Raw genomic sequence first — 72,089 nt, 5'->3', positions numbered from 1 at the left:
AGTGCTTACAGTCTAAACAAGACGTACTGTGCTACAACTGAAGTAAATGGGCCAGTCCTCATGGGAGGTGACAAATGAAGAGAAGTCAGTACTAAGGAGGGACTAACAAGCCTATTCACGAATCAGAAGCCAGCATTTACAAGGACAAGGACACAAGCCAATGAAAAATATGGGCGGAGAGTGGGCAGAGCTTCAAGTACATACTCCAATACAGCATGGCTCACAGAGCAGCGCATGCGCTGTCCAGGCTCGACCCAATAAAAAAAGAACGAGAACTGAAGTCGCAGATGGTGCCACCTGGCGCTCAGACATCGCACTCTGGGAGAAGTCAGTTGTCTAGAACCATGGCTCCATGGTGCCTGGGCGCATTCATGTGGGAATGAATATGCAGTTCGAAAGAGGATCCACCTGATAGATAGTTACTGAAGATGGATAACTTTTTTTTTGGATTATTGAAATCTTCTTTTTAGGTCGAGCCTAGCGCAGCGCCAATGCGCTACTCTAGATGACCTCTTGGAATCACTCCAGCTTTTCAGTAAACTTGTGCGTGTGGCTTTATTTTTGTTGCACACATTGTATTGGCCATTTTGTGTGGCTTTCAAAAATTAAGGCACTTGGCCAAAGGGGGGTGCATGTCCCACATTTCCCAGTAAATGCATCCACCTTGCGGGAGCGAGCAGAGGCGCGCAGGGTGCCATCTGTTCTGGGTCATATTACAAATATTGCGTTTACTTTCGCGGGCACGCTTGTTTGTTGTTGTTTGCAGACTCCTAATAGCCCCTCAGGAACCTCTCCTTGCTCTCGCTCCAGCCCCCCCAGACCCCAACTCTCCAGTTTCGCAGCGCATGTTTCCTGATCTTTCAACGCTTACAAAGGCTCAGAAGCAGCATGCTGTAAGGGGCCATTGTGTAAGTACAACTTTTATTTAACTTTCAAATTACATGCAGACACTCGCATATCGCCCTTTTAGATTAACAACACAGGCGCACAGTCAATTTTTAAACTTTAATTAAAGCGTGGTGGGAGGGGGCTACCGCCACCATTGTTCACTGTGCGCCCGTGTTGTTAATCTAGAAGGGTGACCATATATTGTCTTTCGGAAAACAACTGCTGGTATTTAGTCTTGCAGGGCATTCAGTCAATGCATTAGTAGTGCTTGTTTGTTTTTTATCCTCGCTCCCTCGCTTTGTATTCCCTTCCCCAGCCTCCTTTTCTTTCTGGACTCGCAAACTCTCTCCAGTTTTTTTTGTGCTATCGTCATCTCTTTTATTCCTTCCCTCCTCTTTCCTTCCAACTCTCCAACACCATCTGCACTTTCTTCTGGAATGATCCACAACTCATAAGCGTCTCGAACTCGCCAGCCACGTGACAGCGCCTAGAAGTTGAGTCACTTGACAATACTGCGCTGTCCAAAAACAATGTCAAATATAAACTTTCACTATATTGACAACACCAAGCGTGCTGCTAATAGTGAACTGTAGAGAGTGTATATTTTCGATTCCTTTTCTTTCTAAACATAGCCATCGATAAATAAATGACTGTGATTTTAGAAATTAATTGAACTTACATTTTCTATGTGCCCATCACATCTGTACAACCTCCAGATATGTGTGTGTTCGTGACAGGGCGGCGAGGGGTGGGCCTGGCTGTTCAGAGCGGCCTCTTTAAGCCTCAAGCTTTTAGTCTGTATTTCAACCCCTCTCACAAACCCTTTCCGCAGCTCCTCAACCAGGAATTTCACCCAGAATAATACAGTGCCCTTACCACAAATTAAATTGTGAACGTTCTTTTAAAGGAAACTTCAGTTTATAGAATGCCTTCTGAAATGTCAAACAATGTATGGTTTAGGCAATAGCTTAACAGCGCCTGTCCGCAGAGGGCACTGACTCAACCCGCGTTCTAGACACTTCGAGAACCCTCTGCCCCTGCGAAGTTCACCTGTGAATGGCCATGTGCTGCCTCACGCACAACTGTGTCGCTGCCCTTCTCTGCTCCAAAGACCCTCCCAGTCCCCCGGGTTCAATTCGCCCTTCTTGGCTTCTCCCTCCGCCTGCTACCACCCGGGAGATCATTTCGAGCATGAAATGAAGCACTGTCATTCATTTCCTGAACAGAGCCTTGCCCCCATTACGAATAGTTCAGCCTCTTCCAAACACCCCCTCCTCATTTTGTAAACAGTTTTCTATAGCGCCAACTCGACCTGCAGATACTGGAGTGCTTTACATGAGAACCAGTTACATCACACCAGATCGCATTGATTTCTAGGCAAAGGGAGATTCAGTGATCTGCCCAGAATCACATGACATTCAGCCGATGCCAAGACTCAAACCTGGTCCTCTCCCCTTTTCAATTCGGCCAAGACCCCGATTAACATTCTAGTGCCCAGAGCGTGTGAAATGTACTCAGACTACCTCACCATCACTCCCTAAGCCTCCAAAAGAGTTCCTAATTTCACCCCTCGCTCCCGTTCAGCCTCCCCAGACTCCAAGAATGGTGTGTTACTGCGTAAAACAGGTGCCCACCCCCGCCTCCCTACTCCGACCTTGACAGACCATCTCCTTGGAGGTCTCTGACCAGGCCCCCATACCACAAGACCACCTTAGTAACCCACCTCTCGTTACACCACCTATTGATTTGCATCATTTTACACTGGCGACCCAAAGCTCGAACACCCTTACCCTTCAGTGAGATATATCAATCCTTTTTCAACTTTAAAGGGGCCCTACCACGCCACCATGAAAACACTACTCCTTCACATAAACAGAAAGACAACCAAAGCCCCCGATGACTGGAGTCACTCTGATTAAGTGCATGTTGCTCACTGCTCGGCTGCTATGTGAGTAATGCATCACGTCACTATGCGCCCCTCCCACATTCGTTTATATTTCCAGACACTCCATATGTCCAGTGTACTTGTTCGACATACTACCTCAGGCATTTAAAATGAAACATGCAAATGCAGATGCTAATTCACACCAGACGCATGGGCTCTTTACAGCTCAATACAGTTCGGCAGTGCCCATTCTTACTCAACACAAGCAACAACACTCAACCTCAGTCCAATAGGTCTCACTTTTGGAACCTTGTAAGTATTTCGTTATCAAGCACAATATCCTTGGTGCAACAACATCAACTGTTGCATGGCGAAACCTATTGGCTATGCCAATGCTTGTTTCTTTTTGTCACTAAGCTTAAGGTGCCAAATATACATTGTATTTTTAGTTGTGAAGCTTGTCCCAATTATTTTGGATAACTCGCCAACTTTTTACTAAAACAGCTGTTAGAAATGGGATTTACGGTAGGCAAGGGCCAAAGTCAGGCAAAAATCTCCACTCTAGTCAGGATAAGGGAGTTACACTCCTATAATAACCCCTGCTCACTTCCTTGGTAGCTTGGCACGAGCAGTCAGGCTTATCTTAGAGGCAGTGTGTAAAGCATTTGCACAAAACCCACAGAAATACAGTGTACGCACTACAAAAGGACACCACACCAGTTTAGAAAAATATCCAATATTTTTATATAATTAAAACAAGACAAAAACGAAAAAAAAAACACAATACTAAATGTGAAAAAAAATTACGTAGTTATCAAAATAAGTTTAAAACAAAGTCCCTCGCTGTTGGTAGCTCCGTCCGGGGCAACCATGGCGTTGTGAACAACAAATCCCACAGTTATGGCTGGCTCTCAGGGTCGCGGGCCAGTTACGGTGTCGGGAAGACCCGCAAACAGTACCTATGAGAAATGCAGGGTGATGAGGTGTTGTAATGTAACTTACCTGTGTATTCAGGTTTCTGGAGTTCTCCTACCTGTTCTGGAGTATTCAGTATGGTGCGTTCTTAGAGTGTAAGGCTGACGGCACTCGATAGATAACAGTTGCTGCTGGATCGTCGAGGTGGTCGGATGCCAGGTTGTGTTTGTCAATAAATCTTCTATTTCTTCATCTGCTCCTGGATTTATTTCCATCAAGCAACTCAACAATTTTGGCGACGATATCCTCGTTGTCCTCGACGCTCCTTAACACGACCTGGTGATCTACTTTGTTGTTTCGCCCTTCGTTGCAGTTTGGTTACCAATTGCGGTTTCAAGTGATTGTGGGACCTGAGGATTCATCTCAAAGGAGTTTACGCGGCTCAAGGTACTGTTCTCTTGCTATTTAGCAAAATTTTGCTGGTCTTCGGGGCAAGTCGGATCGCCGAGTTCGCACGAGACTCAGTGCACGCTTAACGGCAAACTGATCCCCTACGTCATCTTAGGTGAAACGCACAGCGTACGGAGAACGCGCATCTGGGTATGTGCGTGAGCAACGCTGTGCGCAACGTATGACGGAAGATACGTGCCGCCATCTTTGTTTTTTTTTCTTTCATTAACTTTATCGCGTCACCTCAGGAGATCAGCTAACCATAAATTCACGAAATCGGCATTTCTTGGTGATGATCGTTTTATCATTTGGTGAGTCCTGAACTGCTACGAAGTATTTTGGGTTTTGGGCGAAAGTGAAACTTGACTTCACGTGATGTACACGTCTTAGTTCTTCCTCGATACAGTGAACTGACAACTGGATACTACCTATTTAGTGAGAGTCTGCTTATTCGTGTGTGAACTTACTTTGATTCAACCATCGTTGTGTGCAGAATTATTTTATTCATGGCTGAAGCACACTCAAATGTCATTATGCCTCCTTCATTTTTACCATCCCCAGGTTCACCCACTATTATATGGGAAGATTGGGTGGGAATGTTAGAAAATTACATTATTGCACTTGATGGTGTTAATTTCTCTCCACAAAGGAAGAAAGCCTTGTTACTTAGTGCATTGGGGAGCGAAGGTCAACGTGTCTTTAAATATCTTCCGGTTGCCATGGGCGCTAATGGCCAACCCATGGATGATGAATACAAGGAGGCGATCAAACGACTTGAGACCAGGTTTGCAAAGTCTATTAATCTAGTCATGACGAGGTATAAGTTCTACACGCAACCTCAAGTAGAGGGTGAAAGCATTGATGACTTTGTGGCCAGGTTACGTGAACTGTCTGTAAAATGTCGTTTTGGCACAATGGCAGAAGAAATGATCCGTGACCAGCTCATTGTACAATGTCGGGAGAGGAAAATTCAAGAGAGGTTGTGGGCTGCTAAAGACCCTTCATTAAATGAAGCAATCGATTTGGCTAAAGTGATTGAAGAGTCACAAAAATGTATAAAAGAGTTAAGCAAGAGAGATAGACCTAACAGTGATATTGCTAATGTTGATATTGTCAAAGATGCTGAAGTGGATGTTGGGGCGGTTTCGGAAAATAGCGTGAAAGGTGCTCACGCCTCCACTTCTATTTCTAGAACAAAGAATAGAGAATGCCTTAGATGCGGTAGTCAATACCATTTAGCTGACTATAAGAAATGTTATGCATTAGATCAGGTGTGCAAAAAGTGTGGCGGCAAAGGACATTATGCACGCATGTGTAAGTCGTCAGACACTTTAGACAAATCCAAGTATAAAGTAAATGTAGTTCAACCAGGTGCAGTGGTGCAACAAACCATTAACCGAGTGTTAGTTTTGGAAGAGGAGACCAATAGTTTACATGAGGAATCATGTCAAGACATACGCAGAACAACTAGACCAACTGCAGAGTTTAATGTGTGTGGTGTGGATGTTACCCTTATGGTAGACTCGAGTTCCATGTTCACGATTATTCCTGAATCTCTCTTTCTCATGTTGTGGAAGGGTGTCACTTTATTGGATAAAGACATCAGTCCAGTAAGTTATCAAGGAGAATCGATTGATATCTTGGGTTATATGTCTGGTACAATCAAATTTGGTACAAGGAGTACTCAAGGCAAAGTGTACATAGCCAAAGATGGTCCACCAATTATTGGTTGGATGCATCAGTTTGATTTGCACATTATAATCAATCCGAGGTCTCCTAATCAAATAATGGTGGTTGATGATGACGTGCAAATTGATCACATCTTGCAAGATGCACACAAGGTTTTTGAAGACAGATTGGGCTGCGTAGAAGGGTATGTCCATAAAATTATCCTTAAACCGAATGCTAGCCCAGTGCAACACAAGTTGAGAAAAGTGCCCTTATCTGTGAGACAGGGGTTGAAAGATCTTTTGGAAGATCTATTAAAGTCAGGGGTTATTGAACCTGTAGAAGCATCTGCATGGATTTCACCAGTAGTTTTGACGCTTAAATCTGATGGGCGTCTCAGATTCTGCATTGATTTAAGATCTCTCAATAAAGACATAGTAATGGACACGTTTCCTCTACCTAACATCAATGAATTGCTACAATCTGTGGGAGGGGGAAAGTATTTTTCAAAAATAGATTTGAGAAGTGCGTATCATCAGATTAGATTACACCCAGATTCTATGCCACTCACAGCGTTTATTACCACAGAGGGAACGTTTCAATTCACTCGCATGCTGTTTGGTTTAGCCTCGGCTGCGAGTGTTTTTCAGAGTTTTTCAGAGGATGATGTCCAATATGTTGAAGGGCTTGGTAGGGGTTGTCTATTTTCAGGATGACATTTTGGTTTTGGGAAAGACTGTGAGAGAACATAATGCTCTTTTGAGACAAGTGCTGTGGAAATTAGAAAATGCAGGGCTTACAGTTAACAAAGACAAATGTACGTTTTTGACCGAGCAGGTTGAATATCTGGGGTATACCATTTCGGACAAGGGGTTAGCCCCTAAACGTGACTTGTTGGAGGCTATAAAAGATGCACCGTCTCCTAAAGATAGGGACCAGCTTAAATCATTTTTGGGCCTAGTTGAGTACTATTCCAAGTTTGTCCGGGGATTTGCAGATATTTCCGAGACTTTAAGATGTCTTCTCCGTAAGGGTGCCAAGTTTATTTGGGGCGTTGAACAGCAAGACGCTTTGGTAAACATCAAGCATGGAATTGGTAATGCTGGAATTTTAGCTCCCTTTATGCCTAAGAGTAAATCTTTTCTCACTGTGGATGCGAGCCTCACAGGGATTGGTGTAGTATTTTCGCAAAACCAACGTGGGGTGGAGAGAACTATAGCATTTGCATCTAGAACGTTAACTCCAGCAGAAAGAAATTATTCAGTAATTGAGAGTGAGGCACTTGCAGCGGCATGGGGAGTCGAGCATTTCAGGGTGTATTTGTGGGGTTCAAGATTCGTCCTCAGGACGGATCATAAGCCGCTCATGAAAATTCTGTCGGTGGGAGGAGCTGGTAAAGGTTCTGCTCGTTTAGCGAGATTGGCTGCAAGGTTGCAGGAGTACTTGTATGAGGTTGTTTTTATACAAGGATGGAGGAATTTGCAAGCGGATTGTTTATCTCGGATGTCCTTAGATTGGGAGTTGGTAGACAAGGATTTGGTTAAGAAATCGGGGTCTGAAGAGGCAGTAGCTTTTGTATGTGAACTAGGGGAGTGTACTCTAGGAACGTTTTCCAAAGCTCAGTGGACTCAAGAAATGGAGGCGGACAGAACATTGTTAGAAGTTATAGCTTTAATTAAGAAAGGTGCTCCTCGTGAGAACATGGTTTCTGTTGGAGTTAGACCTTTTTGGAAACTTTTGAATTAACTCTCATTGAGTGGCTCTAATGTAGTGATGAGAGGGGATAGATTTGTGCCTCCTGATGAATTGCGTTTGCACATTTTTAAACTAGCTCATGAGGGTCATCTGGGTCAGGGGATGACTATTAGAAGAGTCAAACAAGAATATTGGTGGCCAGGAATGGATGATCAAATTCGTAGATGGGTTGAGAGTTGCACACTCTGCAAGGAAAGTGAAAAAAGATTGAAAGTTGGGAATCAGAAAATCATGGGACACATTACTGACCCGGGGAAGGCGTGGCATACAATTTGCTTGGACTTTATTGGTCCCATGTCGGAACTAACGTCGGACATGCGTTTTGCTGTGGTAATTATTGATGTTCATTCAAGATGGTTGGTAGTGAATTTTTTAAAGGATATCACTACTCAGTCGACAATTGGAGTTTTGGGAAAGTTGTTTGGGGACGAAGGGGTGCCCCACATGATGTTGACGGATAACGGAACGCAATTAACTTCTGGGGAGATGCGTTGTTTTTTGGAGAAGTGGTGTTAAACATGCGTGCACTTCCTTATACAATCCCATGGGGAATGGAATGGTTGAGCGAGCAAACAGGTTAGTGAAAGGGACCATCCAACTTGCTTTGGCAAATGGACAGTCTCCTAGACGTATGGTGGAAGAGATGCTTTGGGCATATCGGGTCACCACACATAGTGTAACTCAGGTTTCTCCGTTTCAAAGCATGAGAGGACGTGTTCCAGGGTCTCGGTTAGTTCCGAGTTGGCTCAGGGAATGGATAGTTTCGGGTGGTGAACATACTGAAGAGTTTGTTGACTCAAAATTTAAGGTGGGAGATTGGGTCAAATTGAAACTTGGTAGGGTCAAAGCGGGGTTAAGTAAGTTCTCTAGTCCTTGTAAGGTGATTGGTGTAGGGAAAGATTTTGTGGTGGTTGAAGGAGGACAAAAGTGGAATTTGCGCAGAGTAGCTTTATATCAGAGGGGTGGTTCTGTTGCGGAACAAGTTCGTGTAGATGAGGGGTGTTCAGGTATGATGTTCATCCCTGATAAGTTGTCTGATTTTGAACAAAAGGAGAGGGAGAGGTTTTCTTTTCCAGAGGTGCTGACAGATGCCCATGGGGTTGAGGATGTTGTAGAAGGTTCTCAATTGAGGTGCAGTGTTAGAACACGCAGGCCACCTTCGTATTTGCAAGATTTTGTCACTGTTTAACTTGCATGTTCTGTGTGTTCTTTTCATGATGTTTCAATTGGGGTTTATGTTGTTACATTATTAAGGAGGAGGATGTGTTGTAATGTAACTTACCTGTGTATTCAGGTTTCTGGAGTTCTCCTACCTGTTCTGGAGTATTCAGTATGGTGCGTTCTTAGAGTGTAAGGCTGACGGCACTCGATAGATGACAGTTGCTGCTGGATCGTCGAGGTGGTCGGATGCCAGGTTGTGTTTGTCAATAAATCTTCTATTTCTTCATCTGCTCCTGGATTTATTTCCATCAAGCAACTCAACATGAGGCCCTTGAAGTCACTCGCGTTGCAGGTCGAGCTCCTCTCTGATGGAATCAGGAGCGCTGGCGTCGGCAGGCATCGGGTGCTGCGGTGCGAAGTGCAGCGTGCAGTGCCCAGTGCCCCTAGGTTGCAGTGCAAGCAGCAGCTCGGTGACGGCGTCAGATGACGTCGTCGGTGAGACCAAGGTCGCGGTGCAAGATGAAGGCGGCGCTCGTCGCGGTGCTGGCAGGTTACGGTGCAAGCAGCGGCGTTGTCGCTGCTGAAGCGCTGTCGTCGGCTGACGAGTGGGAGTCGATGGATGGTGCCGGCGTCGGTGGGCCAAGGCTGCGGTGCGGGATGAGGGCGGTGCTTCGAGTGACTTACGAGCGGTGCCCTCAAACCACCGTGCCAGAAGAGGCGTCGATTTCAGTGTGGAGCGGCGGTGTTGGGAAGACCAAGGAATCCTCGTGAAGCAAGGCGGTGCGAAGTGCGGTGCCCACAGGTTGCAGTGCGAGCAGCGGCTAGGTGGCGGCATCAGCAGGCGTCATCGGTGAGCCCAAGGTCGCGGTGCGGTGTTGTGGCGGTGCTCTCTGTGGTGCCAAGGCTTCGGCGTGAAGCGAGGCAGTGCGGTGCCCACAGGTCGCGGTGCAAGCTGCGGCTCGGTGGCAGCATCAACAGGCATCGTCAGTGAGACCAAGGTTGCGTTGTAGCGGTACCCTCTGCGGCGCATTCAGGACACGGAGTCCGCAGTGGCGTCGTAGACGTCGTCGAGTTGCTTTTCCTCTGATACAGCACAAAACACACAGTCCCCAGTGCTGTGGGCAGAAGAGCTTGAAGTCTTTGCTGTTCCTGAGACTTCGTGAACAGGGGGCAAGCTCTACCTCAAGCCCTTGGAGAGACTCACAAATTAAGTTGCAGAAAGTCCAGTCCAGGCCTTTCACTGCCCAAGACAGAAGCAGCCACTGCAGGTCAGCCCAGCGAAGAACACAGCAAAGTGGTAGTTCCTCCTCACAGCTTCTCCAGCTCTTCTTCTTGGCAGTCTTCTTGATCCAGATGAGTTCTAAAGTTCAAGGGTCTGTGCTCCAGTATTTGTACACAAAAATCCATTGATCTTGCAGGCAGAGGGTGTCTGTGCCCGGCCAGAACCAGTTCGGCCTTCTCTGGTGTGATTTCCAGGCAGGAGGTGGAGACGGCATTGTCAGAGGCAGACCAGGCCCTTTGAGGTGCAAGGAAATCTCCTTACCCCATCGCAGCCCAGGCCTATTCAGCCCTCTCCCGACCTACCTAGACTATCTGGAGCCCCTCTGGCTACCCAGCCTTCTGTCATCCAAAACCAACACAGGCAATTCACATTCCAGCAGAGGCACACAGGATGACTGAGCAAGAAAATACCTACTTTCTAAAAATGGTATTTTCAAACACAGAATATAAAAATCACCTTCACTAAAGGATGCAGCTTTAGATTCTGAGTTCAGGCATACTATACTTCATTTTCCTACCTAATTCCCTGGGCCAGTGACGTTTATAAGATGTTATAAACAAACCTCCCATTCTTTCCTATGGGGAACCAGTAGCCTTGCAATAGTGAAAAACAAAATTGGCTGTAATTCACTATCGGGACATGCCACACACATCCGGGCATGTCCCACCTTTCAATTACAATGCACCCTGCCCACAAGTGTACCTTGGGCCTACCTTAGAGGTGCCTGACATGTAAGAAAAGGGAAGGTTAGGGACTGGCAATTGTGTGCACTGGCCAAGTCGATGTGGCAGTTACAAACTGCGCGCAGACTCTCCAATGGCAGGTCTGAGGTACCTTTTCAGGACTACTCATGTGGGTGGCACAATCAGTGCTGCAGGCCCACCCACGAGTAGCATGTGATTCACAGGCCCTGGCACACTCAGTGCACTTTACTAGGGACTAACAAGTAAATCGAATATCCATTCATGGAAACACCAATCCATACCACAATTTACACAAGGGAGCGCCTGCACTTTACCACTGATCAGCAGTGTGAAAAGTGTGCAGAAACGTTACGCCAGCAAAAACAGAGTCAAAACCTGGAGGTCAGAAAGCAAAAACTCAGGGGAAACACGCCTACTGATACCAAGTCAAACAACTGCCTTTAGATAAGCAACGCAAATGTTTTTATATATTTTTGGCGGATTGGGCTTTCGTCTCAGCAAAGTCACAAAGAGGAGCTCAGCTAGCCGTCTGTGAAGAGGTGGGTGCTTCTGAAGATGGAGCTCAGCTAGCCGTCTGTGTGGGGCTGGGTGCTTCTGATGATGGAGCTCAGCTAGCCGTCTGTGAAGAGGTGGGTGCTTCTGAAGAGGAAGCTCAGCTAGCTGTCTGTGAAGAGGAGGGTGCTTGTGAAGAGGGAGCTCAGTTAGCCGTCTGTGAAGAGGCGGGTGCTTCTGAAGAGGGAGCTCAGCTAGCCGTCTGTGAAAAGGCGGGTGCTTCTGAAGATAGAGCTCAGCTAGCTGTCTGTGAAGAGGAGGGTGCTTGTGAAGAGGGAGCTCAGTTAGCCGTCTGTGAAGAGGCGGGTGCTTCTGAAGAGGGAGCTCAGCTAGCCGTCTGTGAAGAGGCGGGTGCTTCTGAAGAGGAAGAATGCAGGTTTTTTTTCCCTTCATCTTTTAGGTAGAAGACCGCTCCTGCAAAGCTTCCTACTTTTTGAGGGTGGAAGGAGGATGTGCTAATTGTGTTATTATCTCCCCCCCCTTGTTATGCCCTCTTACTTACCACTAAGGCCCATCATTGTGGGGAGGGTAATTACCAGCTGTTACTGCCCGCAAGTGCAGCCATTAATGCTTGTGTGTATATATATCACTTTCTTCTGTTCTTTCCCCAAAAATTCCTAACACCAAAAACGGAAACGGACCCAAAGTACGTGCAAAATTAGATTTTTACTCCGTGGTCGTCATTACGCGTTTCGGCTTTTGCGAGCCTTGTTCACATGACATAATGGGGTATTTTCTGTGCTGTTTTAAAGTGACAGTGCAATGATTAAAAACGTCACATGACCAGCAAAACGATGGACATAAAGAAAATCCATTACAAACATAAACTGTATAGAGGCCAAATACCTATGCGTTGACATTAAAGATTGAAAGTGCATTGTATATGATGTCAATGTTACATATATATGGTAAAAGGAAATGGGACTTCGTGTTCCACCTCTAGTCTATCGAATTGAATTTTTTAACAAGGCACTTAAATAGACAATAAATTCAATGAAGGGAAAAATTGCCCCAGAAGTTTCTACTGTGCTTGAAAGCACAGTGGTCCTTAATTGATGTTTTCTTTTACGAAGTGTATACAGTTGATTTCATCCTGCAAGCTCTAATTTTCTTTTGTGGGATGCACATGCTTCCCTCCGATTTTTTGAGTGTTTTTAATCGCTATACACTACCTTAAATGTGATAGCCATATGCTCTCTCTTTCTGTGCGATTGGTTCCCCTCAGTATACTTTATTCCCTTGTGTGTTATCGATCAGGATAAGTGAGCTCTCCAAATACATGTGTTTTATTGATGAGGCTCTTCCTGTCTCCTCTTCCAGCTGGCAATTACAGTTTTAGTGCCAAGATGCCTCGAGGTGAACGTGGCTTTCTTTAAGTAATTCACTCACTCACCCACCTCCAGATGGGAGTGGGTGGGTGTGGGTAATCTAGGAGCCCTTACCCCGGGCGCTTTCGGCAAGTAGTATGGCAGTAACCACAAAGGGGGTAATTGGCTGCCAGGTGGGCGGGGCTAGGACTTCGAAGGAGTGGGCAGTTATAACTGACACCTCATTTTCTTGTGGCAGTGTGGCTCGCCGGTCAGGGATTAGTGAGTTTTTGGCTTATCAAGTTGGTTAGTGGTCAGGAGCCGAAGGGAACGACCCCAGGAAATATATGATCTTGTTGCTAAAGGGGAACTTCCCTGAACTGCACAAGATGACATTGGGAAACGGGCACTAAAGTGGAAAGAGGAAATTGGGGTTTCGGAAGACCTATTTTTTCACTCATGTAAATTGGCACAGAACATTTTAATTCCGGCCCGGTTACAGGCACAATACTACAAAACTTGCTTTTCACTATACTAAACTCCAAAACAAACTGCCAAATGGGGTACTGGGAAAGGAACATAATGCCCCCGGTGTGCATTATTTCAGGCAGACCTGATCCATATCTTTGCCTCCTGTATTAGGAGTGGAATGTTCCCTCTCCCCGTCCCTGATAGGGCTTGGGGTACCACAGGATACACTGGAGAAAATCGGAGAGGAATTAGTGTTTATTGGAATGGCATTTCTCCGTCTATGCATAGCATCGACATGGTTAGATCCCAACCCCGCCCCACCGGGTATGGTGGCTCAGTGGACTAATGCGTCTACTGCAGGAGCCTGTGTTTGACCTCATGTTCACAGGTTCAAATCCCGGCGGGTCCACTTAGCCTTTCATCCATCTGAGGTCGATAAAATGAGTACCATTGAGTTGGATAACAACAAACATCTGTATTCAGCGCAAAGATACCCGTAGTGGTGAATGTGCGCTTTACAAATATACATGTAATGTTATTACAGCAATGGCTTTCTCGCCTGCTGGCAAATTATAATCTGGATAAGGCTATTTATGCAAGGAGGGGAATACGCTCACAAATGAAAGGCTTCCCTGGGCACCAGTGACTAGATGGATAGAGGAAAATGGGTAGTTTATAAAGAGGAAACCAACACGGTAATGATATGACAGTTTCATTGAGGTTCATGTGTAAGCGAAGTTGATAAATAACGCATGAACATGACTGACTGGCTCTAACTGGCAACTTTGGTTAAATTTGTACTAGGAAACTGCAAAGGAACTAGCACATGATTGTGTGTCAAACAGAGGATAACAGAATGTAAGACAATGGCCAACTCCACAGGGTGGGTGGGTAGGTGCTGGATGGGTGGGGGCCAGATAAAAAAAAATCAAAAATGCATAATTGCCCTGTGATAATGAATTTCAATGTATGCTTACACTGTCATACAAAATGGCAAAGAAAATAAAATTGAAATCGAATAATGGCCAACGTGCAGAATAATGATGCCAGTGACGCACCTCTGGAGGAGGCAAGGAGAACTGATCTTTGGGAGAGAGAGCCGCAGCACAAACTACTGACCACTTTATTTTGCATTAAAAAGGCAGCTTTATTTTGAACAGGTGAACATCACAAAACATTTTCCTGGCATTCCGCCTTACAAAACTAAAATTGCACAATACAAAACATGAACTATCCTTTTTCCTACCCCCCCACCCCTGTTCCCCCACACACCTAACTCGATAACTATCTACTACCTATTGTACTTCAGTTATACAGTTTCAAACCTTAACTTTCCCCTACAGGCTATGACTTTCTCCATTAATATCTGACCCCTTAAACTCCTATAAGTAACCAATAACTTCCTGCCTATTCCAGGTGAGAGGTTGTTCGTCCCCTCCATTTCAGCGTGGTATGCTTATGGCAAGGCCAATAAAATGTATGTAAACGCAAGCAAAACTTTCCAGGCCACCACCAACCAGATAAAGGCCCAATTGTGGACTTTTCTTGCCCCCTTCCTTGCACCCTACTGTCTTCCCGTATCCAAATCACCGTCTAATATTCAATGTCCGCGCTAGTACCTCTCTCAATTCCAGCAAGTATAAGTCAGTCCCATACCTGGAGAGATGCTCCCCATCTCCCCGAAAAAACTCCCTATTTTCAAATCTGAGGTCTGCATGCTCAATTCGCCCAAAGCCCTCCTTCCTGCAAAAACGTCCCATCTCCCGGTTTAATTTCTTGCGAGCCCTGTCAATCGCCTCCTGCCTGTGGGCCCCTCTCCAGTTCCGTCTAGGAATAAACTCAGTCCATATCACGAAGCATCCTGCCCACTGTCTCTTGATTTCCAATAAATCCTGCTTCATTGTGCGCATGAGTGTCAGACCCGTCTCCACCACCAGGTCATTTTCCCCAAGGTGAATAACTAAAACATCCGGGCATCTCCTGCCTGCTAACATACTGTTCAATCGACTAAATAACTCTTTCCACCGCATGCCCTCTTTACCACACCATTTAACCAAGAACAGGTGTCTGTCAAAGCCCAGGTTCTCTCCATGTCCCCTCTGTGCTGCTTGTCTAGCGGCCCATTTTATGACCGAATGGCCCACAACCCAGATGGATTTGTCCTCAGCTGCCGGGACCGGAACGGAACCTGAAACAGATAAGCACAATCAATAGCTTTAAACAATGGCTCCCCATCTCAACAATCCAACCATTCTAGCTTCACTTATCTCTGAAAGCAGTCCGTAGTCCATCTTTCCAGCTGCATAATGTCCTCCCTAGACTATCACCTAGTGCCCACTTAATTTGCTGCCCCAATGCAGAATGAATGGATCCCATAGTCTTGCCTCAGTGACAGCAGTCGAACCGGGGCAACAGATTGACTGCTACGCTAACGCGACGTTGTGTTTTTTAACCATCGCTGCTGCTGCAATTATTGCCAAGCTTATTTTAAAAACTGTGTATTTGCCGTTTTTGTTGTTACAAATTTCTTTTGCCTGTCCCCCAACTGCCCGCATTGCCTGCACTTAAAAATTTTGACAGCACCACTCACCATTTGGGTGTTTGTATTCCACCAAGCTCCCGACCGCCATCTTGGGTGTAGGGCTGAGACGCCCCCAGGACGTTTCCGGGGCTGCGTTCTAGTTGGAACGAGCGCCGCCTGCTACACGCTACTTAAAGGCCATTATGGTCGCGTGCAGCGTACGCGCGCAGCGTCGCGCCGGAGGAGCGCCAGAGGAAAGCCCGTCGGTGCCCGTCCGGGCCAGGACGGGCCAAAGGGCCACCCCCCCGACCGACCACGTGTTTACTCACCTGCTACCCTCAGATCTCTCCGACCAGGTAAAACCATGTTGGATGGGATAACTCATGCTAGTCTTAGGTCGGAAGCTTTGCTACAGGGAGAGGACATACCTAACCACACTAGCACACAAGGTCTGATGATCGCCACGCTTAACACACGCTCTTTGCAGAAGCACCATCTTGAGGTATTTACACTTCTGGGTGAGGGCGAGATAGACATCCTTGCACTCTCTGAAACATGGTTAGGTACCTCATCAACACCGGACATTTTAGCAGCCCTACCTCCTAATTTTGATGCTCTGTGGTATAACCGCCCTAAGGACAGCAGAGGGGGAGGGGTAGCAATCGTGTTCAAGAAGAACCTTAAGGTGACACAGATTGTTGCAGAAAACTGTGACTGCGCAGAAGTATTAGGGATAAAAATAGCATTAAAATCCTCATGCATCCTGTTACTGCTAGTATATCGTCCACCTCAGAGTTCACCAGAATTTAATGATACTTTTTTTGAACTATTGACGGATCTGGCCTCCAGATATAAGTCCCTTATAGTGGCTGGGGATTTTAACTATCATTGGGACAAGGTCCCCAGGGGGCCCACTGTGACAGAGTTTGAATCTAACCTCTCTGCTCTCCATTTAAACCAACTTATAAAGGGCCCCACCCATGTGAAGGGCCACACTCTTGACCTTGTTTGGTCTTCTCTGTCACTGATGAAAATTCTGGAAGTTAGCCGTTGCATCTGGTCAGATCATTATCTGATCAAGTGCTGGGTTCTGGGAGACCCCTTATTAGCGGCCCCTCTACAAATAAGGAGGAATGTCCGCTCTTGGAAGAAGATTGAGGCTGATTCCTTAGTGTCGACTCTACTCTCCTCCCCCCCTCCTAAGATGAAGCAGGTGAATCTGGACTCATATACTATGACCCTTACAACCTGTATCCGATCTGCTTTAGATAAGCTTGCCGCAGAACGACTGGAGCTCACCCGGAAAAAAGGAAAGGGTGCTCCCTGGTTTGATGCTTCACTTAAAGAAAAGAAGCAAGCTCTCCGTAAGGCGGAGCGTAGGTGGAGACTGAATTATAGGTCAGCAGAGTCATTAACGTTTAAATCACTTTTGGCCAGCTACAAATTGGCTATCCTGGCAAGGAAATCCGCCTTCTATGAGAATAGAATCAGGGAGGCCACAAACAAACAAAGAGAGACCTTTGTGATTCTAAGGGAACTCACGCAGCTAAGTGATAAAAGTCTCGGGTCGGACCAACCCGACTGTGACACCTTTCAAGGCTTCTTCCTTCAGAAGGTACAGGATATTCTGATGGACATTGCCACGCTTTCAGATAGTCTGCCACCGCCATCGTGCCTACACACTCCGCAGCCAGCTGGGACTTTGAATAGCTTCCCTGTTATTGATGGTAAGCATCTGACAGAACTTGTCGGCTATATCAAATCAGGATCTACTATAGATCCTTGTCCCCCGAAAATCTTTAAACTGGCTCTGCCAGGTATTCAGCCCCAACTGCTGCACCTACTGAATGCCTCTCTAGAAGCGGGCTACCTTCCAGTATCTCTGAAGGAAGCCAGAGTTTCCCCACTTCTGAAGAAAGCGGGTGTTGACACTAGGTCATTGAAAAATTACAGGCCTATCTCCCAGCTGCCTTTTCTTAGTAAGATCTTGGAAAAACATGTCTTGAACGCCTTGGCCAGCTATCTGGAAGAACACCATCTACTTCATGCCAGGCAGGCGGGTTTCCGGCCACAGCACAGCACAGAACTGGTTATGGCTACGGTCACCGATGAGTTACGAATCAGAGCAGACAACAAACAACCATGTGCCCTAATTCTGCTAGACCTGTCGGCAGCCTTCGATACGGTCAGCCATACCATCTTGCTGGATCGTATCGCGAAGCTGGGGATAGCTGGCCAGGCGTTCAAGTGGTTAGAATCCTTCCTATCAGGCCGTACTCAGAGGGTTCAGATGGGGGATCAGTTGTCCGGGATTGAGGATGTGACATGGGGGGTGCCTCAGGGGTCCGCACTATCTTCCTTACTATTCAACATCTACCTGCAACCTCTGATGGAAGAACTCGCGCGTAGAAATTGTGAGATTTTTAACTAAGGTGATGACACGCAGCTACTGGTGCAGCTGGAAGAAACAAAAGAAGCCCAGGAATCGGTAAGGAACTTGCTTAGATTTACGGTCAACTGGATGACCAGTAATTTCCTCAAGGTGAATGCCGAGAAAACGGAGGTGTTGGTGCTTACCAACAAGGCCACCCCTTGGGATGATCTGTACTGGCCCCCAGAACTTGGTAAAACTCCCATTCCCAGCACAGTGGTGAAGAGTCTTGGCCTAAAGAGCGATGCGGATCTTACCATGGCCCCTCAAGTGTCGGCTGTGGTGGGCTCCTGCACGGCCGTGATGCGGCAGTTACGTAAGCTTACCACCATTCTTTCAGCTTCCACATTACAAACTATTGTCTCAGCGACTGTTCTTTCGAGGCTTGATTATGGTAATGCTTTGTATCTGGGCTTATCGCAGAAGTGGCTGAGGAAACTGCAGGTTGTGCAGAATGACGCAGCCAGGCTGATCTTCTCTCTTCCGAGAAGCTCACATGCAACTATCCTTCTTAGTAAGTTGCACTGGCTGCCCGTGAAGTTTAGGGTCCAATTTAAATGTCTCTGCATGGCCCACAAGGTTCTCTTCGGCAACGCCCCAGAGTATATCAAGCAACGCCTGAGGAAGTATGTTCCCGGCAGACTCCTACGCTCTGGTCTTATCTCCAATCTGGCTCAACCCAGATTTAATTTAAAAACCAAAGGAGGCTGTGCTTTCTCAGTACTCATTCCTCAACTTTGGAATAACCTTCCGGCTAGTCTGAAGGAAGACTCACAGTTACTCTCCTTTAGGAAAAAACTGAAGACACACCTTTTTGGAAAGGTAATATCTTCAGTCTAATTGGAGCAGGCAGATGGCACTGAGGCGTCAGTATGTTTGTGGTTTTTCTGTTGAGCGCTTAGAGACCGGCGGTGATAGGCGCTATATAAAAACCCTATAACATAACATAAAACATAACATCTCACACATGCCTGAACACCTTCCCACGTGTAGCTCTCAACTTGTTGCCCCAAAATACCAGGCACAGGGAAGGTACTGGGTATATTGGAAGAGCCACGCTCCTGCCTTTCGACCTCTGAACCATTTTAGGATTGCGCAGCAATACTCCAACCTCTCTTCTTGGCGAGCAACGGCCTCCCAGCACAACCCCTTGCGCCCCCTCCCAACAGTTTCAACACTCAGAATGCGCCAAAAAACAATCAGGACATGAGCGTAGTGAACAAAAATGCCTCCTCATGCCCAGCGCACACTACTGGCGGCATGTGTAACACATTGCTGAACAACTGCCATGACAAGGGCGGCCTCTTCCGTCCCTCCAGACCCTGCTCTCAAGCCCAGCCTTTGCGCATTCTCTTCCCCAGTTCCCCTGCCGATGAGGCAGAGCCCCATGCTAATTTGCCCATGAATGCAATTCTCACTAACTTCCCGGCTACAGTCTCCCTTTCATCATAGTCAGTATAAATTGCAGCACATCTTCCATCTGTCTCCAACCCAATGGTCTGCGCTGTGCCTCAGGATCCAGAAATTCGGACCATGCCTGACCATATGCACTCCTGGTAGACTCAGCCAAAATTCCTACCACCAGTTGTAGCATTTTTTTTATTCCTACTTGCTACAGTTCCTCAGGCATGAGTGTCTTGTGTCTGTCCGCTCTATGGCCAGTCCATGGATTTTCTCCCACTGTGAATGCAACAAAGCATCCACAATGTTATTGTCCACTCCTGGCACATGCCTTGCCTTAAAATCTCTTGCCTCAGACATCAAAGCACAAATACCTGCAATAAATTCAACACCTGTATGTCCCCGGCTGACTGACTGTTCACTATCTAGACCACCGTCATGTTATCCACCCTAAATCACACCCTTTGATGTGCCAGTCCCGCACCCCACAATGTGATCGCTACCACTAATGGAAAAAATTCCAGAAAAGCAATACTCCTACCCTCTGACTTCCATTCTGCGGGCAATTACTCCTTGCACCCATGTCCTTGCCAATACAGGCCAAATCCCATGCCCTATGCTGTGTCTAAATATCAGTACGTTCCAATCCGTATCCACCAGGCTGCACAGTAGAATCACATTGAAAGAATTAAACAAGCATTGGAAATGCAATAGGTCTCACATTTATTGGAGTTGGAGCTATTGGCATTGTAAATGGCAATGTTTTGTACGAAACAGTAAAAAGTATCAGGAGCTAAACCAGAAAGATGAAGAGAAAGAAAGTGAGGCTGAATATGTGAGCCGAAAGCAACGTGTAATCCTGGTTGCCTACGTGCTCTCAGTTCTGGACATTTCTTGTTTATTTATACACCTTTCAACCATGCCTGTAAGTATGGTATTATAACTTATTTTAGGCTCCTCTGAACAAAATTGTCAGCGATCTTGCTGCTCCATTCTATGGTTTCCAGGAATTGTTATTGTTTATGAAGCATTAAAAGCCAAAACGTCTTACTAAAACCTAGAGTGGCACATGCATTCTTTTGTCGTTTCTTTTGCTGCTCAGCTTCGACCGGTGCCTGACATCGCACCCCAGTTCTACGCTCTTATGAATCGCCCTGCCCCACCGGAGCTCTGTTTACCACCACTGCATGGCCCCAGCCCCTTTGGAACTTTGTAAAAGTGTCACTACTGTTACATTATCGGGCAGAATAAATAAAGCCACAGATACAACTACCAAACTTGACAACTCTAGTTAAATTACTGCAGCATCTGTCACGTGATTAACTTTGGCGTCCAGTCTTCAGATGCACCCGGTTCTGGCGGTGTGCTCTTGGGCACTTTTCCCATAGCTGTCAGTTAGCGCTTGTTAATATATCGTTTCGCCAGGTTCACTTTTTGTCCATGTGTATGTTTTTAGGCACGGGGTGTTTACGTGATTTGCTCATAATTACGGGGACTCGAACCTGGTTCGCCAGCTCTATTAAGCCACCTCTCCCCAAAGGTTATTTCCTTTACTGCGAGTCATTTAATGCGCTCTGATACCTTCGTGTTAAGTTTGTGCTATATAAATCCCCGAGGATAAATAAAAAACATTGCATTTACAATGTCAATAGCTCCAACAAATACAAGCAAGACCTATTGCACAAGTACAAAACATTGCCATTTACAATGCCAATAGCTCCAACTCCAATAAATGTGAGACCTATTGCATTTCCAATGCTTGTTTAATTCTTTCAATGTGATTCTACTGTGCAGCCTCGGAGGCCCTCTGGAAGTTGTAGTCCTAAACAGCAAGCCCGCTAGCAAGAGGCATGTGTCTGAGGAATACAACCCCCATCCATGCAGAGGAGCTTGCATCACTGCCCGCCTCTACACAGAGAACAGTCCCTAGTGACGTCAGTGCCGAGAGACACCAGACTTACTTTTTTGACACGGCTAATATAAAAGCATTGGCAGAGGCATCGCCCAAAAAAGCCTGCGTTTTATAAATTTTTTTGTAAACATGTAACAGGCATTAAAAGGCATCACAACAACATGAGAGACGGCGGGGGAGTGGTGGTTATTTGAAGACACGGACAACACTTGATCTCAAACAGTACAAAAAAACAAGAGAGGGGGCAGCATAGATAACGGTAGAGCGAAGGCACAGTAGGCATCTGTACTGCTCGATTTTCCCGGCCTTCTTGTGTTGAAGGGTGATGAATGTGACTTCAGTCTCTTACCATCCAAGTCTAAGGGTTAGAGTAGTGAATGGAGCCTATTTACTAGGCACTTTGACATGATCCTGTGCTCTTCCCCATAGATCAGGGCTTGCACACATAGCCTAGGGGATAGATTCGTTAGTATTAGGGATAACCTGTCCTGTAGTGAGGGTATTTCATGGAGCCGTGCTGAATTCAGGCCTGGTAGGCCTCAAACGGGAGAGACTCCATCTTTCTTTCTGCTCCGGCAGCTTGGGATGCTTCTAGGTCAAATGTAATGTTTTAGTTATGAGGTGTTATTCGCTTGGAGAGAACCGGTTCAGGCCGGCCCTTATCGAAGGATTGTATTTTTCTTCATGCCGAAGACACTACATCAGGCCGGCCGGCTGGGAACGTGTCCTTGGTACGGGGAGGTACAAGAATTTGGTGGGCGGCAGGTTACGGGCCGGAATTTTCCATGAGGAAATGCACCTCTATATTAGTGAAAGTCCGTGGCAGATACTTGGCACTTGCTTCAGTCCGTAGGCGGCATCTAGCCGTTAGCAGTAAAGCTACTACTTATTCCTGGGAAGACAGATGACAAACTTGAAGGCGGAGAAAAACCGAGAGACAGATATTCTTCTAGCAGAATAGCCGGAGAGGAGAGAGTAGCCGATGAGGAAGAGGTCCCAGTGACTCGGAGAAGGGTGAAGGGAACAGATCCGTGACTGCGGAGGTGTGACTTCCAGGCGAGCCGAGGCACAGACGAGAAGGGAACCTAGATGACCATTGAGTGCAGGCTACACACTACTAAGGTGATGTCGACCCCTTTCTTATTAGAGTGTACAACCTAATCTTTCACTTTTCTTTGCAGGTTATGTGTTATATTGTAATGTTATGTGGTTGCGTATGTAATGAGTAATAAAGTACCCAGTTTGTAGTGAACCAACATGTGCTGCGTGTTCTTGTATAAGAGGGTAGCCTATTCTTCTAGTCAGCTGTGACTTGACATGAACAGATGTTAACCCTGATCAGGTAAGTGGTAACTGAATAAGGGAGAGAGGAGCCCCTCGAACCAGAGAACAGGCTGTGCTCGAACTAGCAATCCTTGTGTGATCTGATGAATAGTGAGACTGGTTCCCTTCCTGTATGTTATGGTGATCATAGGATGAACTTGTGTCTGAGGCTGCCGTCTGGGTAGGAAGTCCTGGATCCGTATGGGATCGCGAGGCTGAGGCTGCCGTCTGGGTAGGAAGTCCTGGATCCGTGTGGGATCGCGAGGCCGCCACTTGTGTCTGAGGCTGCCGTCTGGGTAGGAAGTCCTGGATCCGTGTGGGATCGCGAGGCCGCCACTTGTGTCTGAGGCTGCCGTTTGGGTAGGAAGTCCTGGATCCGTATGGGATCGCGAGGCTGAGGCTGCCGTCTAGGTAGGAAGTCCTGGATCCGTATGGGATCGCGAGGCCGCCGATTATAAGAGGTTTTGGTATATATATATATATATATATATATATATATATATATATATATATATATATATATATATATATATGAATAGGAATTCCCTGTCCTTAGGTGGTATATACATGTGGTTACTTAATGTGAATAGGCCCTAGGGAGAGGGTAACGTTCTGGCTGGGTTAGAGAGGCTCTGCTGAGCGGGTTCTATCTGATCCGAGAACCCAAGCAGAACAGCATCACAACAATAGGAAGGATGGGGGGGGTGTTATTTCAAGCCCTGAAATTGCAGTAGGTACCCCCTGACCTGTTTGCTGCATATAGAACACAAGTACAATACAGTTAGAGAACAGTGCCCCCGCATGCCCGCAATTGTGGTCAGCGTTGGGGTGGGGTACTCAGAGGAAGCATTTCCGATGTAGCAAGGGAGGGTCGCCGTAATGAATTGGTGCTCAGTGAAGCGCTTTCTTACCTAGGCAATGTTTGGCTGAGGCGGTTACACCAAGTTGCCCGCGACAGAACGCGGTGCGGGCACTCCTTTTAATTGGGGACCCCAATCCTCAAGCTGTGCAGTTGCAGATAAAGTACGTGGTTATCCAGGCAGAAGTGAGTTAAGTCAGTAGAGGACGTATTGGTTACTGCAAGTCACTGGTGGCCCATTGATGGATAGGGGTACTTCGCAGAGGGTCCTGTGAAATGGGTCCTAGTACTTGCACAGGTGATCAAATTAACTGTACACATAAGCTGCAATGGCATAGCACATGTTGCTTACGCCGACTACCTCTGTTTGGTTGGGGTACCGTAACTGGTAGTATTGATGTAGTCACAGGTGCACCGCTGTCTTGTAGATAGATTCCCATACTTGATTTAACGAAGTGTGGCAATATTTTTCTTGACACCACAACAAATCTTGAAACACTAACATTTCACGTTTCTCATTCGAAGTACATTGCCCTTTAACCTGCGTTGTTATTTTATTTGGAAATTGTATGTAAATAAATGTCATGGCTGCAGAATATCCCGACCTCTGACGAGCGTCGATCTTTCTTGGTTAAGGTTGTTGTAAGTGGCTTTGTTGGAGGGCTGTTTGTCTCCTCAAATACAGCCGAGCTTGAAACTACGGACTTCCTCGATGCCTGCCGTATCCATACCGTTATACCTTACATCCACACACACACACCTTACCATAGCTGTGGCTGGTTTGCCTCCCTCTGTCACTTTCCCGTTTCCCCTCTCCTAGTGCACACCAATACTCTCTCGCGACGCAGACAGTTTCTTAATGGGTCTCCACGGTAACCATGCAGCAAGTGCCATAGAAACAGCGGAACTGAAAGAGCACAAGCGAGGCGAGGTAGTGTTGGACTGGGAGAGATGACTGCCATGTTGAAACGTAGAGTATTCAATCTGCAATTAACGGAGTGGAAAGATAGATTGCAAATTTTCTATAAGATCGACAAAGGTGCTATCTAAGTACGAAGTTCAAGGGAGATAATTATTGATATGCAGTCTGAGAAATACACCTGTATGTATATCGCTATGTGGAAGTGTATACGTATGAAAATGTGTCTTTTTTGTGAGAGAAAGATAAAAAAAGCATTACGTAAACACATGAACCTGGCGCCATTAGTAATTTAAAAAGGAGCATGCCACGTGGTAAATTAATTAAACAAACAAACACAAGCGCGGTCCCCAAAATGGAAAGCGGCTGTAGTGAAGACTGGAAGCAGGATGTTGGTTTGAGATGTTTATTGTAGTAACATAAAACAGGAACACGCAAGTGCCAGGGAACACGACTTCACTCCTCCACCCCGTATCCTCGACTCCCTACACTCTCGAACCTTGGAACCACGACACTTCCAGCAATGACATACCAGTATTCTATGAGGTAAGCATACCCACATAGAATACATAGATATACACAACACATCCCCCCTCCTTAACAACACATAAGACAACACTATGCACATAATAAAGCATACAAACAACAACATCTAAAAAATGATAAAAGAGAAAAGAAAATAACAAACACAACTAGATAATTATACAATACATCACTTTACATAATCTTTTAACCAAACTGACGGAACCCTATTTCTCTTGGAAACAACTACATCTTGAGTATTAATAATTGAAGCATCTTGAACTACCTCAGGAACAACAGGAGAGTCTAGCACAACTTCAGGGACAACAGAAGACCCTTCCCCTCCTGTTGCAACAGAAGCAAAACCATGCTGAGAATCCTGACTAATCAAACGTGTAGTACTGAGGTCACCCCTAGGTTTAGAATTTTCCAACAAACCATCATCTGAAAATATCTGGGACTGTATACTACTATTATGAAAGAAATCCTCCACCCAATCATTATCCGAAGCAGCAACGTCCCGTTCATCATCTCGTACCTCGTGGTTACTATGGTCTAATGCCACACTCTTAAGATTCCATACTTTTCCATCCGATAACCTAACAGAATTGCATAGCACCTCAACAATTTGCTTCGGTGTATCAAATTTACTCTCCCCCTTTGGAACCCTAATAGGTTTCTTAACTCTAACCCAGTCCCCCACCTTCACAGATATAGGTTCCACACCATGACAAGCATCATAAAATATTTTACTCTTTGTGTGAGTAAAATCCAAATCATTTTTGACTTGTACAGGAGACCAACTCTGTACTTCACCTTGAAAAGACCAAAACGAATTAAACTTACACCGAGGAATTCTACCCCTCATCATAATAAAAGGAGACAAATTTGTAGATGTTTGAACAGTGACCCTATACGCCCAGACCGCCTTTTGTACCTGTAGCTTCCAATCCAGTTTTTTATTCATAGCAGCTTGGATAACACCTTTTAACACTCTATTAAATCGCTCCACAGTACCATTACCACTCGGGTTGTACAACGAGGTGGTTTTGTGTCTAACACCACACCTTTCAAAATACTCCTTAGTTAAATTAGATGTGAACTGCACCCCATTGTCACTAAGTACACACTTCGGAAGTCCTTCTGTAATAAAAATGTTATCCAAAAACTCTAAAACTACCTGGGTGTCTACTTTATCCACTATTTTGACCACTGGCCACTTAGAAAAGAGATCAAGTAAGACCAATCCATACTCTTTTGATTCACCAACCGGTCCAAAAATGTCCATGGCTACCGTCTCCCAAGGAAGATCAGGAATTAAACCATCAGACATCGGAGGTCTTAGGGTCTTTAAGGATTTATCAGCAGCAGAACAAACAGAACATGACTTGACAAACTTTTCAATTTCACTATCGACCCTAGGCCACCAAAAATCCTTCTTAACCACCAATTTCGTCCTGACAATTCCAGGATGACCCTCATGACACAACTGTAACACTCTCTTCCGTAATGACTTAGGAGGAATAATACGATCACCTCTCATCAAAACATCCTTGTCACTGGATAATTCAGTACGTACCTCCCAGAAAGGTCTCAACTCTGCTTTAACTCTGTCTTTCCTAGGCCAACCCTTACATATAAAATCAGAAACCAAACCCAAATCACCATCTTTATACAACTCTTGTGACCATTCCGTTATGGTAATAGCTGGAACACCTGAGTCAAGAACCAAGGCAATACTGTAACTACTCCATGGATCATCAACACATTCCTCCAAAGGAACAGGTAATCTGGACAAACAGTCTGCAACCAAATTGTCTCTACCAGGTACATAACAAATGTTATAAATAAATTCTTTCATGCGCATGGAAATCCTTGCTAACCTGGCCGAAGCGCCCACACTACCCTCCGTAGTTAAGATACGCACTAAAGGTCGATGGTCAGTGCGAATAATAACAGGTTTGCCCCAGAGAAATGCTCGAAAATGCTCTAAACCCCATGCACAAGCTAAAGCCTCTCTTTCGATTATTGGATATTTGCTCTCTGCAGGAGATAAGGCCCTAGAAGCAAATAAAATAATTCTCTCCTTACCACTTTTACTCTCTTTTTGTGAAAGAACAGCTCCAAGCCCTTTATCGCTCGCATCTGTAGTCAGTACACAATCTAAATTCGGATCAAAACTACTTAGGGCACTAACATTTTGTAAGTCGCACTTAATCAGTGAAAACTCCCTCTCACAATCTGGCGACCATTCAAATTTAACCTGTTTCTTCAAGAGAGAACGAATATTAAACACTTTTGATGCAAAATTAGGTATGTATTTCGCACAATACTCAGCCATACCTAGAAATGACTTAACTTCGTCTTTAGATTCTGGAGCAGGTGTCATGACGATAGTGTTGATAAGCGAAGGTTTCGGTTTCACCCCTTCTTCACTTATAACATGCCCAAGATACGAAACACTTCTTTCACCAAATTTGCACTTAGACAACTCCACAGATAACCCAGCCTCCTGTAAAATGTGCAAAACTTTATGCACAGTAGCATCATGCTCCTCCCTATTTTTTTTTGCAATAAGAATGTCATCTTGAAAAAAAAAAACTCCATCTAATTTCCCTAGAAGTCTATGCATTAATCGTTGAAAAACCGCTGCCGCTGATGCCAGCCCAAAAGGCATGCGTCTAAATTGGTAACAACCAAAAGGAGTGACAAAAGCAGTTAACTTCCTTGATTGTGGTTCTAACACAACCTGATGATATGCTTTAGAAAGATCTATAGTGGAAAACCATGTAGCCCCTTTTAGTGAGGATACCATCTCATTGATTTTTGGGAGTGGAAACTTTTCTATTACAATATTCTTATTTAAATGGCGCAAGTCAATGCAGAGACGGATTTTTCCATTCGATTTCCTTGCGACAACGACTGGAGAAATCCACTCAGAAGTGTCAATTTCTTCAATGACCCCTTTTGATAACAACTCTTTGAGTTCATTATTCACCTCCTCCCTTACCAACATAGGAATGGGTCTTACTTTATGTACCTTGGGTTCCGCACTATCTTTAAGTACAATATGATGTTCGAATCCTTTAAGTGCCCCCAACTCCTCGCTGAAAACAGTAGGGTAATTTTTCCGTAAAACATCACCCATTTTACTGGTTTCATCCAATACCAACACTTTTTCGTGACTATTGGGATCTAACACAATGTGTAAGCTCTTTTGATCATGCCATCCCAAAACGGAGGGTCCAAGTTTAGAGACATATAGCTTGCCCCTAGCTAACCTTCCCTTAAAAAGAAACGTAAGCCATCTGTAACCCAACATGTCAATTTTCTCCCCTGTGAAACTTACCGGGTTGACATCAGAAACATTGAGATAATCACCTATTTTATCTACAAAATTTCTTTTCCATACCTCTTCACATACAATAGTATACGGTGACCCAGAGTCGGCATATACTTTCGTGACTACCCCTCCCAGGGATACTTCACAAATAGGTTTGTTCCTTAAATGACTCTCATCAATGTTTAAAACAAAATTCCCTTGTAAATTTTTAACACAAGTCTCCTCTCCTTCTACTATTTCCCCTGTAAAATGCTCATCATCATACACATACTTCACACTACTACGCCTACGGCACATTTTACTAAAATGTCCAATTAAGCCACAAATCCCACACTTCTTCTTTAAAGCCGGACAATTTTTGCTGAAGGCTAAATGTTCACTGCTGTCACAACGATAACATTTCCTTGCATCACCCTTCCTGTCACTCGTAGACACTCTTTGCGACTGGCTAGACCACTTTCCTGCAGCTTGTTGACCTTGGTTCTTTGGCAAAGTCTGTAACTTGAAGACGCCAGAAGAGTCTTTCATAGGATCTTTATCCGACTCTTTAAGAACTGTAGCACATCTGCCCGACAATTCCGACTTCCTCATTATGGCCAGAACATCTTCCAAAGGTGAATCCCCATTCACCCATAATCGATCTTGAATAGGTGAATTGTTGTTGTGTACAATTAACTGGTCTCTAATCAAGTCATCATGGAGATCACCAAATTTGCAATCAATAGCTAATTTTTTTAAATCATCCAGCCATTCGTCCACCAATTCCTCCTTGTTCTGTTTCCTTTGAAAGAATTTATGTCTTGTTACACCTATACAGACTTTTGGCGCAAAATACCTGTCCATATCTTTAAGCGCACATTCAAAAACATCCAATTCAGCCACAGCTACCTTTGTCATTCGAGAATAAGTCTTTATTCCCATTGGTCCTAACGAGTGCAGGAGAATTCTTTTCTTTTGATCAGGTTTCATTTTACCTGCTTCATCAACTGCGCAAATATAATTTATGAAATATTCTTTCCACTCCAGCCATTTCATGTCAGGCTGTGGACCATTAACCCAAAAAGAATGAGGTGAGCTGATGCTAAAACTCTGCTGTGCCATCGTGCCTTCAGCTAAGCACTCACTCCCCGTTGAAGACTCCGTTTGATCACCTTGATCCATGCACTTATAATCCCAGTTGTTATGTTAAAACTATGTTTCAACACCTTATGCCAAAATATATGTATTTTCCTTTTAAGTGCAACGAAAACAAAATGTCAATATTCACGTGCCCCGACAGTCTCACCTGTTCCTGTACTTATTCGTTACTTGTATCCCTTGTTCGCGCTTGTAAATTATTTTATTATTTTTTTTTTTTACTCACAGCGCTCGTCTTCACTGATCGTTTGTCCTCCACTTGTCGTAAACTCGCACCACTTCACCCAAAATGGCCGCCACGTAAGGTCATGAGGGTGAAATACGTGCTGACGTCACGCGTAGAAGTTGTCAACGCACCGTCTCAGCTCGAGACTAGTTCAGCGCGCGTCCACATCAGAACTCCCTCGTCATCCGAAAGAAAACTTCCAACGGCAGTTAACAACGGCTCTCACACCAGGCTTCCTGCCCCCAGGTGATCTTACCGTATACTGTTTCTTGCCTGACTTGAACCGTCACTTGCTTTCTTCCCGGTTTTCCTTCCAATATATAACGAATCCACATGCGATGAGTACACGCCTCAATCTCGCCCTTTTTTTTTTTTTTTTTTTTTTGACTTGTTCCGCAAAATACAATCCTCACGATTTTGCACTGTGGCCACCTTTCAAATCCCAATCGTCGCCAGTTTGTAGTGAAGACTGGAAGCAGGATGTTGGTTTGAGATGTTTATTGTAGTAACATAAAACAGGAACACGCAAGTGCCAGGGAACACGACTTCACTCCTCCACCCCGTATCCTCGACTCCCTACACTCTCGAACCTTGGAACCACGACACTTCCAGCAATGACATACCAGTATTCTATGAGGTAAGCATACCCACATAGAATACATAGATATACACAACAGCGGCAAATCGTGATGCAAATTAATAGCGCACGTCGAGCGTACACGCAGATAAACTCATTAATAAATAAAAAAGTGCTCATAGACGTAACAAGCGCAGCCAAAACGGACCGCCCAGAAAATGAAAAAAAAAAAAGTATGTGTAATACCGCACCGGCTGCCTCCTCGGACATCAACATGGCGGCAGGTGAAGAACAAAGAGAAATGAAGGTCAGTGTACCAGCATTCGCGGTACATAAACTGGAAGTGGAGCCCAGCGCGGCGGCTTCGGAGAAGGGACGAACTCCGGGACAAGAGAATACAGAGCACGGAACGCCAGAGATCAGAAGAGCCTGAGAGAGAGACCGAGAGTGACGAGATTTCAGCGGAGGAGCCCAGAAACACGTCTCTGCCGCCCTGTGAGAAGGGGACACTGAGAGGCGCTCCAGTTGCCGCCGAGGCTGCTGAGCAGGAACTCACCGGTACACCCTCTGCCGCATTGCAGGAGGGACGTGGCTACAGGCAAGTCTCCCTTTTCACTCTCTTAGCGAAACACTAAAATGTATAAAATGCTCATGCATTGTTTAGGAGCAGGTGGAATAAAAGTATACAATACGATCAACAAGAAAATTAGAGCAGAAAATGAAGGTGATATGTTCACCAACGCAATAGATGATCTCAACACATATTACAAACCTACAGTTCGCGTTGGAGTAGATCGTTATAAATTCTTCCATAGGAAACAGGGAGATAACTAATCGATTGATGATTATGTGTCTGCACTCAAAAATCTAGCTATAAATTGTCGATTTGGAGCTCTTCACGACGAGTTTATTAGAGATCAAATAGTGATGCAAGGTTCAAACTCGAACATCCAAGATAATTTGTGGGCCAAAGGCGAATACCCTCTACAAAACATAATAGATATTGCGAGGAAGGCCGAACTCACGGGACGTTGTGCTAAAGTGGTTCTATCAGAGACTAAAGAGAAGAAAGATGGAGACACAGTAAGCAGGGTGACAGACAGAAAAAACTTCAACAGGCAAAATATGAATTAAAGGAACTACAAAACTACATACAAGAGAAATGAAACAAAGAACTGGGGCCACTGTTACAGATGTTTGAGCGCATCACACTTGGCTAATGACCCTAAATGCCCTGCAAGAGAAGTAAAGTGTACACATTGTGGTGTAAAGGGACATTACGTCAAAGCCTGTAATAAAAGGAAACCACAGATGGTTAAAGTGGTGGAGTATAATGATGAATTTAATGAGAATGAACCAGACGTTGATGACATTAACATGTTTATACTGAATATAGATGAAGAACAAGACAACGACGTCAACAAAATAAGCGCAACTAAGTCTATTACAAAAACAAAGAAACCTATATGCTGCATGTCAATAGGTGGTGTGAACATTAACATTGTTGCAGACTCTGGATCACCATACACAATAGTTAACGATGGTGTTTGGAGAGAAAAATTTGTACCAACACTTGGAGGTAAACTTCAAAAACCTGACATGAAAATCAGATCGTTCACCGGAGAGCCCATAGATGTGTGTGGCTACAAAAAATTGAACTTTATATACAAAGGTCGTGAAGCAGAAGGTAATCTATATGTTTCAAAAGTGGGACCATCGGTACTAGGATGGATGGATCAAGGTAATTTGGGTATCATCCTAGACCCAAGCAAAATGGAACCCGTGTTATGTTTATTTGACAACAAAGATTATGCTGATTCTCTACTAAAAAAATATCCAAAGGTATTTAGTGTAGCTGTGGGAGAGTTGAAAGGATATCAACACAGGATCAAACTTAAACCAGTGACAACTCCCGTAGTACACAAAGCGAGAAACATCCCGTTTGCAATAAAAGACGAAGTAAAGACCCAATTAGACCAACTCAGGGTTGAAGGAATAATTGAAAAGTTGGATGCATCTGAATGGGTTGCACCACTTGTCGTAGCAAAACGGCCCAATGGCAAGTTGAGACTCTGTGTAGACCTGCGCGACTTGAATCAAAACATTATTGTGGAACAGTACCCACTACCAAAAATTAATGAGATGTTGGCTTCCACAAAGGGCATCAAGTGGTTTTCTACAATCGACCTAAAATCAGCATATCACCAGGTACCTCTGCATCGGAATAGCAAATCGCTAACAACATTCATTACACCTTTTGGGTGTTTTAGATTTACACGCGTGCCTTTCGGCTTGGCCTCCGCAGCCGCAATGTTCCAAAGACTCATGAATAACATCTTCGAAGGAGTGCCGGGAATTCTACTCTTTCAGGACGACATCCTAATTATGGGCAAGACTAAGGAAGAGTATGATTGTAGGGTAGAACAAGTATTAGAGATACTTGACAGAAAAGGTTTGACTGCAGAGCATTCCAAATGCAAGTTTGCGAGCAATTCAGTGAGCTATCTCGGTCACCAAATAACTGGCAATGGTATCAGCCCAAAAAGAGAACTCGTACAAGCAATAACAGACTCACCGGTGCCAGCAAACAAGGATGAGCTGAGATCCTTCCTGGGATTGGTAGAGTTCTACTCTATATTTATCAAGAATTTCTCACTAAAAACGTACGCTCTAAGACAGCAGCTAAAACTAATGAACACATTTGAATGGTCCGAAGAATGCGAAGATGCCTTTCAGAATTTAAAACCAGACATGTGCACAGCTTTACCCCTTCAAGGTTATGACCCTACGTTACAAAACTATGTTACAACAGACGCCAGTAATAAGGGGTTAGGTGCTGTACTCATTCAAAAGGACACCAAGGGAGTAGAATACACAGTGGCTTTTGCCTCACGCTCACTTACACAAGCAGAAGAAAAATTTTCGGTAATAGAACGTGAGGCGCTAGCTTGCGTGTGGGCCCTAGAACACTTCAGGCAATACATTTGGGGCAGAATGGTAAATTTGTGCACTGATCATAAACCTTTAACTAAAGTGCTCACAACAAAAGGTTTATACACGGCTTCGCCAAGACTAGCTAGGCTATCGGTACGCCTGTTTGATTACGTGTACAATGTCCAATATGTTCCGGGTGTAAAAAACGTTGTTGCAGACTATCTAAGCAGAATGCCCATCACTACACCCAGCAGTATTGACCACAATGAAATGGATGAATCTTGTATAGCGAACGTCCTAGAAAAAGCCTGTGGTATCACAAAAGAAGAGTGGTTCCTTGAGCAAAATAGGGACAACATCATTTGTCAGGTTATAAAAAAAATGAATGAAGGGTGGACTGTCAAAAATAAATTATCTGAACCCCTTAAACACTTCTCGGAGGTCAAAGACGAATTATCTCTAGAAAACTGATTCTTATTAAGAAGTGGAAGATTTGTACCACCAAAGTCAATTCAAACAAAGATACTTAAAATATGCCATGAAGGACACCTAGGGATCGCAAAAACCAAGAGCAGGATCAAGAACACGTATTGGTGGCCAGGTGTCAGTCTTGATGTTGAAAGAATGGTAAGAAACTGCAAATTGTGCATGGACTCTGACAAAACACAGGTGACGTTTAGACCACCTCTGCACCTCATTCCCTGCCCCTCAATGCCATGGGAGAGAATAGGTATTGACATAATGGGACCTTTGTCGGAAAATCTGGAACAATGGTACGTGGTTGTAATTATTGATCACTTCACCAAATGGCCGGAGGTAAAAATTATCAGCAAACCAGATGCACTAAATATAGTAAAATTCATGGACGTTACCTTCGCACGCGAAGGTCTCCCCAAACAGATTGTAAGCGACAATGGGGCGCAATTCCCGTCAGAAGTATTTAAGAACTACATACTCAGGCACAATATAAAACACAAAACAACGTCAGTTTACCATCCAGCCGGAAATGGGGCTGTTGAAAGATTCAACAGAGTCTTAAAAGGCTTAATACAACTCGCAAACAGCAGCAACCTCAACTGGAAGCAAGAGATTTTCGAAACCTGTGGGCATACAGAATCACGCCCTGCGAAACGACAGGACACAGTCCTTTTGAACTAATGCGTGGAAGAACACCTCTTTCTAAGGACAATGTTGGCTGGATTGCAGCAGCTAAAAGAGTACACTGGTCTTCACGACAAGTCAAAGAAAGACTCACGCAGTCCCAGCTCAAGACCAAGAAAATCTACGACAACAAACATGGGTGTAAATATGTGGAACTCAAGGTGGGGGACACTGTCAAAGTGAGGAAAAGTGGTCACATTGGTAAGACTCAAGACAGATATACCTCTCCATTGTCCGTACGTGAAGTGTACTGTAATTCTGCACTCCTGAGTGACGGTAGAATATGGCACTTTTCCGCCCTTTCTGCATATAAACATCCAATCAAGAATAGGAATGACACCATGCCCACGGAGTCCATGGAAAACTCTCCACAGACAACTGAATGCAACAGGACACCACTCTATTCCTCAGACTGTGAGTCCGCTAGAAGTTTCCTACACCTACTACCACGGCGGAATGCAACAATTCACGATCCATCTCAACACCAGCCAATGTATCCAACAATCAGACTAATGCAACGAGAGCTAGGCGGATGTTGCCACCTACGCCCGCAAGTGATGCTTCACAACTGGTTAGCCGGAGCCGAGCTGGAAGGTTGTTAGGTCCACCGGCTAAACTAAAAGACTATGTTTGTGAATAGTCTTCACTGTACTTATGGGTGGGACTTCGCTTCTACCATTCTATTTCCATTTTGTTTCTAATTTGTAAAGGGGGAAGATGTGTTATGTTTATAGTATTGTCCCTTCCAGGACACCGTTCTGCTTCGCGTTGCAGTGTCCCTGCGCGGACACCACACCATCAGTGAGGTCACCAGCTGTGAACTGTCATGTTGACAGCTGATCGCCGACCTGACTGGATGTGCCATGCTCCAATTGCTGTAGGAGCCTGTGTTGGCGTTAATAATTAAAGAACTCATTTAATTCACTTGGTGTCGGAGTTCTTAACACACAGCTGGTGGAGGGGAGTGTAATAGAGCACCAGAATAGCCCTAACAGCACTAGAGTGAAAGGTGCGGTGGCACTAGCTTACGTACCAAAGAAACAGCCCACTCAACCCGTTATTTTTTTTTCTGTTTATTTTGTTCAAGCATATCAGCTGGGATCACCATTTTGGAGGCCTCTTTCCCATATATGCAACAACTCGTGCCAGAGATGGACCAGGGACAATACCAGAGGACGTCCTTCAAGGGAGAAGCACAAGCAGTCCCATAAAACCGTATTCCATAGAAGTGTTTTAACCCCTTATTTAGGAGTCAGTTAGACGAGTTACTTCGCTTTCCTTTTCTTTGTTGTTATTACTTTGATAATCATTAAAGACTCTCCTTTACTTTCATACCTCTACGTTGAGTTCCTTGTGTTACAAGACTTCTGTACATAACATAGGTTTCGTTCCCCCCTACAACACTGGTGTCAGAAGTGGGATATCGTGTCTAGAACGCAATGACACAACCCATCACCATGCAGGACATTCTAGCACAGCTCGCTGAGGGGCAACGCCATTTACAACTAGTAATGGAACAACAGGCTAAAGCAGCTCAGGAGACCGAGTTGCGTTTCAAGCTGCACTAAAGGTACAGGCCTCGTTAATCACGGCGAATCAACAAGTGCAGGACACTGCAATACTTTGTCTCATAGATGCCATAAACAGTGCGAGGGTTCACCCAAATGTACCGGGTTCTGTCCTACAAAAGTTCCAAGAAGGGGACGAACCGGACTGCTACTTCATGAATTTCGAATGAGTAGCTTCTACTGCTGCCTGGCCACCTGAGAGGTGGGGCCAGTATATAGCCCCCCTTTTGTCTGGCGAATTGCAAGCCGCCTATCAGGCAGCGAACCCAGCTGGTACCACTCCTTATCCAGAAATCAAAAAGGCTATCCTGGAACGTATTGGTTCTGTAACGAGAAGTGGGTCCCAGGTGATAACCCTCGAGCCTTGTATTACCGAATTCGTGACTTAGGAAATCGCTGGTTACAACCTGATACTTCCTCTGTGGAACAGTTGTCAGAAAAGATCTTCCTCGGACAATACTCGGAGGCCTTATCCTCTAACACGCGTTCCTGGGTTAAGCAGCATCCCCATCTAACAATTCAGTCGGCAATCGATTTAGCGTGTGCTTACCACCGTTCCCCTGACTTCCGTTCCACCACCGTCACCCAAATAAACCCCCTAAGCCATTCTAGGCCGTCTTCACGTTCAATCCCCCGAGCGGCAGAAGAAAAAGGTTCTTTTCACCCCAAAACCATAGGGTGACATGAATCAGACATCCCAAGTCCCCATACCGGACCGCAAGGTTTTCGCTGTGGCAAATGGGGCCACATCTCCAGGAATTGTCCCCATAAAACAGACACCACTGAACCCAGGGGCTATGTGAAAGGAAGAGTTCTGGTGACCGGATAAAACAGGAATCGCTACATGAAATCTGTTTATATAAACAGTAAGCCAGTAGAAGCACTGTTGGACACGGGATATAAACACTCGGTTGTTTCTCAGGAAGTCATTCCTCGGGTCCCCTTGAGGAACGAGAATATCTCTGTGTCGAATGTACATGGTGACATGAAATCCTATCCCGTTGCCGAAGTCCTGCTAACAATCAACGGGGAGACACTGTTATGTAAAGTGAGTGTCGTCCCGTTTGGCAGAAAAGCTTATATTGGGGACCGAGCAGCCATGTTTTGCAAAACTCCTCGCCGCTATCCCACAGGATCCACAGACGGTGGACTGGTTAGGAGAAGCCCCCTTCTCTATTGTAGACATAGATACCTCCACTCCCAAGAACCCAAAAACTAGGAGAGAGAAAAGAGAAGGACAAAAGATCCACCAAAAACCATCCTCCGCATCCGTTACTCCTGTCCTCTCCTCTTTGAACACAGATACGGTTCCATCACGAAGCTTTCGAGCCGCTCAAAGAGACGATAGCACTTTGCAGTTCGCGTGGGAAAGAGTAAGGGAAGAAGATGACTCCAAGCAGGTGGGCCCCTACTTTTGTGTTAGACGAGGGTAAACAGGATAAACAGAAACACTGATTAGACTGTCAAACAACTCCTGGTACCCTTAGCCTTTCGGGAACACGTTATGTACCTTGCTCATAACAAGGCAGAAGGAGCCCACTACGACCAAGAATACACCCTAAAATACATATTAAATCAATTCTATTGGCCTGGCATATATCGTGAGGTGGCTAGGTTCTGTTCCTCGTGTCCAAGATGCCAGTTAATCAACCCTCCACATATAAACAAAGCGCCCCTACAACCCCTCCCAATTATTGATATACCCTTTCAAAGAGTAGGAATGGACATAGTGGGTCCCCTAAAACCCTCTGCTAGAGGCCAGCAGTATATCTTGGTCATTGTCAACTATACAACCCACTATCCCGAAGCCTTTCTGTGAGAAAGTGCCATCTTTCTTGCATGATATGCCCCCACTTTTTGCTGAATTGCTGAATGTACTTTGATTGAGTGTGCCCTGGGCTCCTGCCAATCAGGTGCCCAGGGCCTATGTTCCTTCCCTAAATCAAAACCTCCAACCCAAATTGGCAAACCCTGGCCACATGTCAGCCCCTGGTAAATGGTACCCTAGGTACCCAGGGCCTTGTGACCAGGGAAGCCATCTAAGGGCTGCAGCACTCATTGTGCCACCCTTAGAGGCCCTGTACCCTAACACACACACACACACACACACACACACCCACACACACACACACACACACACACACTTCCCTGGATACAGGACAAAACAGAGAGTCGACATGGCACACATCCCTGTGCGCCATGCCCACAACCTACAATGCCCTGGCATACATAACCCACCCCTCTAGCTTGGTGCCCTATGCCAGTGGTGTGGGCACAGGAGCATGAGCCCTGTGCCCCTACAGTACCCAGGTCCATTCCTGGGCACTGTAAGTGCAGTGCTGCCATTTAAGAGTACATGGTGCTGGGAGCTTGTCAAACACGAACTCCACAGCACCATAATGGCAACACTGAAGACTGAGAAGTTTGGTATCAAACTGCTCAGCACATTAAACCCACACTGATGCCAGTGTGGGATTTAATATACCAAGCAACACAGAGGGCATCTTAGAGAGGCCTCCTGAAACCTAACCTACAATGCACGTCTGGTCTGAGAGGCTGCCTAGGCTGCCACACAGCAGACATGTTGCTGGACCCCTGGGGTAGGAGAGCCCCTGCTCTCCTGGGCCTGCAACAATGCACATCCTGGGCGAGGTGCTAGATCTCCTCCCCCAGGATGGGCAGGGGGAAGCTTCAAAGGCATGCCGCCTTTGTGAGCTTCCCCAGGCCACTTGCAAACCCCACTCTGGCGGGAAGCTTGGCTGGAAACCCCAAATAAGGACAGGGGATGTGCCAGCCTGCCAACCCCACCCCTCAGGTGGGGGATGCGAGGTGAAGCACATCTACGGGCGCTCGCCATCTTGAAGATGGGAGGCCCTACCCAATCAGGACCAGGCTACTGCCCCCCTCCCGCAGTAGCCACAGGCCCTTTACCTACCTGTAACGCCCCTAAATCTAGTATTTCCTTCCTTCCTTCCGCAGATTCCGAAATACAAAGAAGAGCAAGAAGAAAGAAGACCTGCCCTGCAGCTGCTAAGAAGAGGAAGACACCAACTGCTTTGGCCCCAACCCTACCGGCCTGTCGACCCTCGAACCTGGTCCTGCTACAACCTGGCACCTCTTGTGGCCAGCAACCTCACAAACCCCGGAGGAGCTGGCTACCTTTTGGCTCTAAGCACCTGGGACTCCCATGAGTAGAGGCTCTACTCAAAAACTGCTTCTAATCCCTGGCATCAGCCCAGAACCGCGAAACCTTCACACTCTGCACCCGCCAAGCCTGGTCTGTGCCGGAGTGAACAAAGACCACAAAGACGACCCCACGGTGACTGTGACTTCCCTCAACGCTGCTGACGACGCCTGTAGCCTCAAAACCAGGTGCCCCCCCAACCACGATCAACAGAGGGTAAGATTTCCCAACACCAAAAGGCAGCCCTGCGGCCCCCTGTGCCCAACTCCGGGGTACCTACCTATCCTCCAACTACCCAACTTACCTCTCAAAGTGGTGGTGGCACCTGAAGAATCTTCGTCCCCGAGCTTGCAGTCTTTTTCTAAACCGGAGCTTTCCCATTGAAATCAATTGAGCGCCCGAAGGCTCAAAAGCACCCATCCGCCCGAGTGGCCCTGGCAGTGTAACCTCTACACCTATCTACTTCCCCATTTGCCCATGAGCAAGTGACCAGGAGCCCAGCTTCCACAGCCGCGTGGCCTGCTAGTCAGCAGCCACCAACCAAGGCCCCCCTGCCTCCCATAGGATAACATTGGGCCTAACTCTCTCTGCACCCGGCTCCCCCTGTGCAGCTGAGGGTGTAACAACTGTACCTATCTGACCCTGGGAGACCCTGAGTGTTTGCCCAGAACCTTAACTCTGCCAGTCGAGAACTTACCTTAAAGCTGATAACTCAATTTTCTCCATAGGGTAACATTGACTGGTTTCTTCTGAAATTTCTTCTAAGTGTGGAGTTTTCAAAACTTTAAATATTCACCAAAAATCAGCCGAGTAACGAAAACGAAAATACTCACCTGCTATTAGGTGAGCTCCCCGTGCTGGATCTTGGTGCCCAGCACTGACTCTGAAAAATATTCACAACTGTACTTACCAGTAACCCAATTTTCTTCCATAGAAAATCATTGACTGTTTTTCTGTAAAATTTCTTCTGTGTCGATTTCTGCAAACTTTAAATATTCTTTAAAAATTTTACAAATTCTGAGAACGTAATTACTTACCTGTTTTGAGTAAAGGTCCCAGTACTGAGTCTAGGCACCCAGTACTGGATTACAAAAGTAACGAGAACATACTATACCTGCAACTTGAATTTTCTTCCATAGGGAATCATTGACTGTTTTCTATGAAATTTCTCCTATGTCAACTTTTAAAATAGCAAAATATTACTTAAAAATCCTAGTAGTAACTAAGTCGACTTTTATCACTTGTTTCTAAGTACTGTCCCAGGACTGAATCTAGGATCCAGTCCTGGAATCACAAAAGTAATCCTGAAAGTAATCTATTGCAAATAACTTGAAACTTCCATTGAACTCAATGTTTAAAATTGTGTTGCCTATTGCAACAACTTTTAACTGTCTACAAAAGCCAATTACATATTGCAAAAGTATTTAAACAAAGCATCTCATTCTGAGAAAGTATATTTTAATACCTATTGTTGGTTCTAAAATAAAACAAACATATTTTTTTTATATAAACTATTGGCCTAGAGTTCAGTTATTGAGTGTGTGAAATCATTTTGCTGACTGAGTGTGTACAACAAATGCTTTACACTGTCCTCTGATACTGCCTTACTGCTCGACCAAGCTACCACTTTAGAGAGTAAGGTTATATCTAACTTTAGCCTCTGCCAAACCTCTGGGGGCTGTGGACTCTGTACACACTGTACCTATTTGGGAACAGTATATACAGAGCCACTTTCTCACACTTACTGCTCGACCAAGCTATCACTTTAGAGAGTAAGGTTATACCTAACTTTAGCCTCTGCCAAACCTATGGGGACTGTGGACTCTGTACACACTGTACCTATTTGGGAACAGTATATACAGAGCCACTTTCTCACACTTTCCTTTAACAACAACCTCTTCATCCGTCGCACAGGCTATGATAACATTTTTTTGGCGAATTGGTTTTCCACGTGAAATACTTACCGATCAGGGAACCCCTTTTGTTCTCCAACTGATGAAACATCCACGTGAAATACTTACCGATCAGGGAACCCCTTTTGTTCTCCAACTGATGAAACAGGTATGCAACCTTCTGGGGATAGAACACATACGCACCGCTGTTTATCACCCACAGACTGTTGGTCTTGTAGAATGGTACAACCGGACTATCCTAAGAAAAGTAGTGCACGATACAGGGAGGGACTGGGATAAAAAACTACCGTTAGTCTTATTCGCCATTCGATCCCATGAACAGAAATCCATGGGTTTTTCCCCGTTTGAGTTAGTCTTCGGGTGTAAACCACGTTCACTTTTGGACATGGCTTTTGAGCAATGGGTGGAGGAAGAAGACGATGGGAAATCGTTGTTAACTTATACCTCTTCCCTTAAAGAAAACCTCACCACTTTATGGGATACTGTACTCCAGAATATGGACAGAGCCATAGAAAGGCAGAAAAAGGGGTATGATCGAGGAACCAAAATAAGAGAATTTTCTATAGGCGAAAAGGTCCTTATCCTTCTACCTACCACTACCTCAACATTTCTAGCCATTTGGCAGAGGCCTTATTGCATCCTGGCTAAAGTAACCCCCATCACTTATAGGGTAGCAGTACCTACAAAACGTGGTAGAGGACAAATCTATCACGTAAACCTCTTGAAGAAATGGGAAGAGCCACAAACCAAAAAGAGAACCCCGATAGTAGCGAATATCACTCTTATTCAACAACCCGATAACCTTCCCAAGGTATTCAACGAAGACCTCCCTGAAGAGGTACAGATCGGTCACATGTTAAATCCCTCCCAAAAACTTCAGATAGAAAAGTTGCTAAAGAAATACTCTAAGGGAATGTCAAAAAGTCCTGGACGCACTACTCTTGTAGAACATGACATTATTACAGAATAAGGGAAAATAGTACGCCTAAAACTATATCAGTCAGTGATAACTTTATTTCGGTCATAAGACCATAAAAGTACACATACGTACATCAGCAAATACAATAAGACAATAAATAAGCATAAAAAATTAAAAAAGGAATAAAACTACAAGTTATCAGTAAAAGAGGAATAAATACAAAAATTAATTTTAAAAAATTTGTCTCCTACGCCACATGCTGTATAGATAGCGAGATACTGCAAAGACAATAGGGGGGTGGGTGTCATAAGTTAAAGACCTACAAGCCTGCATAAAATAACGAAATCCCAAGTTCCTGCAGATGTGAATCAACCAATGTTTTCTGATTACATAGTAGGCAGGACAGAAGAACAACACATGTGCAACAGTCTCCATTTTATAATTACATGCAGGGCAAATTTCCTGGTTCTGCGTCTGCCACTTAGATGAGAAGGACCTAACCGGTAGGGTACCATGTCTTAACTGAATGTATAGTTTTCGTACAAGCGGAGGTTCAATTTGGTCCATAAATTCCTCAAGTTTTGGGTCTGGTTTAACTATGAGGAACTCTGAAGTCAACCTACCCACCGCTGTGGAACTCGAACGTGATTGAGAATTCTGTATACATATCAGGGAGAGAAGTTCTTTCTTTGATAGCCCAGAACAGTAGGTTTCCGGGGTTACCCACAGTTCCGGCAGTCCTAGAGAGATACTAACTGCGTTAATATGCTGAAGCCAAGGGATCTTTTTGTGTCTAAGGACAGGCCAAATCTCAGCAAATTCTGCTCTATATGAGGCCAGTTCAGGGACTGACCACAACCTCTTCCAATACAAGATTGGTCTGGCACTTATGATCTCCTCTATTGGGACTAAACCAAGGTCAAATCTAAGGGGGATCAAAGGCGTGCTAGAAGGGAGCCCTACAAGAGTTCTTAAAAAGGACTGCTCAGCCTTCATGAGGGTCCCTGTCTGCTTATGTCCCCAAAGTTCAGCCCCATAAATTGCAGCCACTCTGGCCTGCCGACAGTAAATCTCCAAAGCAGGGGACACTGGTTTATAAGTTGATTTTTTAAAAACTTTGTTTAGACCCCCCACCAACTGAGAGATCTTTAGTGTCGACTTAGCAATCTGCGCATTCCAATTAAAGTTCTCAGTTAAAGTAACGCCCAAATAAACAAAGGTTTTAACCCTTTCAAGGGGAGTACCAAATAGAACTGGATTTGGGCGCACCCGCTTCGGGGGGTTGAAGATCATAAATTTTGTTTTCCCCAGATTGATTTCCAATCCCCGCAGCTCGCAGAACTTCACAAAACCATCCAGTGTATTTTGAATGCCCGATGATGTTCTAGACAGCAACAAAGTGTCGTCTGCAAACATTAGAGCGGGCACTCGACCTGTAACCAATTTAGGGGCATCATTGTTTACCACACAATTCAGATGGTCGACAAGACCATTAATATAAAGGCTGAATAGTGTGGGAGCCAACACACACCCTTGGCGGACACCTTTTTGGACAGGAAATCGGTCGGTAAGACCACCATACTTGCCACACCTTACCTGGGCGAAATTATTTTCATGGAGCCTAGATAGGACGGCCAGTAAGTAGGGCGGAAGACCCAAGTCTGCTAAGACCTGCCACAGTTTAGCTCGTGGAACTAGATCAAAAGCTGCCCGCAGGTCCACAAACACAAGGTAGAGGCTGCCACCCTCCACCATAGCTGTTTTCCAGTGCAAGACCTGCAGGCGAAAGATCTGATCAAGAGTGGAGGTACCAGCCCTAAAACCTGCCTGGAATGTAGACAAAATCCCATTCTCCTCAATCCACCCCAGGACCCTGTCCAGGAGAACCCTCCCCATTAGTTTTTGCGAAGTATAAATTAGGCTAATGGGCCTATAATTAGAGGGAGTTAATGGGCAGCCCTTTTTTTAGAATGGGCACAATTTCCGCTCCTAGCCAGGTGGGGGGCACATCATCCCCCTGCAAGATACAGTTAAATAGAACGACCAAATAGGGGGCCAATATCTTTGGTTGTGCCCTAAACAGGTCCCCAGGCAATTTATCAAGGCCAGGAGCCTTATTAGGGAGCATTTTCCCTATCGCTGTTTCTACCTCAACCAGGGTAAAACGTTCAAATGGAGCACAACATACAAGAGGTGGCGGAGGTTCAGGAGTACTAACAGACAAACTATCATAATCAGGCGTGCCATATAGATCACCAAAGTGGCTTTCCCAGATTGAGGAGGCAATATTGGGGGCAGGAGCGTGGAATTGCCCACTAACTCCAGTTGCTACGATGGACCAAAATGATTTGGCGTCATTGCAACTAAGCGCAAAACCCAACTCCTCCCACACTGCAGCCTCCCTTTCCTTCTTCGCATCGCTGATTACCTTTTTATACAGGGAGCGATTTACCCTGATGGCTTCTCTGTCGTTGGTTTTTAAGACCAGCAACAGAGCCTTTTTGGCCATGCGACAAGTCGTGTTGAACCACCGAGCTGTTGCGGTCCGGAGCTGAATTACCCTCTTTACTGGATACAGGATATCTTTTAGAGCAACAACCAATTGGCCATGAATATCAGTTGAGCTGCCCAAAGGGCCAACTCTCCCCATCTCTTCAATGAATGGTATGATGATCTCATACAGCTCCGCAAGTTTACTGACAGACATTTGAAATTCTGGCCATTTGACCCTCCTTCTGCAGTTTGTAATTATCAATGGGTCAGTGACTTGGTTCTCATCCGGGGGAGGATTTTTTAGTCCAAAACTCCCCGGTTTAAGGGTCAAAGCTAGAGCATTATGGTCACTGTCAAACCTCTCAATGACCACAAACTCATAAAGCCTGTCCCAATGCCTTGCTTCAATAAAGATGTAGTCAATTATCGAGGTATGATTTAATCTATTGAACGTTACTTTCCCAGGTCTGTCTGGCTTCACCCTTCCATTGCATGCTCGTAACGATGCAGCTAAGGAGAGCGACTGCAGTTGCAAGACAGGGGGGGTCCAGACCTTAACCAAAGGGGTCAGTGGGTCTGGAATATTCCATAGTAAATCCACTTCATCTGAGTCTCCTACGTTTGGATCCCAAAGGGGCTCAAAATGGCAATTAAAGTCCCCACCCAGGATTAACACAGTGGAGGAGTCAAGTGACTGTATGAGATTAGACAATGCAGTAATAGCCTCAGATTCAAGACCCCGCTTAATTGGCCTTGAGTAAACATTTATCAGGACGATATTTGGGCCAGTTATTGGGTCCAGCAGAACAAGTTGTACGTCCCGAGAATTAGTTGAAATTTCTAGTGCCTTCACTCCTAGATACGTGCCAACCCATATAGACAGCCCGCCCGAGGGCCTGCCCCTACTGCTCGTACTTGCCCGAATATCGTATGTTGCAAAGCCTGGGACCACACTCTCTTTGAGCATCCAAGTTTCTTGCAACATACAAATGTCAAATGAGGCAATAAACGCACCCCACTCAGGAATGGGCAATTTATTCTTAAGACCCGCCACATTCCACGAGAGAATTTTAACATGTTCGGCATCAATAGCATGCTTAGGTGTTAGGGAGTCCAAGGAACCATTGGGATCGCTCAAAGTGAAGGACCCAGCACCAGCGCCCTGCTCAGGTATGCAATTTGAGAGAGAACGAAAGATAAGGGAAGGAGTAGATAGGGACTCGGCAGATGATTCTAATGTCAGGATCCCCTCTAGTGGTCTGAATTGTTAAATTGGGTCAGATTTACCAATATGCAGTGGTCTGAGATTATTGATTGGGTCAGATTGAACAGTAGCTAGGGGTAAGTTGGTCAATGGCCACATCTGTCAATCACAACCGTCGAGGCCAGAAAGGGCTTCAAATCTATTTAAGGCTTCCAACTGCGTGAATGGTACCAGGTGGTCCATCCTCCTGTTTCTACTCCCATAGCTCCTGTGCGGTACGCTATCAAAGGTCATTGGTTTGAAGTTAGGTTCCAACATTGTGTGCCCATTATTATAAAAGACACGTTGGTTAGTCTGTGGGAAAACAAGAGCCCCAGAGTGCCCAACTCTGGTCCCTTGGGTTCTGGGGTAAAAATAGGTGAGTTCAAAAGGGGCGATAGAATTACCAGGATTCCCTACTGACCAATTTAGAATATATCTAACGGCCTCGGGGTCTCTGAAATTAATAACAATTAAATCCCCCTTAATGTCCTTCACCCTACTTCCCAGCCAGGGGGGTCGGCGAACATAAAGGATCTCACCGTTAATGTTATAAGGGAGGGAACGATTTTGACTCAGCCAATGTACAGTTTTATTTTTAAGCTGAGAAAACCCTTCCCTCTTACCATCCGGAAGTATTGGGACTCCCGCTAGTACAACCACATAGGGGACAGCTTCTGGCGGTAATTCAAATTGAGGCTCCTTACGTTTCGCGTCCTTAGTAGTACTAGAGCTCCTACTCTCATCACCCATATTACCTGCGCCCTGTTTTTCCCCAACCCTCTGGGTTTCGCTAACAACAAACGAAGCCGATTGCATTGCAGGTTTAGGGGGTATTAACCTCTGTTGTTTGAAATCTGTGGTCATGCTAACTTTGGTTGGGCCTTCACGCGCAGCAGGGAGAGAAGAAGGCATGGTGGCTACAGGAGAATGGGCCAGGACCACTTGGTCCTTAACCTGCCCAGCTTTGCTACTAATGGCCAGCTCTACATTCCCTAGCCTTTCCTCAACCCTCTTCAACCTCTCGATAATTGGTAACATGAATGACCTTATGAGATGTTCAATACTTTCCAAAGGATCAGTAAACTGTACTTCCTTTGGAGGACAATGCAAAGGAGTGCCTAATTCCGCTAATGTTGGTACTGTAGTTAAAGCAGCCTTTGGAGTTGGTGCAGTTACTATGGGGGCCTTTGCGATAGATACAGCTGGTTTAACAGCCTTAGTGTTTTTCCCAAAATCAGAATGGCTGATCCTGGATCTACATGTGTCTCCGCCCTTCGTCCTCCTTTTATTTGGTGGTGTGCCAAGAGCTTTGGACAACAATGGTTTCCTATTCTTCTTTTTCGTGATCACCACATTTGGCAGGGAAGGGTTAACTATCGCTTCTACTTCTAGTAGGGAATCGCTGGGAGGAGGGATGGTGTTTGCATGTAAACTACCAGACGAATTAGGTAAAGAAAATGGAGGGGATAACTCCCGCAAAAGTACTGGAACACTATCTATAGAGAGTAAATCATCAATTTCAATAGAGGGGCTTACATCAGGCAAGATGGCTTGTTGTGATAGATCTATAAGGGGCCTATTCTTCATACATTCAACTGACTGGCGGCGCTCGGCCCGGCGCTCAGCTAATATGTCCTCCTTCCCTAGATCCATAGGAACCCTGATAAAATAACGGTCTAATGTGCCTTTAGTAAAACCCCCAGCCTTAACAGATGTCAAATGTTCATGACTCAAGGCCATAATGGGTTGATGAGAGAAAGTACAATAAATGTCCTTCACGTAGGCAAGAGAATAGCCCCAGCCCAGCCTCTTCTGGCCTCTGAGGGCCCCAGAGGGCCCGCCCTTTGCCCGGGCTTAGCCCGGCGCGCGTCCCGCGACGCGGAGGGAGCCTCGACCTTATGAGCGCCTCCGGGCGCGAAGACTGCAGGAAGTAGCCGCTAAGCAGCCTGGGAGCTGTAGTCTCCCCCTGTCGCGGCCGCAATGGAGTAAGGCGGCGTCAGGGGAGACCAACAGCGTGAGGAGCCCAGGAGCGGCAAGATGGACGGACTGACTGGCAACAGGTCCACAGGTCGGCAGGTAAGTAGCAGGACTCCAAAGAAACACCCCCGCTCCACCGAGGGAGCCTCGACCTTATGAGCGCCTCCGGGCGCGAAGACTGCAGGAAGTAGCCGCTAAGCAGCCTGGGAGCTGTAGTCTCCCCCTGTCGCGGCCGCGATGGAGTAAGGCGGCGTCAGGGGAGACCAACAGCGTGAGGAGCCCAGGAGCGACAAGATGGACGGACTGACTGGCAACAGGTCCACAGGTCGGCAGGTAAGTAGCAGGACTCCAAAGAAACACCCCCGCTCCACCGAGGGAGCCTCGACCTTATGAGCGCCTCCGGGCGCGAAGACTGCAGGAAGTAGCCGCTAAGCAGCCTGGGAGCTGTAGTCTCCCCCTGTCGCGGCCGCGATGGAGTAAGGCGGCGTCAGGGGAGACCAACAGCATGAGGAGCCCAGGAGCGACAAGATGGACGGACTGACTGGCAACAGGTCCACAGGTCGGCAGGTAAGTAGCAGGACTCCAAAGAAACACCCCCGCTCCACCGAGGGAGCCTCGACCTTATGAGCGCCTCCGGGCGCGAAGACTGCAGGAAGTAGCCGCTAAGCAGCCTGGGAGCTGTAGTCTCCCCCTGTCGCGGCCGCGATGGAGTAAGGCGGCGTCAGGGGAGACCAACAGCGTGAGGAGCCCAGGAGCGGCAAGATGGACGGACTAACTGGCAACAGGTCCACAGGTCGGCAGGTAAGTAGCAGGACTCCAAAGAAACACCCCCGCTCCACCGAGGGAGCCTCGACCTTATGAGCGCCTCCGGGCGCGAAGACTGCAGGAAGTAGCCGCCAAGCAGCCTGGGAGCTGTAGTCTCCCCCTGTCGCGGCCGCGATGGAGTAAGGCGGCGTCAGGGGAGACCAACAGCGTGAGGAGCCCAGGAGCGGCAAGATGGACGGACTGACTGGCAACAGGTCCACAGGTCGGCAGGTAAGTAGCAGGACTCCAAAGAAAAACTATATCGAGTACCCGCAGATAGAAGGCAGGCTATTGAGAAGGAAGTAGAGGACATGCTTAAAGCGGACATAATTAAGGCGGACATAATTGAGCCGTCACAAAGCGCCTGGTGTTCCCCAGTCATTCTCATATCTAAACCAGACGGAAGCCTTCGTTTTTGTGTCGACTTCCGTCAACTAAATGCCATATCCAACTTCGACTCTTATCCTATGCCCAGGGTTGATGAACTAATAGAAAAAGTGGGAAAAGCAAAGTATTTGTCTACCATCGACCTTACTAAAGGATACTGGCAGATACCCCTGACACAGACACCAAGGAAAAAACTGCTTTCTCCACCTCATCATGACTATACCATTTCAAGGTCCTTCCTTTCGGGCTCCATGGCGCCCCTGCTAGCTTCCACACATCATACTAAAAAAACATCAACAATACGCAGCTGCTTATTTAGACGACATTGTTGTATTCAGTCCCAATTGGGAAACACATCTGGTACACCTGGAAGGAATCCTAGCTACACTCACACAAGCCGTCCTGACCCTCAATCCAAAGAAAACCCTTCTCGCCACAAACCACATCAATTATCTAGGATATTCAATCACACAAGGGCGTATCCTACCCCAAATAGATAAAGTGGAGGCTATACGTAAAATTCCTCAACCCTCTACTACAAAAGAAATCAGATCCTTCCTCGGTTTAGTTGGTTATTATCGTCGATTCATCCCCCATTTCTCCGAACTCGCATGCCCCCTCACCGACTCGTTAACAAACCATCACAAAAATAACAACATTCAATGGTCTGAAGAACAAGACGGCAGCTTTCATAGTTTAAAAAACGCCCTTTGAAGATACCCTGTGCTCCATTGTCCGTACTTCTCTAAAACCTTTATCCTTCAGACCGAAGCATCTGAACAAGGATTAGGGGCCGTCTTGTCACAACCCGCTCACCATAGTTACATCCGAACTATTTTATATCTCAGTAGGAAACTGTTCCCGAGAGAGCGCCCCAATTCCACAATAGAAAAGGAATGTCTAGCCATTAAGTGGGCTATAGAAGCCCTCTAATGCTACCTGTTAGTACTTACCTTTATATTGTTAACCGACCATGCTCCTCTTACTTGGTTTTAAACTAACAGATACTCAAATGCCCGAATATTGCGCTGGTTTCTAGCCCTTCAAACTTTTTCCTTCCAGACGTACCATGTTCCTGGAAAACTCCAAGGCAATGTCGATTTCCTTTTCAGATGTCCGGTCTCAGTCTGACCCGAGCGGCCATACCTAACCAAGGAGCAGTGTAATACCTCAGCGGCCGCCTCCTCGGACATCTACATGGCGGCCGGTGAAGAACAAAGAGAAACGAAGGTCAGCGTACCAGTGTTTGCGGTACGTACACCGAAAGTGGAGCCCAGCGCGGCGGCTTCAGAGGAGGGATGAACTCCGGTACAGGAGAATACGGAGCACGGTACGCCAGAGCGAGTCGACCCAGTTCCGGAGGGATCAGAAGAGCCCGAGAGAGAGACCGAGAGCGACGAAACTTCAGCGGAGGAGCCCAGAAGCACGTTTCCGCCGCCCTGTGAGAAGGGGAGACTGAGAGGCGCTCCAGTTATTACCGAGGCTGCTGAGCAGGAACTTGCCGGTACACCCTCTGCCGCATCCCAGGCGGGACGTGGCTACAGGCAAGTCTCCCTTTTCACTCTCTTAGCGAAAGACGGCTGGTGGAGGGGAGTGTAATAGAGCACCAGAATAGCCCTAACAGCACTAGAGTGAAGGGTGCGGTGGCACTAGCTCACGTACCAGAGACACAGCCCTCTCAACCCCTGTTATTTTCTTTTTCTGTTTATTTTGTTCAAGCATATCCGCTGGGATCACCATTTTGGAGACCTCTTTCCCATATATGCAAGAACTCGTGGCAGAGAAGGACCAGGGACGATCCAGGGAACTGGGGACAAAACCAGAGGACGTCTTTCAAGGGAGAAGCACACGCAGTCCCATAAAACTGTATTCCATAGAAGTGTTTTAACCCCTTATTTAGGAGTCAGTTAGACGAGTTACTTTGCTTTCCTTTTCTTTGTTGTTATTACTTTGATAATCATTAAAGACTCTCCTTTACTTCCATACCTCCACGTTGAATTCCTTGTGTTACAAGACTTCTGTACACGACATAGGTTTCGTTCCCCCCTACAACAGAGTGCCAACAGACTTACGAAGGAGACCGCGTAACTCCGCAAGTAAACGATCCAGTCCGGGTGGGTGGGGCCAAAAGTGGACAGGGCAGTAACAAGGAGTGTGAGAAAGTGCCATCTTTCTTGCATGTTATGCCCCCACTTTTTGCTGAATTGCTGAATGTACTTTGACTGAGTGTGCCCTGGACTCCTGCCAATCAGGTGCCCAGGGCCTATGTTCCTTCCTTAAAAACACAAAACCCAAATTGGCAAACCCTGGCCACATGTCAGCCCCTGGTAAATGGTACCCTAGGTACCCAGGGCCTTGTGACCAGGGAAGGCCTCTAAGGGCTGCAGCACTCATTGTGCCACCCTTAGAGGCCCTGTACCCTTACATACACACACTGCCCTTTCAGGCTGGGTGGCTGGGTGCAAGACAAAACAAAGAGTCGAATTGGCACACATCCCTGTGTGCCATGCCCATCACCTACACTGCCATGGCATATATCAGCCACCCCTCTAGCTGGGTGCCCTATGCCAATGGTGTGGGCCCAGGAGCAGGAGCCCTGTGCCCCTACAGTACCCAGGTCCACTCCTGGGCACTGTAAGTGCAGTGCTGCCATTTAAGAGTACATGGTGCTGAGAGCTCGTCAAACACGAACTCCACAGCACCATAATGGCAACACTGAAGACTGAGAAGTTTGGTATCAAACTTCTCAGCACATTAAACCCACACTGATGCCAGTGTGGGATTTAATGTACCAAGCACCCCAGAGGGCATCTTAGAGATGCCCCCTAAAACCCAACCTACAACCCACGTCTGTTCTGAGGCTGCCTAGGCTGCCACACAGCAGACATGTTGTTGGACCCCTGGGTAGGAGAGCCCCTGGTCTCCTGGGCCTGCAACAATGCACATCCTGGGCGAGGTGCTAAATCTCCTCCCCCAGGATGGGCAGGGGGAAGCTTCAAAGGCATGCCGCCTCAGTGAGCTTCCCCAGGCCACTGCAACCCCCCACTCTGGCGGGAAGCTTGGCTCGAAACCCCAAATAAGGACAGGGGATGTGCCAGCCTGCCAACTCCACCCCTCAGGTGGGGGAGGCGAGGTGAAGCACATCTCCGGGCTCTCGTCATCTTGAAGATGGGAAGCCCTGCCCAATCAGGACTAAGATACTGCCCCCCTCCCGCAGGAGAGAGGCAGGATAGGGGGTGTACCCACCCCAGGAGAGGGACCCATTGGTCCCTGCCCTTCACCTCCCTGTAACGCCCCTAAATCTAGTATTTAGGGGCACGCTGAACCTTCCTTCCCCAGATTCCAAAATCCGAAGAAGAGCTAGAAGAAAGAAGACCTGCCCTGCAGCTGCTAAGAAGAGGAAGACACAAACTGCTTTGGCCCCAGCCCTACCGGCCTGTCGACCCTCGAACCTGCTCCAACCCGGCATCTCTTGTGGCCAGCAACCTCACAAACCCCGGACGACCTGGCTACCTTTTGAATCTAAGCCCCTGGGACTCCCATGAGTAGAGGCTCTACTCAAAATCTATTTCTAATCCCTGGCAGCAGCCCGGAACCGCGAACCCAGCACACTCTGCACCAGCCAAGCCTGGCATGTGCCGGAGTGAACAAAGACCACGAGGACGACCCCACGGCGACTGTGACCCCGACTCCGGCACCCAAGGACCTCCCTCAACACTCATGAAGAAGTCTGCAGCTTCAGAACAAGGTGCCCCCCCCAACCGCGATCAACAGAGGGTAAGATTTCCCGACACCAAAAGGCACCCCTGCACCCGGCGCCCCGTGGCCACCTGTGCCCAATCCCGGGGTACCTACCTATCCTCAAACTACCCAACTTACCTCTCGAAGTGGTGGCGGCACCTGAAGAATCCTCTTCCCCGAGCTTGCAGTCTTTTTCTAAACCGGAGATTTCCTATTGAAATCAATTGAGCGCCCGAAGGCTCAAAAGCACCCTGCACTCAGCCGCCCGAGTGGCCCTGGCAGTGCAACCTCTACACCTATCTACTTCCCCACTTGCCCTGAGTAAGTGACCAGGAGCCCAGCTCCCACAGCCGCGTGGCCTGCTAGTCAGCAGCCACCAACCAAGGCCCCCCATCCCTCATAGGATAACATTAGGCCTAACTCTCTCTGCACCCGGCCGTCCTAGTGCCGCTGAGGGTGAACCAACTGTACCTACCTGACCCTGGGAGACCCCTGAGTCTATGCCCAGAACCTTAACTCTGCCAGTCGAGTACTTACCTTTAAACCGATAACTCAATTTTCTCCATAGGGTAACATTGACTGGCTTTTCCTGAAATTTCCTCCAAGTGTGGACTTTTCAAAACTTAAAATATTCACCAGAAATCGCCGAGTAACGAAAACGAAAATACTCACCTGCTCTTAGGTGAGCTCCCAGTGCTGGATCTTGGTGCCCAGCACTGACTCTGAAAAATACTTACAACTGTACCTACCAGTAACCCAATTTTCTCCCATAGGAAATCATTGACTGTTTTTCTGTGAAATTTCTTGTGTGTCAATTTCTGCAATCTTTAAATATTCTTTAAACATCGTATAATATCTGAAAACGTAATTACTTACCTGTTTTGGATAAAGGTCCCAGTACGGAGTCTAGGCACCCAGTACTGGATTACAAAAGTAACGAGAACATACTATGCCTGCAACTTGAATTTTCTGCCATAGGGAATCATTGACTGTTTTCTATGAAATATTTTTTAAGTGTCAACTTTTAAAATAGCAAAATATGGTCTAAAAATCATCAGAGTAATTAAGTCGACTTTTATCAATTGATTCCAAGTACTGACCCAGGACTGAATCTAGGATCCAGTACTGGAATTCCAAAAGTAATCCTAAAAGTAATCTGTGGCAAATAACTTGAAACTTCCATTGAACTCAATGCATTATTGTGTTTAAAATTGTGTTGCCTATTGCAACCACTTGTAACTTTCTACAAAAGTCAATTGCATATTGCAAAAGTATTTATATCAAGCATCTCATTCTGAGAAAGTATATTTGAATACCTATTGTTGGTTCTAAAATAAAAAAAACATATTTTTTTTATACATAAACCATTGGCCTGGAGTTCAGTTATTGAGTGTGTGAGACCATTTGCTGGCTGAGTGTGTGCAACAAATGCTTTACACTGTCCTCTGATACTGCCTTACTGCTCGACCAAGCTACCACTTTAGAGAGTAAGGTTATATATAACTTTAGCCTCTGCCAAACCTCTGGGGACTGTGCACTCTGTACACCCTGTACCTATTTGGGAACACTATATACAGAGCCACTTTCTCACAACGAGGGACTAAGAAGCCTCCTTTACATTACAAAGCCAGCGTTTAGCCTGAACTATGACGCAAGCCAATGGGAAGAAGGGCCTTGGCTTCAAGTCCCCTTCGGAAAACGTATTGATGACAATAAGCCCGCGCAGAGCGAGGAGCACGTGTGCGCTCCAGCGCTAGGTCTGCGAGACCTAAAAAGAAACCCCACATACGGAGATCTTCTTTAACCACTTGCCGGCCAACAAACATAGTGATGTGGCATCGAAAAAGCCATGCCCAACTGTCTGAAAAAACTCCTCCCTGCCCGAACCACTCTGTACGCAAAATTCAAAGGTCATCACCTGCACCTCTCACTCTCACCTTCTCTCTCACCAACATGTCATGCAACATTTACTGCATTTTCTGTTTCTTGTCATGTGGCAGCCACGCTTGCATCTTCTGTGAGTCCACCTTAATCCCTAGAAACGATAACAGAGTACTGGGATCCACTGTCTTTTCTGGTGCCAAAGGGATTTCTACGTCACCCATGTGCTCATGAAAACTTACCAGCAGCCGCTGGCAGTCTGCTGAGTCAGGTAGACAATGAAAAAAACTTCCAAGTAGTGGGTCACAAATTTTGTACAGAGCCTTGTTAACGTACCACTGCCCCTCGAATTGCATACCAAGCAATTGAAAGTCATTCAGGTGAACTGGTAGCAGCCGAAAGGCTTACTTAACGTAACATTTTGCCTTTTCAGATCCCTTGCCTGCCCTTTCAACCAGGGAAATCACCATGACACAGACGCCATTCATCAGAGATGAAGTTGTTTACTGACCCTCCTTTCAGGCCACGACAAATGCTGAATCGGCCATAACTGCCCTTTTTCTTTCTTAGGCGCGACCCCAATTGGTGACACAAAGTGGCCATTGGCCAGTTCGCAAATGGACCTGCCATTTTCAGGGATGTGGAAATCCTGTAGCCCGACGCCCGGGACATACTGTTTGGGGTCAAGGGCAACAAGTTTTCATGTGTATTTTTTTTCCTTGGGACTAGTAGGCCCGACCCCCTACAGCACAAACCCTTTGGCTGCCAGTTTACAGTACCACATTGTGGATCAGGGAAAGACATTGCCTGCAGTTAAGCTCATATATGTGTCCATGTGTTAATGCTGTTCACACCTGTATTTATGGTTCATTACTGTAAAGCCTTTATTATTAGGGTGAGCTCTCTCAGTAAATGTTGTAAGCTCAGACTGCACTACCGACAGTGGTTAGAGTATAAAAATGTGCCACACGTTTGCAAAGTTTAACAATATGAGGATATGTATACTGCTCCCAGAATGCTCTCTGATTACATGCAAATATTTGCAGAAGCCTGAAAGCAAGTTTTTTTTTTTTTTTTTTTTTTTTTTTAAAAACCTTTATTGTAAATCCGTGACACAGCTATTCAGCCGACAACCCGGAGGTACGGCAGCTTTAAAGAGTCAACACATGCTTGCGTCCACATATCACTGACAGGAGAGCTAAAGGTTCTATTTTGTATAAACATAAACACAACCCCAAACACGAGCAAGGCGAAAGGTACTGTAGACATCCAGAGAGGTTCCCAGCAGGGGGGACGAGCCCCATCTCGTCCAACAGGCACAGGTCTATAGCAAGGGAAAGGAAGGAAAGGCAGACTCTGGAAACAATCACAGATCAGCAGGAAAATCAAAGCCGGGAACAGACTAAGGGGAGAGTTGCTCCTCTGGCGGGTCCGGGTCGGGGGGCAGGCAGATGTCCCCTCTGTACTGATTCCAAGGCCCCCACACAGCGTGCCATTTCCGAGGGCGCCCTCGAGCACAGTACACTGGTTTCTCCCTAAACATGCTCCAGTCCATGTTTTCCATCCACGCTGTCAATGTGGGCGGCCTATCGGAGCCCCACAGCCGAGCAATATCGCGCTTGCCTACCATGTTCCCCAGGGTCACCCACTGAGTCTGTGCCGCATTGTGGTCAGTAGGACTCCAGACATTAAGGAGACAGCATCGCGCCTCAGGCTGCAGAACAATTCCTGTCACCTCCCCCATCACCTCGTGGACTTGCCTCCAGAACTCCATAATCGCACCACATTCCCAAATAATATGGAGGAAGGTGCCCACCATACCACAGCCTCTCTTACATAAGCCCTCCTCGGAGAAACCCATGTGGACCAACCTGGGCCCCGTCACATAGACCCTATGGAGTATTTTAAGCTGCACCAGCCGCAGGCGCGCAGGGATAGCGACCTCTTTGGGAGAAGAAACTGCGTACTGCCAATCCTCATCATCTAATTCAAGGCCGTCCCTGATCCATTGAGCGCGCAACCCTAGGAGAAGATCCGCCCGGACGTTGATAAGTTTCTTATAGATGAGCGAGATCGTGCTCTCCGGCATGTGACCATCCAGGATCCGATCCTCCAACGGAGAGGACTCGGGCACCCTCTCTCCCTCCACTAGGACTGACCGCAAGGCGTGGCGCACTTGAGCATAACGGAAGAACTCCGTGCTCCCCAGCTCGTATTCCTTCTGCAGCTCCTCGAACGACTTTATCTTACCCTTAACCATAAGGTCTCCAACCCTGGATATGCCAATCAGGTCCCATTTCTTGAACCCTTTTGTGTGCCAAAGCTTCCCCAGAATCTCGGAGTCAAACAGAGGGGTGGCAAGGGTAAGCTTACCCCTCCAACCCAGCGAGTCCGTCGCCACCTTCCACACATGGACGGCCACTCTGGTGGGTCCCGTAAGGGTGGGGTCCGACGATTTCGAATATAACGCTCTGTGATAGTTACCCCCACGGAGCAACCAGCGGTCCATGGCGAAGCCAAGGCTCAGCGCCGGACCATAGACACCATGATTAATCGCGCTCAGCTGGGTGGCCCAGTAATAGCGCCGGATGTCAGGGAGCGCGATACCACCATCGTACCACGGAAGCGTCAACTTGGTGACTGCGATGCGCGGACGCCCGTCCCATAAGAGCACACGCTGGTGGCTTTCGATCTCACAGAAATAGCTGGCCGGGACCAGGTCAAGAGTATTCTGGAGGGCATAAAGGAAACGGGGAAGGGACATCATTTTAAACAGAGCGGCGCGGCCCAGGAGGGAGAGCGGCAATCGCCGCCAGCCCACCACATCCCGCCGCAGGCGCGCCAGGGGAGGGAGCAAGTTCTTCTCATAGCGCAAGATGGGGTCGGTTGAAATATAGATCCCCAAATACAAAAAGCCCTGCCGGGCTATCTGGATCGAACAGTTACGTGGGACAGGCGGGACATCCCCACACAGGACATACAGGTGTGACTTCCCCCAATTAATGACTAGGCCCGAATTTCTACCGAAGGAAGTCAAGATGTCACAAACTACTATCAGAGATTTCTTAGGCGAGGCAAGATATAACAGAATGTCGTCGGCGTAGAGTGAAATGCGGTCTTCGTGGTCAGGCGACCAGCGAATCCCACGTATATCCGGGTGCCACCGTATCCACGCCGCCAACGGCTCAAGAGCAAGGGCAAACAGCAACGGCGACAGGGGGCAACCCTGCCGGGTGCCTCTCCCGAGCTCGAACGGCACCGACGCCCGCCCGTTCACAACGACGCTTGCGAGAGGCCCCTCATAGAGCAGCCTCACCCATCCCACGAATCCAGGCCCGAAGCCGAATTTGGCCAACACCGCCCACAAGTATGCCCACTCTATTGTATCAAAGGCCATCGTGGCATCGAGGGACGCCACAATAGCCAGCTCTCGCATCGTACCCGTCCTGGCAATCACCCCATGGAGACGCCGAAGATTGAGTGCAGTGTTCCGGTGCGGGATAAACTCCGACTGATCCGGGTGGATCAAATCGCCAAGTACCCGGACCAGGCGGTTCGCGATAATCTTAGCTAGGATTTTCGGCTCAGCGTTGAGGAGCGAGATCGGCCGATAGGAACCACACCTATCCCGGGGCTTTCCGTCTTTATGTATGACCACAATCGTCGCCAGCCGTTGATCGAGCGGAAGAAATCAGTTCTCCCGCGCCTCAACGAACATGGCGGTCAAGTGGGGAGCCAACTTATCCGGACAAAGCTTATACAGCTCTATCGGTAGACCATTTGGGCCCGAAGCCTTGCCGGAGCGCAACGCACGGATAGCCCCTGCCACTTCGTCTACGGTGATAGCACCATCGAGGTCCTCCCTATCAATGGCGGAAAGGCAGGGCAGAGCAATGTCACGCAGTAAAGCACACGAGTCCTCCGTTGGTCTATCCGAGACCGAGGTGTATACCGTACGAAAATGGTCCGAGAAACATCGGACTATACCGTCGGGATCAGTGATAACCTCTCCCCCATCCGTCAACAACTCCGGCACCACACGATTAACCCGCTCCTTTTTGTCCAACCACGCCAACAATTTCCCGGCCTTATCCCCAACATCATACAACCGCCCCTGCTGCTCCCTGTGGAGGGTCTTGGCGGCATCTGTCACCAGATCCCTATACTCCAATTGCTTAAGGTTCAAATTGTGCAGTGTGGACGTTTCAATATCACCCTCCAAGGCCACCTCTAAAGCCGCTATCTCTTCCTCCACTTGTATCACCTCGGCGTCTCTCCGCCGTTTGGCGGCAACTACCTGGGACAAGGCTTCTCCTCTCAGTACAGCCTTAAAAGCTTCCCACAAGGACACCGCGGAATCAACTGAGCCCCGATTTTCTCGAAAATAGTGGTCGACTGTCTTCAGCAACGCGCTGCGCAGCTTGGGGTCCCGAAAGTACCAGGGGTTAATGGGAGCCACCCTGCCCCCCGCCGCCCGGCCCACGTCCAGCCGTGCCCACACCGGTGAATGATCTGATATGCCCCGAGCCATGTGCCTAACCTCAGTTACCAGGGAGGCGTGGGCCGCCAGCGTGAGCAGATAGTCAATACGGGAGAGACTCCCGTGGGCCCCAGAATGGAAGGTGTATTGTCGCTGACCGGGGTGCCGCAGCCTCCAACAATCTACCAGGCCAAAAGTATCAATAAAGTCGGGAAGCCACTTCTGTGCCCCCCCGGTGTCTCTGGGCGGGTACCTATCTAGCACACCAGAACCAACCGCATTGAAGTCTCCCCCCACCACCAACATCCCTTCGGGGAGTTCCAACAAGGCCTTGCCCAGATCAGCAAACGTGGAGACCTGCAAGGCAGGAGGGACATACACAGAAACCAAAACCAATGTTCTGCCCTCCCATCTCCCCGACACGGCCACAAAACGCCCCCTATCATCAGCAATGGTGGAGTCAACCTCAAACGGTAGGGAAGCCCTGACAAGTATGCCCGCACCCCTGGATCCCGAAGAAAACCCAGAGTGAGCAATGAATTTGTAGCCCTTTCTGTTGAGAGCATAACACATATTCCCTATAAGGTGGGTCTCCTGCAAAAGGACAACATCCGGCAAAGTCCGTTTCAAAAATTGCAGGACTATCCCCCTTTTTATACGATCCCCCAAGCCATTAACATTCCAGCTGAGTACGTTCAAGCCCCTATCCCCCATCCCTGAACACAAAGAGTCCCCCCCCCCCCCAGAGAACCCCAGTCGGACCATTCTGACAAGCATTGCTACGCCTTGCAAGAAAAAACAACAACCCCAAACAACAACCCCAACATCCTGGAACCCCCCCCCCCCACCCTGCACCCCTGCGTCAGCTTACAAAGCCCCCCCAACTTGCAGTGTGCCTGTCGCCCTACCAAAAACAAATCTACGAAAAGCACCCCAAGGGAGGAAAGAGCCCCTATCTTCCCCCCGCCGCCCTCCCATTACTGCAAAAAGGTGAGAGTCACTGTCCAGGGCTGAATCGAGGCATGCCAGCACTGAAGGTATCACTTCCGTCCATCCCGGTCGCCTTCCACCCCATCCACGCCGTCCCGGCCAGGCTGCCGCCGAGGGAGTGTATCCAACCAATCCCCTACCATGTCCGGCGATTCGAAGAAGAAAGTCCGGTCCTCATATACTACACGCAGCTTAGCGGGGAAAAGCATGGCATACTTCAGGTCCATATCCCGAAGCCGCCGCTTCACCCCCAAGAAACTTTGCCTCTGTTTCTGCACCATCTGGGTGAAGTCAGGGTAAAAGCTCACGGAGGCATTCTGAAAAGGCACCGGGCCTGTCACCCTCGAGGCTTGCAGGATAGCGTCCCGATCTCGAAAGTGGAAGATCCGGGCGACAATCGGCCGCGGGGGGGGCTCCCACCTTAGGCCGTCCGCCAGGCACTCGGTGGGCCCGCTCCACCGCGAAAAACTTGCCGAGGCCCTTTGGCGCAAGAGGATTCACCACCAAATCCTCGACGAGTAGATCCACGGAGAGCTCCTCCGAAGTTTCCGGGACCCCAATAATGCTCACATTGTTACGCCGGGCCCGACCTTCAAAGTCCTCGAGCCGGCGAACGGAGAGGTCATTCGCGGTCCGTAGCTTGCGGACCTCAGCCTGGAATTCCGAGACATCGTCCGCGAGGCCAGTAGTCTTGAGGTCCAGGGCCTTGACCCGCCCGTTGGTTTTCCCCAGGTCCGCGCGAATCAGGTTGACATCGACCAAAATCATGTCCACCTTGTGCGCCAGGGTCTCAAACTGTCGCCCAATCGAAGATTGCATCCCGTCTATGGCCCCCTTGATATCCTGCAATGATAACTCCGAGGGTGGGGATGAATCAGCCTTCTGTGCTTCCAGCGACTGTCCCGAGCCACCAGGTGACCCCTTCTGCTGGGCATAGCGGTCCATATTGTTGGATTGGATATAGCCTCCCCGCCTGGTAGTCTTAGGCTTCGACCTGTCTGCCTCCGACTTGCTCGACATCTCGGACAGCAGGACGGTCTGTCGCAAGAGGACGCCACTTGCTCCGGTAGAGGAGACAGGGACGACTAGGTCTTCAATAGCCAGTCAGGACCGCGTGGAGGTCTTCCAGACAACCGAGGATCTGTATGACGAACTCCCAACCCGGAGCAAACAAAAGGCGAGAAAGCGAAAGTGAAAGTGCAACGGCATCCGTCCGGCAGTTCACACCTCCCGAGGCCGCTGTTGTTCAATTAGTGGCCGGGCATCCTGCCAACGCAAGCCCCTGGCATCCCTCGGAGGTAGGCCGCAATCTTCCGCCGTGCACAACTTCGGTCCCCGGTGGGCGATCTTGACCCAAACAACGTCAATCGCCCCAGCTGTGACTCGTCTACAGGATTCCGTGCATGAAGATCAGGAGTTAGGACAGGATGATTGCCGGAGGGCGCGAGGGTAGCGGGAGCTCAAGGCTCACGCGGCCATCTTGGTCAAGCGCTAGTCCTGAAAGCAAGTTTGATGATTCTTTGCTTTCAAAATAAAATGTTCACAAAAAAATGAAAAAACCTTTTGTTAAACTACTGAAAAAATGTAGGTAACATTTGTTTGCAGCATCATTTAGTAAAATGTGTTGATGCATACTATTTCCCAAAAATATTAATAATGGAAAATAAGTGTTACTAGTTTTAATAAGATTATGGGAAACAAAAATAAACAAGCATTGGTAAAGCCAGTAGATCTGAAATTGTTGGTCAGCCTTTTGGTTTTGTCAATGCGTGATTTGTTTTGGCATGGTTTTTGTAATACATTATTAGTGTGAGAGCTGCTGGGCCCTTGCCATTATAACACACATTGGCAAAAGCAAAAATTGTTTTGGTCTCAAAAAGCACACATTGCATAGTAGTTCCTGGCACTGAACAAAACGACTGTATCGATATGCTCCTTGTGAAAGAACAGAATGCTGTCACTCCCAGTGAAGCTAGCCGATAGACAGAAAGAGAGACACAACATTTTAATACACACAAAAGGTCATGGTTAACACCAGACCTATAGGGGCCCAATTATTAAATAAAGTGCACCCATGTCCTTGGATTAAGTGCAGTTGTACAACATTTGTGAATTCACAGGACTTTACAGAAGTAGGCCAAGAAATAGTACTCCTAGAAAATATTTGTGAACTGCATTTTAGCATGATCAAATATGCAGGTGTAGATCTGCGCATGCAAAAATCTGAGTGTTTGGAAGTTCACTTTCCCTCTAACCACTTATTTCCCAACCCTTGAAGTATTAGGTCTGCCATTGTCAGGAGTAAATATCCAACCTTTCTCAGTATGGGAAAAGATTAGAAAAGAGTTGGTGAAAACTCTTAAAACGTGCAAGTTAGTAGATTTGTACAGACTCAGGAGGGCCTTACATCTCTGGAACTACTTCTTACCTTTACCTTCAGCCCCAGTATGTAGATCTGCGGAAACAAGGCAACATAAGAGAATTGCTGGTATTCAAACCCTACTATGAAGGAGCCCTGGAATAAACATGGAGGCTATCTCAGAACTCTTATATAATGAGATTGCTGTCATAATTTGTCGCCGCATTACATTGCACAAAAGGGACAACTGGATTTTGTTACAGGACAAGTAGATTTATTAAGCAACCTGCCCCATGGACAAGTAGATATTTTATTAAATTCCACACCCCTGCATTTTACCCTTCTGAATTTCATTCTGCAGTTTGTCCTGCACCTACTGCTTATGCTCCATGGCTGACCTCGAATTATCTGCCCATCTCTGATCCAGCGGTCCCTCGTACCCCAGTCAGAAAACATCCCTGCATCCTCCTTCCGGTTGTAGAATTGCAGCCAAAATTAGAGTCTGTCCAGCTTAACCAGCGTACAAACCTTTTGCCCCGGATCCTGTGCCGCCGGCTCCTTTGCCGAATGATTGCTGTGGACTGGAACCACCTAGATATTGCTGCCACTGCCCGGTTGTCTACCTTTGGTGTCCCTGTGCTGATCCGAAGCAGTGTATGAGCACATTCCACCCCCAGCATTAGTGCTGAAACTTTCAATACTCCTGTGTACACAACCCTTTGTTATAATCCCAGCACACTCCCCAAGTACTGCTCTGTCCCTTTGCAGTTGTCGCAACTCCTCCCCGGATGGGGCATCCCTAAAAGAGGCGATATACGATTGGTAGTCGGTTTCCCTAAAATAGTTTTTCAGAATTTGTTGGGCCCATTGTGTGTTGCCACAGGTCCAATTTGAGTTCGCACCACTGCACCTCGGGATCCAGCGCCATCGTCAAATTGTGCCCAGGCATACACCCACATATATGATCTGAGCTTTGCGAATGACGTCCATGTACTTAAACAGTGCTATATAACGCTCTGGAAGATTCTTGTAGTAGACGCTGGCGTATATGAGGAATGCTACCGTCCAATTCGCTATTGTCAGGGGAACCCTTACTCTTCCTCTTTGGACCCTTCCTTGGAGCCCAACTCTCTGTGTAACAACTTAAACATATCCACATGCTTTCCCTTTTTTCCTTTTGTAGCCAGCATCAAGTGTGCCTCAAAGGGCTTTGTTAGTCCCATAAAGGGCAACTTTTACATTTTCAGCTTTTTGCTCTCAAGCCCCTCCGTTTTCTCACCCTTTTGCTATTTTTGTTCCTGTATCGTCCACTTGCCTCCCTTACCTGTGCTCGCACTTATGTCCTTGGGCTTACTCTGCGCCTCTATGCATTCACTTTATTCCTCCTCTGTATTAACCCCTACATCTGTGACGTATTTTCCTTTTCTCAGCCGAGCACCCTCCCCACCCTCAACCCCCAGTGGATATCATCGCAGGACCCGAGCTCGCTTCCCCGTGGCTCTTACCTGGCCTCAAGGTCGGTGCCCGCTCTGAAGCTCGCTGCCTCACCAGCTGATTCTGTTTCTCCACCACCGCATCCTGTTGCGTGTCACCTGCTGCCTGTAACACACCAGACATTGAGATATTAACACGTCACCCCACCCGTTTTACACCTTTATTCTCCCATGGCTCCTCCACCTCCTTATCCATCACCTTGCCGTCCTCCAGGCTGTTTTCATCGCAGTCCATCTGATTATCTTCCGCAATTTCAGCCACCTCTGCCCAACTCGGGCCTGCGTTTTCGCTTTGCTGTGTTACCCCCGCCTTCCTCTGTGTAGGGGCCTGGCGGTAGATATCCAGGGGGGCCGTGTCAACCCCTCCATACTGATCCACTGACGCTGCCTGACCAATCCGGTTGCCGCTGGGGCCTGCCATGAACCTTCCAGCCGGTGGCGACGACGAGGCCATGCCGGACCTTCTTCCGTCGGTTGGTGTTTGGGACTCTGCTGCCTTCTGGCAGACCGCACCGGGCCCAGCAATCTCTTCCGCTCGGGGCACATGAGTCGCACAGGACTCTCCCGAGTCAGTCCACCTGCTGCTCCCTGCGACCTGTAATGAAGAAGACAGGACTAGTGTATTGACTACCTGTGCCCTGGGGGTTTCCGCACGATCCCGAGTCTGGTACCCACAACCACCAGCTCTGCTCTACCTCAGAGCTCCTCTGCTCAGCCCTTCACCATCGACCACCTACTACCTCTGCTGTTCTGCTCCTGACCACTTGGCTCTGCTGGTCACGCCACAAACTTCCGCCTCTTCTGCCAATAGCACCCCACTTCACCGGCGCCCTTCTCCAAATCCTAGCCCGCCCAACTTGGGCTCTAACCCATATCTTCCTGGCTCGTGGGCCTCACTCGCATCGCCCACCCCGCTGTCCTCTGCGCCGCTCTATTCGAGGAACACCGCTTGCAGAGCTGATGCTAGCCCCCGGGCCTCTGTGGACCCTATCCACTGGAGACTCTGTGCCCCTCGCCTCTGCCAGTCCCCCCCAAGGCCCACCTTATGGGCCCTGTCTAACTAGCCATGCTCAGCCATCAGGTAAGCCTGCTCTGGTGCTAACTATGTGGTCCGTCGGCTGCGCTGCCGACTTTGGTGCAGGAAGCCAGGGTTCGAGCCTCGAGGTCGCATCCACATCCTGTGATTCTGGGCAAATCACTTAATCTCCCCGTGCCTGAATATGTAATGTAAATACGGTGCTCATGTACAGCGCTCCAATACCTTTGGGTCGAGTTCGCGCTATATATATATATATATAAAAAAAAAAAAAAACAGTTCCACCAACTCAAATAAGCCCCCCTGTGCCTTCCATCCTCCCCTCTCTGCGCACTTGCATAACTATGCCCATAGCCGCGGGGCCTGCCGTCATATCAGCTCACCTCCTCCCCTTTTAGTCATTGTTTGTTTGGGCCACACCACCGAGGCTGCTCTTAAATGACCGTACGCGTTTCCGAGTGTCTGCCCCCTGCGGCGCCGTACACATGCAGAACGGGCAGACAGGCTGCTCCATCTGCTGCCTAATTTTCGTCCGCAGCCGCAACAGTCATACTGGATCCCTATTATTACCCCTTTTTAGGTCGAGGACCGTCCGGTCTGCCAAAGGCAGAACCGGAAGTCGGAGATTTAATGTTTTAGGTCGAGGACCGTCCGGTCTGCCAAAGGCAGAACCGGAAGTCGGAGATTTAATGTTTTTGAGAAGAGGGGCTTGAACCCGCCCCTCTTCTCCCCTCTTCTCCATTGGCTGGCCTCTTGAATGCTGGCCAGCCATTGGAGAAGAGGCTTTGTCACTCCGAACAGGCCCCGTCATTTTCGGATTCGGGGGCGTGTTTTTTCGTTACTTTTCTAATTATCTCCTCCAGCCAATGGCAGGAGGAGAACACGCCCCCGAATCCGAAAGCGCCGCTGCCTTTCTCCGAGGCATTTCTGCTTCGCCTCGGAGAAAGGCAGTGGTGTGCTTGTCCTCTTCCCCCTGCTCTCGGCTCCTGCCCTTTAAATCTTTTATTTCCTGTGAACTTTCCCCCGTAAGGATTCGTTTTTAGCTCGAAGGCTGCGCCATCCCGCAGTACCTTTTGAAGTAAGTGGCGTGTGTCCGAATCCACTTCCCTTCTATGCCATCAGGAGTTACTCTGTGCACGCTTTGCCAATTTGTTATGCAGGCCCTCCGTTCGCTATGCACCGCATGGGGGCTGGACTGGTATCATTTGCCAGGGCTGCTTTGACTTCTCAGTCCGGCCCTGTAACTGCCTGTGTCTGAGCCTGTAAACTACGGCTCATATGTTCTTAATCCAGAAAGGACCAATTTAGTCTTCGAGGGATGAAAAAACAGGCAGTCATAAGAGCAATTTTTTAATACCTAAAAAAATCCAGTTTGAAGCAAAAACGGGCTACTCTGTTCTGCCGCGCAGCGCCATATTAATATTCAAGATCTCCGCTCCGCTCCTCACCTGTTCGAACCCCGCCCCCCTCATCTTTCACGGCTGGGCATCCCCGCTGCGGCCCTCTCCTCTGCGTCCCATCTGTTCACCCCTCCCTCGCCATCACAGCCTTCCCCTCTCCGCCCACCTCATCTCTCCATCTCTAAGGCCACGGAAAATTAGCAAACAAGGACTCCGAGAATTAGTTAAGCAAAATTTGCTTTGGGGGAAAAAACAACAGTTTTGTAAAGATGATACCTTTCTTAGGCTAATGAGGGCGTCAGCTGCGAGGTGTTGGGGCCACCGAGCTGCCTTCTGTGTGAGCGGTTTTCACATTCAGTCGAGTCCCCTTCATTTATGTTTTTCTTTTTTAAGTGTATGGAATTTAAGACAGTCAACAGAGCACACATTGGAAACATATGGAGCACATGTGAAGGAAGAGAAGAGTCTACAACAGCAGGAGAAAGAGAGTCATACATGGCACGTAAAACAGTAAAAAGAAATGTACGAAGAAAGCAGTGGAAAAGCCAGGCAGAGGGAAGTATCAGAAAGAAGACAGCGAGTATTCAAGAGGAAGGACTCGAGTCTGCAGACGGCTGGGCAGAACAGTAAATAGCGCTGGGCTGCTTGTTGTTCACTGTCAGGGCAGAGCAGCAGATAACAAGCTTAGCAAATGATGTCTGCTGTTGCTACACATTGATTAATATTTTACATGTTATTATCCTCTGTCCATTACGACAGCAAATTAAACTATAAATCACCCCTCCTGCCGGTGTCACCGAATCATAAATTGTCTCTTACCTCTTCCTCGCTCCGGCGCTGCGTCTCGCAAGGTCCCCTTTTTCATGAGAAAAAAGTGTATGGAAAAGTGCCGGCATGCTTTAGCCTGAGTTATGGACTAGTCAAAGCCACAGTATACATCAGGGCCTGTGAAAAATGGGGAGTTTGTTCTGCTATAAAACAGAAGAAAACCAAGCATCTGGGCAAAAGTTTCAGGCTGTAATGGAGAAACAATATGTTATCGTGACATTTCCAGGGCTTTTCCTTGCAACTATTACCGCACTGGAAAGGAACCGCTTCCTTTGGAAATGTGTGCAATTGGTTTTATTGCACTCTCGCTGTCCTGAGTAAACCGGGGATTCATCATATTAGGGGGGCAGATACAATAATTAGCCCAGGCTGCAAGGGCTGGATAGGACGTGTAATGTGTTTACGGATTTTGGCGCGAGATGGAATGTGCTTGCAAGCATTTCCATAAGTGTGCTTCGAGCACTGGCTGCCTATCTCAATGCAGAGCCTTGATGTGAAATACAATTACATGTTATTGCGGCTCCCACCTCCGCGAAGACTTCTTCTTAGCCAATAGTTGGCAATCAGTCAGTAATTGTATTTGTAAAACAGTCTGGATGACTTATTCAATCAGTGCTTATTAGAAATACAGAGCGGCCACTTTTCTGTGCTTTAATGCAGGTGCTGGCGGGAAAGAGGACGAGGCCAAGAGGCACATCTTAGGGTAGGTATCTCTGGGGCCCACCTTATTTACATAGCCCTCCTGCTGCAGTGTTCAAATGCAGCCAAAGAGATCTTACTTATAGGTGGGAGGGCCAAGGCAGCCTGGCTGGGGCCAAACGACTGGCTCTAGCCCGGCTGTAGGCCTCAGTTTAAGGACGAGCAACAGACGAGCCAGGTGACTGCATTCTCCACCTCTCTTTTAGGCAGCTTTGTAACACAAAAACAAACAACCAGCATCCTGAACATTGAAGGAGAGCTACTGCAATAAAGTACATGCATGAATATAATAAAATGCGTGGGTTGTTCTTCCCACGTAACTTTTTAGGTCTCGGCTGCGCTTGCGCAGTCTCGCTGCGAGATTTAATGTTTTTCAGAAGAGGGGCTTGAACACGCCCCTCTTCTCCATTGGCTGGCCTCTTAAATGCTGGTCAGCCATTGGAGAAGAGCTTTGTCTCTCCAAAGAAGCCCCGTCTTTTTCGGATTCGGGGGCGTGTTTTTTACTTTCTTTCTCTCCTCTGGAATGTAAACATTCCAGCCAATGGCAAGAGGAGAGAAAGAAAAACACGCCCCCGATTCCGAAAACGACACTGCGTTTCTCCGAGGCATTTCTGCTTGACCTCGGAGAAAGGCGGTGGTGTTCATGGCGACTCCCTTGAATGGATCTTGAATGGAAGCTGCCTTTCCACTGCCTAAACAACGTAAGCAAACAAGCAGCCCAGCGCTATTTACTGTTCTGCCCAGCCGTTTGGACGCAGATCCATTGTAGTTACGGTGATCTGCGCTGAATACAAAGTCGCAAATGACCGAATATGCTCCCAGAGGATCCTGCCGCCTGGGAAGAGGTTACCCACCGGCCATTATTCTTGTATCTACTGCGCGCCTCAGACTCCGCGCAGAGCACCAAAGAAGGGAAAGAGGCGAGAGTGCGTGTAAACTCCTCCCCCTCGTTAATCCAATTCCACTTTGGAATTCAGAGATTCGTGCCTGCCCCGGTCACGCTAGAAGCTGTTATTTTTAAACATTAGCATATCTGCCAAGTCATCCCTGGTTATGAGATAGTTTAGTGTTTGTCCACGATTCACAAACATTTTGTGCTGGTTTTGTGTTACAAAAATGATGCAAATCGGAGAAGGTGAGATTGAAATGTTTGTGGTGCAGACCTGCCAACTTAATTTTTTGTGATAAATGCAAAGATCTAGAAACAACGGTGCCACTTCTGCTTTGGCTCCCAAGATCAATGTGTATGTGTCTAGATCTGTGTGTGTGTGTGTGGTTCTGTATGTGTGTGTGTGTGTGTGTGTGTGGCTGTGTGTGTATGTGTATGTGGCTCTGTGTATGTGTGTGTGGCTCTGTGTAAGTGTGGGTGGGCTCTGTGTGTGTGTGTGGGAGGCTCTATATGTGTGTGGCTCTGTGTGGGTGGCATTTTTTGTAGGTGGCTCTATGCCTGGGTGGCTGTCTGTGTGTGGGTAACTGTGTGTGTAGGTGGCTCTGTGTGGGTGGCTCTATTTGTGTGTGGGTGGCTCTGTGTAGGTGGCTCTGTGTAGGTGGCTCTGTGTGGGAGGCTCTGTGTGGGTGGCTCTGTGTGGGTGGCTCTGTGTGTGTGTGGGTGGCTCTATTTGTGTGTGGGTGGCTCTGTGTGTGGGTGCAAATGCAATAGGTCTCGGATTTGAGAGTGATTAAGCTATTGACATTGTAAATAACAATGCCGTTTCTTTAAATGTTTTAAAAACAAAAACATAAACAAAAATAATGTCATGAGCAATGCCAATAGCTCTAACTTTAACAATGCCGAGACCGTTGCATTGTAAATGCTTGTTGTTTCAGTGCATGCAGCCTTCCCCTCCGTACCCACTCCTGCAGATACAGCCCTGCCCCTTCCTGCTGCATTTCTCGGGGGCTGCTCAACATATTTTGGAGTGACCCCTCACACTCTCCTCACACTTTACGCCGCCAGCATGTTGTGAGGCAATGAACAAGCCCATACTGCAGCCGCCACACCGTCAGACTTGCTGCGAGCCGGGGGAACCACGCCAGCCTTGCCTGCTCCTCTGCACCTGCCACCATGAGGCAACCAGCCTCCATTAGCAAGCGTAAAGCCTGAGCCGCCTTACTGTCCATTCTCGATGCTTTAACTTGCAATGTTCACAAAAAATACCCTAACTGGACTTCCTGCCACCAACCACCAGGTCACCTGATACCAACATGGTGGCAGGAAATCACCATGGGCTACCGCCCGACACCCAAGTAGCCCAAAATCGAAAGTGTCAGTCACTGGACTGCAACACACTCCCAAAATTCCTATGGGGGGGATGGGCGGTAGACCTCCATTTGGTCAGCTTCCCCCAAACCCCTATTTAAGGCTTGGTATGTTGGATCAGGCATGAGTGCCTAAGAATGCATGCCCTTTTAGGTGCTCGTCTTGTGGTGTGGTTGCTGCCATGCGGCCATGTTTGGCCGGAAATCAAAAATATGGAACAGCGCTGGCAAGGGGAATGGGGATACGGCAGGAGAGCATGGGGAGTAGGATGCAACTGGGTGGCCTCCAGGGCTGATATGCCAAGCTGCGCAGCACTTGTGGCTAAAGGTAAAGGGAAGAAAAAGGTGCAGGCTTTACCTGAAGACGCCAAGGAAGTTCGTGCTGTTTTACCTGGGCCAGCCAGTGTCCCCGGTGAAAGAGCAGTGCTCCTTACACACTGCAAGGGGGAGCACCCTGTGCAGGGGGCAGACGACGATGATGTTGGCCTGCCCGTGGACCCAATGGTGTCACCTGGGCCGGCCACAGAAGAAGAACAAGAAAGAGGACTGGTCTGCTCATCAAAGAGAAGCATTGTCCTTTGCTCCTATTTGGTGCGTGAGGTTTTGGAGGTCAAGCAGTAGGAGGAGAAGCGCAACCTGCGCAGAAACTGTGGTGAGGAGAATTTGGTAGAAGTTTTAGGCCCCTTTTATTAAGTGAGCCCATAGAATACAAGTACACGAAAGGACGTGGGGGATTCGGATGCCCATACACAAACAGGAACATGTATGGAAATCCCCCAGAGGGGCTAATGCAGGATGGAAACCATTAGTAAAGCTAGAGGGCTTAGGGAGTAAGGTGCCCTGTCAGGCAGCTGGAGGGCTAGTCCAGTACAGAAGGGTCACTGGTTGTTGGTTAGTTATAAGGATTAACAAGAGGAGCAGGGCTTATGGGGAATAGGCGATAAAGGGGAGGTTCAACATAAGTCGTAAGGCATGTGTCAAGAGAGGTCGAAAGTCAGCAGAGAAATTCAAATGCAAATCAAAAACCATACTCCGAAGACAGAGGTCAGGCCTCTACGGCTGGTTCTGGGACAGCGTTGCTCATAGACTACTTTCAGAAAAAGACAAAGATGTGCACTCTTGACATTAATTATGATTTTGGTGACAGTGGTGTAGGTGATGAAAGTTTCCAGAGGTTGGCATCTAATACCAAGCACTGGAAATGCAATAGGTCTCACATTTTTTGGAGTTGGAGCTATTGGCATTGTAAATGGCAATGTTTTTTACTTATGAAATAGGTTTTGTATTTGTTTGAGCTTACCTAAAAACATAAGTAAAAAACATTGCCATTTACAAAATGGCAATGTTTTTTACTTATGTTTTTAGGTTTACTGGACGGGTGGAAAAAACAGTAACTGGGTTGAAAAAGTTAGTAATGCACAGGTTGATGTCCAATAGCATGCAAAGAGAAACTTGTACATAAACTTTGTGACACGCAGTATTTGGTTATGTGAACCTTTTGTGTGGGATAGACTGACTGGCGCTGCTCGTGGACTTTATACTGTTTTGTTTTCCCCTCTGTATGTTGTCCATTTTCTGTGTGTAGACGGGAATGTGCAGCGGTGCAGAGTCGTAACCTATAAGTACACCAAGCGAGCTTGCACGTGCCCCAACGCTCTCCCACGCCATGCGAAATTGAAACTGTCCATCAGAAAGAAAGAAATATAACTAAAACCAAGGAGTCACTGTGAAAATGATCAAGTGAGGGTTTGTAAGTGACGTTCTGAGGCGCAAGGGCCACTTATGCATAAGGAAAATGCTACTTACCAGTATGCATCTGTTCTTGGCATGTAGAGCTGCAGATCTACAAACTGTGCATAGATCGCCATCTGGTGTTGGGCCCGGATGTTTGCAGTTGTTTTTCCTTTTGGAAAGTCTTTGGAAGTCACGAGGTCGGTGACTCCTCCTTTGGATCGTATTGCGCATGGGCTTCGGCTCCATCCTCAGATTGTTTTTCGCCAACAGGGAAAGATGGAGTGTAGTAATAATAGTGAAGAAACCCATGTGTGTATCTAAATAAGATAAACTGGAACAGATAAAGGTAGCTGGGGAGGCGGGTGGGCGTGTGTAGATCTGCAGCTCTACATGC

The 72,089-nt window shown here is 47.3% G+C and overlaps 1 protein-coding gene across 1 annotated transcript; it reads right to left on the bottom strand.

The window, feature by feature from the left end:
* Nucleotides 1-14,169: 14,169 nt before the first annotated feature.
* Nucleotides 14,170-64,328, bottom strand: LOC146830584 (uncharacterized). The gene is made up of 3 exons (XM_085604784.1): nt 63,939-64,328; nt 63,752-63,845; nt 14,170-15,226 (listed from the first exon to the last, which is right to left on the bottom strand). The coding sequence occupies exons 1-3, from the start codon at nt 64,191-64,193 to the stop codon at nt 14,625-14,627; spliced, it is 951 nt and encodes a 316-aa protein (XP_085460910.1). The 5' UTR covers nt 64,194-64,328; the 3' UTR covers nt 14,170-14,624.
* Between the last annotated feature and the right edge of the window lie 7,761 nt (nt 64,329-72,089).

This window comes from Triturus cristatus, chromosome 5_1, assembly GCF_964204655.1.
Source record: "Triturus cristatus chromosome 5_1, aTriCri1.1, whole genome shotgun sequence".
Lineage (NCBI taxonomy): Eukaryota > Metazoa > Chordata > Amphibia > Caudata > Salamandridae > Triturus > Triturus cristatus.
Note: the sequence above shows the minus strand (reverse complement) of the source record. Positions and strands in the feature narration are given on the sequence as shown.

Bases quoted from the DNA above. Each gene is read 5' to 3' on its own strand.
- LOC146830584 (XM_085604784.1), bottom strand. From the start codon at position 64,193: ATGGCCTCGTCGTCGCCACCGGCTGGAAGGTTCATGGCAGGCCCCAGC. The intron at 63,846-63,938 runs GTGATGGATAAG...GGTGTGTTACAG, and splicing joins ACAGCCTGGAGGACGGCAAG to GCAGCAGGTGACACGCAACA. The intron at 15,227-63,751 runs GTAAGAGCCACG...TATCTGTTTCAG, and splicing joins GGCACCGACCTTGAGGCCAG to GTTCCGTTCCGGTCCCGGCA.